Here is a 72089-nt window from a genome sequence, read left to right on the forward strand (position 1 = left end):
CTAGCCCGGGCAACAGAGCGAGACTCTGTCTCAAAAAAAAAAAAAAAAATCCCATACTTACAGAATTGTGCCTCAGTCATATTTCTTTCTAGTTTTTTAATCAATACTGAACACCTGTTTCACATACTTCCTGGCCGCTTCAGCGACTGCCTGTGTAAGAATCACTTTGCTCTCTGGCTTAATGGAGTTGACCATTTTCAACATCTGTCTGCTTCAAATCTCAAATCCAACATTTGTTTTATTTAATGTGTATTAAGAATCACAGAAACAAATACTTTTTAAAAGATTAAAAGATTTTCCTCTGCTTCTATTTTATTTTTGGAATTATTTATGCAATAGAAGAATTATGAACGAAATATCCTAAAAAATAAAAATAAGTAAACAAAATACGGTGGACTCATGGACACATTGGATTAGGTGATTGCTGATTGATTTATCTTTAGGAACAGCTCTGGTAAACTTGGAATCTACTGGGAATATCAATCGCTTTTTAAATGTTCACTTGTTGTTTTTGAAAGAGCGTACCGGAAGTGGATGACACTTCAGAGATTTGGGTCCTGGTGTCCTGAACACCTCTGGTTTCCTGACTCAAGCATGGGAAGTTAGGAATTGTAAACAGGCTTATGTAATAATCAGTCGTAGTTGAGCCCTGACCATCTGCAGTCTTGATAGTGATGGTTACTCAGGATTTGTGATTCCAACAGTGTTGATGGACGAGGAGAATTGAAGATCAGCAAGTGGTTTTCAGTAAAAGTTTTGTTGGTGTCGGCTGTTGTTATTATAATGGAGTTAAAAAAAATATTACAATGTACTGATGTTAGTTAGGTAGGGATTAAATCTACAGGTGACAGGTGTAGGTCAGGAGGGTGGTTCCTCGGGGCAGAGAAGCTGGGAACCAATCAGGGGAAGGCACAGCAGAGACACCTATTCATCATTTGGTAACATCCCAGCCCTGCTTCACCCAGAACACAGCTGGAAAGTCCAGTGGACCACAGAGGTGGATGGTGGGGCCCTGCCAAAGGGAGCCTTTACCTATGTGCTAAACTCACGAGCATGATAAATCTACTGAGAACCAGAACTCCGTGTCCACTGGTCACGGGCCTGCCTCTTCTGGGTTTCCTGAGTACAAATAATACCCATCTTTTTATTTAATTAACATCAGTAAACTTGTTTCGTTTTTTGTTTGCCATCTTGTTTTTGACTGGTGAAGACACTACTTTACTTTTTTTTTTTTTTTGAGACAGTCTGAGAATTAGTCAATTAGATCCTCCCAGAAGGAGCTGCTGGCTTTACATCTGGTGAAAGAGGGGCAGGCATTTTGCAAGTGTGCATGGGACACACGGGAGAGCCTCTGCTTCCCTCTCATGGCACACATGCCAGCTGCTTGTTCCCCATCCCTTCCTGCCTGAGGAGGTCCAACCGGGCAGCTGAGCTAGAGCAGGGGGAGGGGGAGGGAAGAATGGAGAGGTCCAGACTCCGTGTCATGCCTCCCACGGAGGCCTGGCCCCGAGTGGCTTGGGCTCTAGGGCATCTCCCCATTATCTTCTTAGGGAAGATTAGAGCAAGACAGAGGGACCTTGCCCTCTATGCAAGGTGACAAGAAGTAAGAACCCAGGAGGATCAGCCACTCACAGGAAGGAGGAGGAGGGTTGGAAGGGGCAGGACAATTGTTTGGTCTTGCTGGACTTCGGGGGGCCTTTGCTGTCCTCTGCTACCCCTCGCCCTGGACCTGCACTGTGCACCTCAGCCATACTAATCCTCCCCAGTCTGAACCTCACAGACCACCTTGGGGATGGGGACGGGGATGTGAGAAGTGGCAGCACTACCGGAGAGCCTGCATCAGAGCCGAGAGGCTCAGGCCAGCTGTACCGCTCAGAGCTGGGAGGCCGTAAGCCAGGCACTGTCCTCCACAGCCCAGTTCTCATCAGAACCACGAAGGGACTGGGCAATGGTCGTTAAGGTCCTCTACTACTAACCCACTGAGGTTCCAAGAAAGTCACTTCCCAGTGTAAAAGTCCTTCAACTGGAGCAGTTTAGTGAGTACATTCTCCATGAAACTGGGGGCCACAGACTGGCATCAGAGGAAACAGGATCCTAAGACCTTCCCACCTCTGAGATCCTGAATCCGTGAACCTCATCTGTGCTGGGTTTTCCAGGTGTGTGTCTTTTTGTGTATTAATTCTGACCTAATTAAAAATTAATAGACTTTAGAGCAGTTTAAGGTTCACAGCAAACTTGAGTGGATGATACAGAGATTGCCCATACGCCCCCTGCCCCCACATGTGCACAACCTCCCCCTTGTCAACATCCCGCATCAGAGTGGCCGGCACGTTTGTTAGAGTGGATGAAGCAACATGGATGCATCGTTATCTCCCAAAGTCCATAGTGTACACTGGGGTTCACTCTTGGTGTTGTGTGGTCGATGGGTTTGGACAAATGTACGATGACGTATCCACCATCCCAGTATCACACAGAGTAGTTTCATTGCCCTAAACAACTATCCATCCCTGCCTCCCCCAACCCCTGCCAACCGCTGATCTTTTTTCTGTCTCCCTAGAATATCATATCCTTGGGATCATACCTATGTAGCCTTTTCAGACTAGCCTCCCTCACTTAGCAACATGTATTTAAGGTCCCTTCATGTTATTTTGTGGCTAAATAGCTCATATCTTTTAATATTTCATTGTCTGGACGTGCTACAGTTTGTTTATTCATTCACCTGTTGAAGGACACCTTGATTGTTTCCAATTTTAGGCAATTATAAATAAAGCTGCCATAAACATTCATGTGCAAGTTTTTATGTGGGTGTAAGTTTTTGACTCCTTTGGGTAAACACCAAGGAGCAGGGCAGCTGCGGCATCATGCTGCTCTTTTATACACAGCCCACGCCCTCTCCCAACCCCCGCTGAGAACTATGGAAAGGCACAGAATGTGTCTTGCCCGCCTCTGTCTCCAAGACTTACACCTGAGGTCCTCAATAAATATCTATTGAAATGAAAAATTCAACTAGACAGTCACATCTCAAATTTTCCAGAACACTTTAAATTTCATTTTATTTTATTCTTTGCAACAAAGGTGATTTAATGTAAACACAACCAGATGAAGACTGCAAATGCTGTGTAAGGCTTTCCGTAGTTAAACATTTCACAAACTGGTTTGTTAAAGAAGCCCTTTGAGAGATGTTGATTCCTGCTTTGGGATTCCCAGGATGCAGTCGCTGGAGGGACGGTGAAAGGCACCTAGAGCTGGCAGCAGGCCTCGGTCAAGTCCTTTCCCACACGGGCCCTTGGTGTCCCCTGTGAAACAAACACAGGGGTTGGACTGGCTGACCTCCAAGTTCCTTTACGTGAGGCTGTTCCAGGAAGGCCCCTTAGATGAGCCCCCGTCTACTACGCTGGGAGAAGACAAGGGCTAAGAAGGCAGCTGTGTGGGGAGAAGGTCTCCACCAGCGACGGTGCCACTCGCAGGGTGGGGCCCCAGGCCCTGGCAACAGGACGGAAGAGGCTAGGAGCACCCTCGCCCCCTTCCACTGCAGATGACCCCTTGTACCTTTTATTTTTGCAATCTGTTCATTTGAACATATTGACCGTAAGAATATTCACGGAGCACTTACCAGGAGCCCTAGGCTCAGTGCTCTTAACAGACTGATTTAATTCTTATACAGCACAGTGATGGAGGGATTATCATCGTCCACACTTCTAGATCCAGTGCACCCCACACATATTTAGTGAGTGCATACCATACGTCAAGGCTCTGGCTTAGGGCTTCAGTAGTGAATAAAAGGGGCAGAGTCCCTGGCCTTGCACAGCAAGCCATCGAGATAAGTGAGCAGAAGGTGAAAGTGTTACTGAAGAAACAGAAGGGGAGCAGGGAGGGCGTGGAGAGTGGTGGGGCAGAGTGGGGCTGACTTCCATGTGAGACACGGTAGCCAGGGTGGGCCTTGCTGAGAAGGTGAGGGCTCAGCAAAGACTGGGAGGAGGAGGGAGAGAAAGTTAGCTGAGTGGGTTTCTGGGGAAAGAGTCTTCCAGGCAAAAGGATCAGCCACAGTGAAGGCCCAGAGGGGGCTGTGTCTGGCACAGAGGAGTGGGGGAGTGGCGGAATGGGGACCGATGATGGAGGGCCTGGTGGGCCGCTTAAGAACTTGGGCTTTTCTTAGCCACAAATGGGGGGCCAGGCAGGGTTTGAGCAGAGTGACACCATCGCCCTGACTTCTCTGTCCAGAGGGGACTATGCAGAGGGATGGAAGAGCAGACACGCAGAGGCCCTTTGCATGCAGGCTGCCAGAGTCAGCCAGCAGAGACGGGACCAGGACGGTGGCTGGGACCTGCCGGTAGCAGTGGAGGGGTGACAAGGGGTGGGATTCGGGGTCTGCTTGAATGGTAGAGCCACCATGATTCCCTGAGGAAACTGGCACTGACTGTAAAGGCCTAGGACAGAAGCCCTTCCCTAAGCCCTGTCCTTGGGCAGCTCTGTGGGTGGCCCTTGGGAAATGGGGGTTCCAGGTCGGCTGCGTTTCCAGGTAGGCTGGTGATGCTGGGCTGTCCAGAGGTGGAAAGCACCCCACTCAGCTCCCCGTCTCCGGACTGCATGGGCCTGAATCCCAGTTCCACTTAGCCTTACCATCAAAGGCACCAGGGTGGTAACTTCCTACTGCACTCCCGGGAAGGTGACTTCCCAGTCACCTGGCCCAGCATTCCAGTTAAAGAGGAAGCAGGCAGAACCGGAAGCGCATTCGTGCCCAAGCACCCCCATACCCAGCCAGGAACTGGGGCCTGTGTCGGGGTACAGGCACAGAGCAGAGAAGGGGGCTCCTCTTAGCGCCGCTGAAGTAACGTCAGCCTACCCACCGAGCTAGCCGGTGTCGGCCATGCAGTTGCAAGGCCAGCCTTTCCTGGACACAGCACTGGCGCTGCACTCCGAGATCTGGGTAACGGAGTCCTGCTCCGCAGTCCTGAGCTACCTGAGGATGAGCACATCAGGAACCCGGCCAGGCCTCTGCTGCATCATTTTTAAAATGGAGACAAAGGGGTCTATCCAAGAGAGCTGAAAGGGAGCGCACATGTGAAAACCACTTTATAAACTAGAAAATGCCGCACAGAGGTCAGGCGAGTGCTCACAGCCTACGCCCTGGGGTGAGGGCATCAGACACAGTAAGGATGCCATGCTGGCCAGGTGGGGAAGTGACTCATTCTATCCAAGGGGGACAGATAGAGGCCTCAAAGACAAAAAGGGGTCTTGAAGAATGGGAGGGATTAGCTCAAATAGAGAAGAAAGGTATTCCAGGTAGAGGGAGTGTCATGGGTAAAGGCACAGTCTACAGCTGCAGGGAGGCCACCAGGAGCTATGGAAGAGTTTTGAGCAGGGGAGTGGCAGAATCTGATTTGTTTAGAGGTCACCCTGGCTACTGAGGAGAGTCAGAGTGGAACTGCTAGGGCCCAGCTGAGCAACACTGAGGCTTGGGCCAGCTGCACTCTCAGGGGAGAGGGGAGCCTGCCCAGGTCCCTGCAGTCAGGCTCTGTGTGGGGAAAGGCAGGTGGAAGTGAGAAGCTGGGGAGGGGGCAGCCCAGGCCAGGCTGCTGCTTGTCATGCGGCCTGGATTTCCAGCTATTGACACAGACTCTGACAAGGAAAGCAAAGGCCAAGAGAGGCAGAGACAAAGGGGCTGATTAAATCCTTCTTCCAGGGGGGTTGTTCAGCCCTGCCCTGGGAAGGCTGGCTGGAAAACCTGGACCACAGCCCTTTCCTCCAGAGCTGTAGGCCCAGTTAGAGGTGGGGCTTTGAAAATGGCTGAGGAGTTTCTGCACCCGCACCCCACCCCAGCTGACCCAGCTCCCAAACCCATAATGTTTTACTCCTCCCTTTACAACCAGCGTCACTTATAGGACCACAATTTGAGACTCAGTTTTTCATTTTCTAGAAGGAGGGCAATGATAGTACCCACTTCATCAGGTTTGTTATAGGTCAGGTTCCCTAAAGAACCCACTCTGAGAAGGAGCTGAGTCGCCAGATAAAATATAGGACATCCAGTTAAATTTCGTGGGGGCTTGGTTCTTCCCGTGTGTCCTGCCTCATTCCCGAGTTAGAAGTTCCAAGCCTGCAGCTGATGAGGCTGGAGAGAGCCTTCTCATCACTGGCTGCAGGAGGACCCTCGCATGCCAGCTGTGCAGGGCAGCCTGGTCCGGGCTCCCAGCCTCTCTGCGTTTGGCCTCCACAGGGACAGAGGCTGCACGCAGGTGGCCAACAGCCGCCCCCATGTTTGGCCCTTGCTGGCTCTGGATGAGCAAGACCCTCACCCTCTCACTGCTCTACACACACATCTGTGTCCCACTGAAAACTCACCCACCCTGCATGCTCCTTTTTCAAGGACTCCAAGGGCCCTCTGATTAACACTGACTTTTCTGGTAGCTGGGCCACAGAGCACAAACCATTTTCTGTGTTCTCTGGAATGTCCTGGCTGGGCACCTTTGTTCCTATCTGAAATTCTCTCTTCCTCTGGACTTAGCTATACCCAGGGCCACCCTCTACAGGCAGGTTCCCTGTCACCTCCACCCTTCTAGCCACTACTACTGCCTACACGACTCTATTTAGCTCTTAAGGCCCATGTACAGCTTGAAATTGGAGGGAGGGAGTCTGGCCTTTGCATGTCCCAAATGCAAGGGCTTCTCTTAGATTTCCGCACCTCCACAGGCATCCTCCATAGAGTATGCTTTCTGTAAACGCTCTCCAGGTATGCAGTCAGGTGCCATTTTATCCTCATTGTACCGATGTGGAAAGTGAAACCCCAAGATCCTGCAGATCCTCAGGCCTCCTGATGCCAGGCTACGCTGCCATGTAGTACCGATGAGTGGTCTCCTCTCTCCTCACCGTAGTGGCATCCTTCGTAGGAGTCTGAAATGGGAGTGGGGTGAGGGCAGGGGTCTTAGAGAAGCAAGCTCCTAGCTTTCCTCCTCCGGGAGCAAAAGCACCTTGTCAGGTGGCAAAACAAAGAAATGACCCAAGGAAGACCTTGGTTCAGGCCGTGGAAGAAGGAATGGGTTTTGTTACAAGTATTTTGTCATCTTGGCCCACTGGAACTTCTGTCCACCCTTTGAACTGAGCTCAAGCTCTACCCTTTCAGGAAGTCCTTCAAGGACAGCCCTTCTGACAATTGTCTTCTCCTCTACTTCATGCTTATACACACTTACTTCTTGTGGCTTGTAGTCTCAGAAATGCTATGGACTCTGCTGTGGTTGCAGACAGGTCTCTCTCTGCCTCTACCCCCCCCCAGGGTTTAGCTTTTAATTGCCCCTTCCCAGTCCTTCCTTCCCCCAACACTTACCCCAGGGGTCCTTGGGCAGTAGGTATGTCCAAAGTTATCTGAGGATGAGATAAAGAATGGGAACTCCAGCGGGTGAAGGGACCACCCAATGACCTCAGGAGGACCTTCCTGAAAGCTCAGAGGACAGGAGTGGGGTGTCCCCACCTGGGCTTAGCCACAAATATATAGAATACAGTTTGGACTACTTCCTGATTTACTTCCCCTTAGGGCTGGGACATGAGACCTTTCTAGCCTTTACAGGTACTCAGAAAATGTTTGAGGAGTTGAATCACCCAGATGGTTCTACATTATCATCATGGCCACCATAGCTAACAGTTATTGGTCACTTACTATATACTCGGGATGAAGACAGCCAGGTTACTGTCAGGAAAGAGAGATACAAATACAGTTGACCCTTGAACAACACGGTTTGCACTGTATGGGTTCACTTTTATGCAGGTACTTCCTGATAAATATAATGCAATATTTTTGGAGGTTCACTACAACTGGAAAAATCTTGCAGATGAACCACATAGCATAGAGATAATCAACAAAATTAAGAAAAAGGTATGTCATGAATGCACAAAATATATGTATTATAGGTATTAGTCTATTTTATCATTTACTATCATAAAATATACACAATCTATTATAAAAAGTATACATTTCTCCAAATTGGGGCACACAGGCTACATGGTGCCATTTGCAGTGGACAGAAATGCAAAGAAATGTAAAGATGCAATATTAAATCATGACTGCATAAAACTAACTACCGCATATATTCTACTACTGTAATAATTTTGAAGCCGCCTCCTGTTGCTATTGCAGCAAGCTGAAATGTTTCAAATGTCCACTTAAAATGCCACGTGACACTAATCATCTCCAACTGAGCACTCTGTCTTTCCAGAAAAAGTCATCTCTCATGGTTCTCACGCATTTTTCACCATTGTTATTGCAATACCACAAACTTTGACTAACACCATGGGACCTATATGAAATTCCATTATGATGCTGTAAGTGCTCCCAAGAAGCAGAAAAAAAGTCATGACACTACAAGAAAGAGTTGAGTTGCTTGATAAGTATCACAGATTGTGGTGTGGAGCTGTGGCTGTCCCCCATTTCAGACAGACATTCACCTTGTAAACAGAAGATGTGCACTGATATCAACAAACACAGTACATTAGTATACGTATATTTCCTCTTCCTTATGATTTTTGTAATATTTTCTCTCTCACTTACTTTAGTATAAAAATATAGTCTATGGTATGCAGAACATACAAAACATATGTTAATTGACTGTTTATGTTATCGGTAAGACTTCTAGTCATTACATCTTTGGGGAGTCCAAAGTTATATGCAGAGTTTCAACTGCACAGGGGTTCAGTGTCCCTAGCCCCCACGTTGTTCAAGGCTGAACTGTACTGAAAGGGAAAAGTAGAATGAACGCTTCAGAACTGGAATTGGAAATGTCAGTAAGAACTCAGAGTTTTCAATACATTTTGATACAGAAATACAGACTAATGTAAGCATGCACGTGTATTTGTGCATACACATGTGCTCCCTGCTTTGCTCACGGAGGAAGCTTGTGAGCAAGGATGACCCCAATAGCCCAAAGCACACCGGCCACAACACGTGTCCAGATCATGGTTTCCAAATATCATTCTCCCTTAAAAGGAATCAGGGCTTCTAAAAACATGGCTGATTCCAGGGATAGGGCAGAGAAAATACAACATAAGCTTGGAACATTGTTTTCTGCCAGAAGGTATGGAAGTACTCGAAGAGTAATGGGGAGAGACCAAAAAGACATGAAGTCAGCTTGAAATGGCTACACTGACCAAATCTGGGGGCATTTGCCTACCAAAATTGTAAGATTTCCCTTCACCCCTCTTTGTCGATTTTATTTATTAATGCATAATATGAGGAATGAAAGAATGAGAAAATAATCATTTGGCAACAATCACCATAATAATTTACTCAGGCAGGAATCAGCAATGAATGAAATGTTCAATCTAGGGCATGAAATTCTGAGCAGCAGCCAGATATTTACAGAGCCTCCAAGTACCTTCACGCAAGAGCTTTCTGAAATGCAAAGGGCAAATAGCAACCTTGCCACAGACAACCCCAGCACATCCTTCTTCACTAAATAATCAGAGTCAACACTGGCCAGTCATGACACCAAGTGACAACATCTTCTTCCAGGTATGCTGCATTGAGAGGAACTCGGCATCACTTCTGTGACATTCCTGCCTGAATGCAGCATAACCTGAATCAAATCATGAGGAACCTTCACAGGAACCCAAACTGAGAGAAAACCTACACAATAACTGACCTGTGCTCTGCAAAAATGTAAATGCCATGAAAATCAAAGACAGACCCAGGTACTGTCCCAGATTAAAAAACTCAAAAGACCTGACAAATGGACGCAACACATCATGGATTGTGACAATCCCTAATCTTGAATTTTCTTTGGCTATAAAGGATATTGAGATAATTGGAAAAATCTGAAAAAGGTCTTATTAACTAAAAAAATATACAATGAGGTTTATATACTTAGAAAAAGGAGAGCTTTATATCTCATGAAGTATTTTCAACCTGCAGCGGTCATTCTGACAGGCTGGGAAACACGGCTGTCGCCTCAAGCCAAGAACACATGTTTCAAGGGATGGACAAAAGAAACACGATTTGTACTGAGCTGGATGGCTAAATATACATATTTAACAAGCTATTAGAAGAGTCATGAATAGTAATGAGAAGACCTGTGCATGTAATTGTGCTTTACACCTGCCATCCCATGATGGCTGGGGACTCAGTTTTAAGGTTTTTCTGGAGTCCCCTTGGCGAGAGGCATCTGATCAGTTAGCAGGAGCCTTAGGATTTTATTTTTAGTTCCCAGTCTGTAGATGAGATGTTAATATTGAACCAATTTTAATTTCTAGATTTCAACAATTATGATAAAGCTCTATAAGATCATATAAGAAGATAATTCCTTATTACAGGAGATACACAGTGACATAGTCACAAAAAAAGACAAATCAGGTCTGCAACTTACAAAGAGTTCAGAAAAAAGTGTATATTATATATTTCTATAGGTAGAAAGAAAAGAGAAGGCAGAGAAAGGATAAAGCCAATGTAGTCAAACGTTAACATTTGAGGGACGGTATCCAACCAAGAATTCTTTGTACTATTGCTATAATTTTTCTGTATGTCTGAATTTTACAAAACAGAATACTTATACAATGAAAAATACATTTTAAATATCAACAAATTGTAAGCCATGGAATAAAATCAACCATGAATCCATTTTGAAAAAAGTAAATGAATCAATTGAAGGTTTCATGAGGAACAGAGATATTTACATATCTCAAATTACCAAGCCCACAAAATCCTAATTAATTACAAGGTGAAAAAGTAACTTTACAGATGAGAGACTGGCAGATACCACTGTTACTGATCAATGCTAACACCGCCAGTAATAGGACAAGCCAGATTGTAGGTCACATGACAGGATGCAACGAGAACCTCACAGGATCACTTCTGTGATACTCTTGTCCAAAATGATATGGTCTAAACCTAATCATAATGAAAGCTCAGAAAACCCAATGGAGGGAGACTCTACATTACTGGACTTTACTCTTCAAAAGATTAGAGGTAGTGAAGGTCAAGAAAAGACTGAGGAGCTGCTCCAGACTGAAAGAATCTAAGAGACAGGACAACTAAATGCAATCCATGGATCTGAATGGGATTCTATGGTTACCAAGGACATTATAGACAATTAATAAAACTTGGAAAGAATCAGACCATTTAATAATTGCATGTATTCATGTTAACTTTCTGATCACCAAGACTGTATTGCAGCTACGTGGAAGGTCCTCACTTGTAGGAATACCCACTAAAGTAATCAGGGGTGATGGCACAATGCCACCAATTAATGCTCAAATAGTTCAAAAACAAAAAGCTCTCTGTACTAAAACTTGGTACTTTTCTATAATTTTAAGAATATTTGAAGAAGTTAATAAAAAATAAACAAATAAACAGATAAAGTAAGAAACCTTAGGCAAATTTTATTTTTCCATGAGGAATAAGTCATATAAATCAGTGCTTAAAATTAAAATTCTGCCAGTTCAGTGGTACTGTAACAACTGTTATAAATGCAAACATCGACAGTGACCACAGTCCCAGTATGTCGATATGATGTCTGTCTAAGCATACAGTGATGTCTGTCACTATATATAGTGATAAAAACTGGAAAACAGAAATTAGCCATCAATGTATGCCACTAATATATTCTTGAAAACTTGCTTGTTTGGCTGATTAAGCAGCAGACACTTGGGCAGCCTGCATATGCTCAATGATACTGGTTTTCATTTGTGAGGTCTCCTCGAAAGTCTCCCAGTACAATATAATTTCTCCTTAACATCAGTACACATCTTCAGGATGCTTTTCAAATTAGATCTTCATGCAGATCTGACTCATCAGAAGATCCTAGAGCAGCAGCTCTATAGGATCTAGATTCCAATTCAGCAGCATGTGGAAAGAAAAAGAAAGAATTACATTCTTTCCCTAAAGATTTCATACTAAGTGTAAGTCACTAAAAATAAGTTGAGAACTTTATCAGGGTTAATAAGAATGAAAAATATGTATGTATGACTACAAGACAAAATGACTATTAAATATTATTTGCCCACAGTAGCACACTGAATTAACTGTGATTGTGGTTAAGTGTCAGAGCTCTGGTTTTCCCATTCTTCATTCACTTATTCCACAACCATGCTGAGAAACAGGCAGTTTCCGCACAGAGTCACAGATACCACGACACGTATAAAACTGGACACTATTGGAAAACACACAAGGGCCATCTGTCCAAGTTTTGTGTCAATACTGTAGACTTTATGTGGAGATGAATGTAGGTTGAAACCTGAAGGACAAGGACAAAGTGTGCCAGACAGAAGGAAGTGGCAAACGCAACCAGCTGGAGCTGAGGAAGGACTTACTTCTAAGTCCTTCTTAGGACTTCTAAGTCCTTGTGCACTTACTTCTAAGTAGTCTAGTTTGGTGAGATGCTAGAGCAAAGGGGGAGAGGAGGGCAAGTGGCAAGAGAAAAGGCTGAATACCTTGACAGGGAGCAAACTGATTGGGGAGTTTTTATCCCGTGCCAAGGAATATGCAACTTTTTCTGAGGGCAAAAGTAAACCAATAACATAGGAAATGACTGATTTAAAATGTCACCTGTCAAGTGATTGCTTATGAACTGAAACGGCTGTCCCATTTTGGCCATAAACCTGAGAAGTTGAGGAGGGTTTGGTTATTCTGTGAACAGTTTCAGCCTGCCTCTGGACACTTCCACAGGGATGCAGGAATGAAGTGTGGAGTCTGAAAAAAAGCCATACAGAGATGTCATGAGATGTTCTTAAGGCTATGGAACATGATGAATTCATGAGGCATAAGTATGCTCTTCAGTACAAATGTTTATGTTTTCACATCTTTTACTAGATGTGTCTAAGAAAAAATACTAAATGTAGTATCTATTAACCAAACAATGGAAAGGGATATCATTTGCTATATAGAGTTATATTTTCTTCTAACTCCTGCTGCATCTGAAATAAGTCTAATATTATTTAGAATGTTTAAGTAAACAAGAGACATTATCATGGGAATCATATCTCACTTACAAACTTTGGCTTTTAATACATGTCCAGACTAGACTTAACTTGAGGCTTGCTTCAACACAAAAATAATCCCATAAATGAAATACAATTCCTACTTCTTTTACATTTACGTAATAGAAAATATATACGTATAATGCTATTTAATCTCATAAACATACAATTATTATGGCTCTATTCTTGGATATCCATCATTCCAAAAGGGTGATGTTTTCTCTTAATTGTACAAACGTTGGACGATTCAAGTCATATTCTAAAATGAATATCTAATTCTTAGCAAAACCCTGCCTTTTATAAAAGGTTAAACCATTTTTCAGTGTAATGGATTTTTCCTTAAAATTGACTTTCCATTTTCCACTATTATAAATTTAAAATTTTAAGAAATGTTCTACGCTATTAACTTTTCACCGCAGAATCTTAAATACATCCATGAAGAAGGTACTACTGTCACATTATGTGAAAATTCCATCGGCCAAGAGGAAGTAAAATTATTAAGCTATCTGTATTAGGACTAACATTTCTTTATTCATATGGCCACAAAGACTGCAGAAAATTTGCTTGAAAAATAGATAAGTATAGGTTAGAGCCAGTTTTCAAACTTAGTTTCTTTGATTCATGGCTCTCTAGAATTAGAAACAGGGAAAATAATATACAGCTCTTCCAACTGTAGCTGTGATTTCTTTCCAGAATTGGTACCAACTGATTGAAACATCTAATTATAGCTGTATTTATCTACTTAATTATGAAATGGGTGGGAATATCTCAAACTACATTGCAAGCATCCCCCTCTAGAGGGAGGGTTCTTACTGAAATCTTTTGTAGGAAAGGTATTTTCTCCCTGAATGCCCAGAACCGGGTCTGAAATAGTATAATGAATGTAATAAATACTTTCTGATGATAATGATAATATGATATCCAGTGCCTGTTCAAATTTTTGAAAACAGGTTTCCCAATATTTTGAGAGACCGTTTTCCATAACATTTCTGTGACAGTAACATTACAGACAGCACTTATAAACTGAATAATGTGACCAGACTATTACTAGCCAGGTCTTGTAAAATAACTCAAAACCAGATAAAAGGAGAGGGACTTAACGAAAGAATCTTACATAAGCATTAATAAACACAATGTCAACTGCAGGTTTTTACATGAATGACTTTAATTAAGGAAATACTACTGTAACTATCTCTTCTGGGGTTAGAGACAGAAGCTCAGAGAACAAACGGACAGATCCCAAATGCTGGCAGGAGCCACTCTGGAGGGGCCCCCAGAGGCTGAAAAAGAGGGTCTGGAGTGTTGATGGCTCCACTTTTCTCCTGGCTGGTGGCAGGCCGGGGGAGAGGGGAGTGTTATCTACATACACAAGTGAACATTGGCCAACATTAAAGGACATTTTAAAAGTTCTTTGCATTTTATCCTTCCTTTTACCTTAAATCACAGATTTTCTTCTTAGTTCCCTTAAAAGAAGTTCAGACTTATTGTCCTCAATGGAATGACAATACAGTGTCTGGCACAGATTATGGAAAACAAAAGGACAGAAAAATGTCTTGGGGACATTAATCCCTGTCCTATTCAGTTAGACAAGCGTTCCATCCATGGCTTTTGAGGTGTGTAAAGCAATAGCTTAGGAGAAACTGAACACTGCCAGGTGAAATAAAAAAAAAAAAAATTCAGTTAAGCTTATGCATAATGCTAATTCAAAAACCATGCTAGCTTCTTCTGGAGTAAAACACATATTTTTAATAAAAGTGCTTCTGCTTTCCCTGTGGCCTCTCTCTGTTTGTCCAGGTGGGGATTATGTCTCAGGTGGTAGAGGTGGGTTCAAGCCCAACATTAACAAGGCAGCACATCTACACCTTCATTTGTATCATTCCATTCTTAAAAGTATAAGGTGAGAAAATTACATGCACGTGAACAATATGCCGGCATTTTTTTGCTAATTGGAAGGATTCCCTCCTAACTGGTGATTTTCAAACTATGTCCCACAGAAATCTGAGGTCCTACAGAGGACACTGCAGGGTGAAGGGATACGGAAGTCACAACTTCAGAGCCCCCAGCCCTCCTTTAACTAGACAGCTCTACTTCTATCTGCCCTATGTGAAACGGTTTCATGCAATTTCTCTAAAAAAATGACAAGTTATATTTCTTACATAATCTTTTAAAAATGTCTGAAATGCTGTGATTTAGTCAAAGTCCTTAACATTACATAAAAGGCAACAGGGGCTCAGAGAGATTGCAGCCTGCCTGAGCTTTACTCTGCTCTGATTTCTTATGACATGAATTCAGGTAAAGAAAGAAGGTTGAGGCCTCATTTAACACAGGTCTATGTTACTTTTCTCCACATTAAGGAGATAATAAACACAGCATCAAAACTAAATGGCAGGGTACATGGACTGAAATGAATATTTTAATAACAATGATACACAATGAAAACTAGCTGTTATTTTTGATGGATTTTGGTTCAAACAACTGTTTGAACAAAATTTTTTTTGAAACAATTTTTTTTTGAGAGAGGTCCTCGCTGTGTTGCCCAGTGGAGTGCTGCGGCTATTCTTAGGCACAATCATGCTGCCCTATGGCTTTGAACTCCTGGGTTCAAGTGATCCTCCTGCCTAGGCCACATGAGTAGCTGGGAGTACAGGCATGCACCGCTCTGCCTGGCTTTTAAAATTTTCTTCCTAATCAAAAATGGTCAAACATTAGACGAATATCTTCAACTTGGTTAAGTATAGTTCAACTGTTTTTTTCCTTAGCGTTCTGCAATTGATACAGCTTTTCATTGTTGAATTCATCTTGAGATCCTCAGAAGTGGATTCTTAACATGAGTGAAATCACAGGGTTGGAGTGGAAGGTCCTTGTTACATCTTCATGAGAGCTGGGGACCATGTTGGCATTATACAGTATTCTGAGGAGGAAGAGTATAAGGAAATCTGTTTGGTTGTAGTCACTGTTTAAAGACTCTTGATGTCATTGCCAGCTTAGTCATCAATCATTCGAGTGAATGCCATTTTCAAAATTTAAATAGTTCCTTGATTTATCTATTTTAAAACTGCTGCATGATCGCCCTGTAGTAGGTACAGTTTATAATAATTGGGATAAAAATGCTGTAAGATAGCAATTAAGGATATATTCTTATGTAGCAAAATGACAAACTTTTAAAAACAGAAATTTATCTTTTTTAATATTTTGGAGAGTTTATTTCATAAAATTTATTTATCTGAGCTTCCTTTAAATAATAAACATGCATATGTGGTTAAGTATCTGGATGCCAATCATTCACTTATGATTAATGTTGGAAAACTTGAGATGGTGCGGGAAATCTTTCAAAGCGTTATCAACCACAGCCAAGCTAAAGTCAGTTAGAAAGGAAGCAAAAGCACCTGTAAACATACTTTAAGTTATTAGTCCATAATATTCAATTTCTAAAATCTAACTTAAACACAGCTTCTAAGGAAATTTAAAATGTGCCAGTTTAGTTTTGTTTATTGAATAACATTAACAAATGGGTATCTGTTGAAAATAAGAGCTGTAAGGACTTCCATAAAACTATAAAATTTATCTTTCCTCTCTTTATGAACACAGATAATTATGACCCTTTACTTAACAAGCATAAATCAATTAAACAACTCAGTATTTCACCAAATTCAAAAGAAGTATTCTATCAGAAATCTGAAACCCAAAGGAAAAAGGTGACATAACTAACTGTGATCAAGTTGTTCTTCATGTCATTATTTGAAGTTCATGGGCAGGAGGCAGGGACCATTAAGTTTTCATTTGGAATCAATTCTCTGTCAAGACCTAAACCGTTATTAAGAATGCCACCACGAGCTGGCGGTATGACTGGCCTCAAGGCCTGAGTGGTAAAAGCAGATCTGGCTGCTATTAGTCTACAAGGAGTTTGTTACTGAGCTCTGCTGGTCTCTCACTCATTCTGGGAGATTACAAAACACAAACGCTCACTATTTCATTTTTTCCTAAATGATTGTACTTTTTAAAAAGTTACCTTCAGAAAATGGAATTTCCCATTAAACAGTGTTGTAATTCTGAATATGTGTCAGAGAGCAAGTCTAGTGGATGTAGTTATAGTTTTAAAATTGCTCTGAACAAGTACACATATCCCTACGGGAATTTTGAAGACAACAAGTAACTCAAACAAAGTAAGGAGGGGAGGGAAATGGCTATCGATGATGTATGGCTTAACAGGTAATACTTGCTGCCTTCTGGAATAGCTCTACTTGCAAGATTCTTGAAGATGCCATTAGAAATACTTGTATTTAAAGGGGAAGTGAGATGATGCATACATTTGTTTGACTATAACAGCCATTTCAATATGTATAAAGATATCAACACATCATGTTGTATTCCTTAAGTATAGATAATAAAAGACTAAAAACTAAAAAAAAAAAAAACCTAGAAATATTTGTATTCAGTAAACCAATTTAGAGATTTAAGAAAAACATCCCTCAAAGACATTTTCAACATTTGCTTTCACCACCCTTGTGCATTTCACTCATCATGTGGGGAAAATCAAGCATTTGGCACTGAGGAATAATTCAGAGCACCAAGTCCAAGGGGAGCATGAGATAGTGGAGCTGGTGATCAAAAAGAACTAAGGCAGCTCCAAAGGCAGTGAGCTCCTCCCACCATTACCCAGGCCTCAGAGGGGGGGCTGCCCTTTGTCATCCATACACCGGACCCTCAGACTGACCAAAGGATTATTTTTAACCACCTTGTGAATTATACTTTCTTTCTTCCCTACGTTAGCCATTCCCCATTTCACACACATGACTTTATCTAGAGTGGAAAAACTATAAAATATTGCTGGTCTCAAGGCACCCTCTACTGATAATTCCAAAGATCACCATCAAGGAAGGTTAATGTACCGAGTGCCTGAAGGTGCCAAGAGCAGCAGGAGGAGGAGGAGGACTTAACCCTTTCAGTTTACGTGGTCATCTCCCAAAAACATAGTTAAACTTATTAACATTTCTAATGAAAGGAATGGTGAAAAGCAATTATAGAACAGTTATCACTGTCTCAATTATAAAGCTTCAAAAATACTTAGCTGAAAGGCTAACAGACTAGGTTAACTACATGAGAATAATAAGGGGTTTTAAAATCAGAAGAAAGTGAGAGCCAAAGAGTCCTGGATGAACATTTTAAAGGTAAGTTCATTTAACTGTATCATTTTCCAGAATTATAGTGTCTAGTTAGCTGTCACATCCCGCCAATCTCATGAACTTGTCCCACTAAAAATTATGCTTTCAAGTCAAATTAATGAGCTTACTTTCTATGATTTCATATTTTGACTTACGTTTCTGGTCCACATGCCAAGGATTTTTTAGCTTCTCCTTCTAACTTCATAGAGTAGCTTATCTTTTGCAATTCAACATTATCAAATTCTTGATACATTTTCATTTTGTGGAGTTTAGATTCGAGAAATTTAACTTTCAGTTCCATCTCACGCTTTACTGCAGCCACTTCTTTCTCTCTTAATTCTTGTCTCTTATCTCGTTGTGCTGCATAGGCCTGAAACAAATTTAAATGACGCAATATTGATCATTATAACCTGGACAATTATTATATATTTCTTTCCTTTGCTTCAGAGTCAGTGCTTCAGAGAGTATTTTATTCATTTTATTTTATTTTGTCTCCCTTTTAGAAACATGGTCTCCCTTTGTCACCTAGGCTGGAAGAGACAGCTCATGGCAGCCTCCAGCTCCTGGGCTCAGGTTGAGTACCTGGCACTACAGGCACATACCAGGTAGTTTTATTATTTTTTGTAGAGACAGGGATCTCACTATGTTGCCCAGGCTGGTCTCAAACTCCTGGCCTCCAGTGACCCTCCTGCCTCAGCCTCCCTAAGTGCTGGGATTACTGGCATGATTCACCACATCTGGCCTCAGAGAGCCAAAGAAGCTGAAGTTTAAAATATTTATCATCAATATCAACTAAATGGATTATTCTATATGGATTATTAAAAAATTCAGGGGGAGAGGGAAGTCGGCTGACTAGAGACTTCAGCTGCCAGAGCATCCCACAGGGAAAAAACTGTTTCAGATAAAGGAGAAGAAGGAAAAAACACAACTCAGATGTATTTCACAAGGAAAGGTGCCAGAGTCTGTCAGAGATTTCACAGGAAGTAGTTGCAGAAAAGAATAGAAAGGAAAACGATATCCACAGAGATCAACCCAGGGAAGCTCAGAGCCCAGTGGAGAGTGCAGGTAGGGGGTTTCATTTCTCCTTCCCTCACACCTATGGTGGTCAGCGGTCCTCCAAGCCCCTGGAGAGCTTTTCTACCCTCACGAGCCCAAGGGCTGTTGCCACCACTGGACTGGGAACATCCACAAAATAAAGCATCAGGCTTCTAACCTCTTCTGGATCACTCCCCATAGCCACAAGCTGGAGCTGAGATGGTGGGTGCCACCCTGCTTCTCCACACATAGTGTTCCTTTGTCCACCCCAGGGAGCTCCAGCCATCCAGTTTTCATGTCAGCTGTTCCTACACAGACAGCTCCCAACTCCTGCCCAGACTGCAGTGAGCCCTGGAGAATTTGTGTGATCCTAGAGCCTGGAAATTCCCTGTGGGCTTCCTTCCAGGGAGACAGACATGGTGGGCTGGAGTACTGGCTCTCATCCATTCAGACTCTTTTCCTCCCCCTTCTCTCACTGATTGCAGCCCAAAGGGGTGACTGAACTGAAACTCTCAAAAGCAGCTGTCTCCCCTCTGTTGGTGCACCCGTGACACTGAGGTGTCCACAGACAGTGGGGCCCACACCTTTCCCCTTGAGGACCTTCAGTGGACCCTTCAGGGGTGCCTACTCTGGGGGTTCCCTGCCCACTTGCACTTCCTGGAGCTGCTCACCAGCACTTGTTGGAGCCGCCCACTGGCACTCAGCAGTGAAGGGTGGACCCTGAGGCAGAGGGGTACCTAGCCTGCTTCAGCACTTCATGGATAACTCGGGACCAGCACGATTCTCTCTGGTACGGTCAGAGAATGAACTTGGAGCTCTAGGGGAAAGGCATGCAGGCCAGATCTCATGCCCTGAGGACTAGATCTCATGCCCCGAGGACTAGGACTGTCTGGGGGCACTGAGGGGAGATCTGACAACTAACTTCTGGATGCAAGTGAGCCCACGTGGGCAGAACTGACAACAGAGTGCAGTGTGGGTCAGAACTGCAGTGAACTGGCGGAGCACCCCTGACCCCACAGGAAAGCCACACTTTCAGACTGAGGCAGGACCTCAGGCAGTGAAGTTCCCAACCCACGGCACCACTGCTCGTGAGCTGAGCAAGTTCGGCCTCCCGTTTGCAACCATATGCTGTAAGGAGATGACCAGGACAGAGAAGGAGGGAGAAGAGTGAAACCCACTCCCACAGCCAGTCTGTGATTCCCAGATGGCCCCTCTCCTACGAGCAGCCTTTCTAGTTTGATAACTTGCTTCAGTCCCTTCCTAGTGGCTTTATCCAGCATCCTGGGAACTGACCTTTGACACCTGCCTCTGCTGAGCCTGAGGCAGGCTCTCTGACTCAGCCCTGTCCAGCCTGGCTCCTCCACCCACTGCTACTGTCATGGAGAAGAAGGAGTCCCCTCCCATGGCCTGGCGCATTTGAGAACTTCTCTGAGGGACTTGAGCCAGCCACAGGCCCCAGAGAACAACTCTGCAGCTGGCTCTTTCCTAGAAGCACCACCTACTGGCAGGGAGAATAATTTGCACAGCCCATGACAGCATCTACTGATTCAATCAAACGAGGCCTGGTAGACTCTTATTCACAAGCAGCACCTACTGTCTCAGAAATTAACCTGGGTATCCCAATATAATGTACACTGCTGGGAACAGGGAAAGAGGGAGAATAGAAGCAGCCTGTGTGGGTGTTGCTTTTAAGCAGCAGATAAAAGTTGCAGGTGGCTTGACCCGGGAGGGGACTCCCTCCACTACTGCAGACCTGTAGACTGATGGGGAGCTGCAGCAGAGTCTGTGCAGAGACACTGCCCTGGAGAACAGGCACAGCAAAGATGTGGTGGCTGCTGATCCTGGGTTTCTATAGCTTACACCACCCTGAATGCTCAGGTGCACGGAGCCAGGTCTGTTCAGGACTCAGCTTTCCAGCAGGAGTCTTCCCATCACTCCTGCTGGGCCAGGGAGGGAGCATACAGAACCGACGCTTCCCTGTGCCGTGCCTGTGTCAGCGAGCCGAGTGCCCCACTCTCCAGTGTGAGTTCTGAGCATAGGAGGAGCCTCAGATGCTACAGGAACAAACTGGGAAGACTTGGACAACTGCCTTGGTGGGATCTAGGTAGAGGGGGAGAACCTCTGTGGTCCTTCAGCTGGGACAAACCCCTACCTAAGTGGCTCAGCATCAGCAGTCTCCATGCCAATCGGACAGTCCCCCCATCTGTGCACCTCTGCTCCTGTGATTCCCAGACCCATCTCAAAGGCTCTTGCTGTACCTAGGCCTGAAGCTCTGCCCAAGTGGCTCTAGGGCCCTGGCCAGTCCTGCAACACAACCTCTGAGATTACAGAGTTGTGCCTGGGCCCCAAGAACAAACCCCTGAGTCTTCACCACTGCCAGTGAGCTGGCAGAACCTCCCCAAGGTCCAACACTTCATGAGGGATCCCACAGCCTTGAGCACCCATCACTCCTGGCCTGGGATCAAGCAAATGTCCAGAGCCCGTTCACCCAGGACACTGCCTAGAGAGCCTCTCCAAGCTGCCACTGTCACCTCTGCTGGGTGAACCTCAGTAGAGCAATCCCCTACAGCATCAGTCTCTGTGGAGAGGGTTGCATACAGCCCCCAACTCAAACTTCCATCAATAAGCTGGGGAATAACTCACCACCCCATAGGAAGATCATACAGTACCACCCTGAGCTGAGGCCATTGCAGGGGAATGGGTCAAAACAGAACAGCTGTTCTACAGGCTCTCGGTGCACCCACCCCTCTCTGATGGGTCAACATTCAAGACTAGGACACAAAAGCATCACCTAGGGTCCACCCCTTCTCCTAAGTAAACAGCAGAGTTCTCAGCAAAGGAGAACAGGTACCCTGTGAACCTATTATCCCAGAGCCGAGTGAAGAGGAGTCAAATGAGAAGAAATCACCAACAGAACCCTGGCAACAGAAAAAAATGAAATCGTTCGACACTGCCAGGCAATCACAATGGAGCTACAATACTGGACTCCAACCAGAATGTAATTTGCCAAAATGACAGAAATGGATTTACGAATGTGGATGGCAAATAAGATGGATGGAATTGAAGAGAAAGTTGACAACCAACAAAAATCAGCCAAGAAATATTTCAGGAAATCAATGAAAAAGTCGCTTAGGAGACAACACAAGAAAGAATGTAACAGAACATAAAGAAGTGAAAGAGTTATTTAGGGAATTTTAAAAAATAGTAGAAAGCTTCAAAAACAGAAAGAAAGAAGGAGAAGAAAGAATCTCAGAGCTTGAGACAAGGCTCTGGAGCTAATCCAGTCATTCAAAAAGGCAGAGAAAAGAATAAAAAAGACTGAGCAATCACTGAGATAGATATGAGACGATGTGAAGCAAACTGACATATGAATTATAGGTATTCCTGAGGGAGAAGAAGAAAGAACAAAAAGCATGAAAGTCTATTTAAGGACCTTATGGAGGAACTTATTGGTATTGCCAGAGATTCAGACATCCAGATATAAGACAGTCATCAAAAACCATGAAAATTCACAGCAAACAGGGCATCTCCAAGACGTGTAGTAATCAACCCACCCAAAATCAAAATGAAGGAGAAAATTCTGCAAGCAAGAAGACAAAAGCCAACAACTAACCTACAAAGGGGAACTCATCAGGCTAACTGCAGACTTCTCAGTCGAGATTTTACAAGTCAGAAGGGAATAGGGCCCCATCTTCAATCTTCTTAAACAGAACAACTGCCAGACTAGGATTTTGAATCTTACAAACCTAAGTTTCACAATGGATGGAGAAATTAAGTCTTTTCCAGACAAGCAAACACTGAAGGAATTTGCCCTGGCCAGACCTGTCCTGCAGGAAATACTCAGAATTGCATTGTATATGAATCAGCATAATAGATACCCACCAGTGTAAGATCACCCAAGAAAACCTAAAACTCACAGTTCTTATAAAATAACAGCACAAGAGGGAAAACTAAACCATAAGGTACTACCCAAAATGGCAAAAACCCATCAGCAACCCAGATATCAATTCTATCACTCAACATTAAGAGTCTGCATGCTGTACTCAAAAGACATAGTCTGGTGAAATGACTGACAAAACACCACCCAAATGTCTGCTGTCTCCAGGAAACATATCTAAACCACAGGGACACATACAGACTCAACGTGAAAGGATGGAAAAAAAATATTCCACATGAACAGAAACAAGAAGAGAGCAGGTGTAGACATTTCATATTAGATAAAGTGGACTTTAAATCAACAAAGCTATAGAATGACACAGAGGATCTTTATATAATGGTAGAGGGAGCAATTTAACAAAAAGACATAACAATCCTAAATATAAGTGCCCCAATACAGGAGCTCCCAGATACACAAAGCCGATTCCACTAGAGCTAAGCAAAGAAATAAACAGCAGCATTGTACTTGCCATGGTCTTCAACACCCCACAGTCAGAGCTGGACAAATCATCAAAGCAGAAAATAAATAAATCAACACTGGACTTAAACAGGACTCTAAAATACACGGGCCTAAGAGACCTCTACATAATACTCTACCCCAAAACTACTGAATATACATCCTTCTCATCAGCACATAGGACATTCTCCAAGACTGATCATATCTTAGGCCACAACACATGTCTTAAGAAATTCATAAAAATTAAAATCATACCATGTACTTTCTTAGACCATAGTGGAATAAAACAAGAAATCAATCACAAGCGAAACACTCAAATCTACACAAAGACAAGATAATTAAACAACCTGCTGTGCAATGATTATAGGATCAAGAATGAAATTAAGATGGAAATAAAAGGTCCCTTGCACTGAATGACAAAGGGGACAGAAGCTATCGCAAGATATAGGATTTTCCAAAAGCATCCCTCAGGGGTAAACTCATAGCTTTCAATGCCTACATCAAAAAGACAGAAATATCACAAACTAATAAGCTAACAGCACATGTCAAGGAACTAGAAGAAAAAGAGGAAACCAAACTCAAAGCCAGTGGAAGAAAAGAAAGAACAAATGTCAGAACAGAAGTAAAAGAAATAGAAAATAAAAAAATATATATATATAAAGAGCTAGAAAAAATAATTCTGCACTTCATTTGGAACCATAAAGGAGCCCAAAGAGCCAAAGGAATCTTAAGCAAAAAGAATTAATCTGGAGGCATCACATTACCAGCCTTCAAACTATACTACCAGGCTATAGTAACTAAAAGAGCATGAGATTGGTACAAAAAAACAGAGACACAGATCAATGGAATGGAACAGAGAACCCAGATATAAAACCATCTACCTACAGCCAATTCATTTTTGAAAAAGCAGACAATATACACTGGGGAAAAGCAGCTCTATTCAATAAACAGTGCTGAACAAACTGGATAGCCACATGCAGAAGAATGAAACAGGACCCTTTGCTCTCACCACTCACAATAATTAACTCAAGATGGATAAAAGGATTAAATGTAAGGCATAAAACCATACAAAATCTAAAAGAAAATGTAGAAAAAACACTTCTAGGTATCGGCCTGGGCAAACAATTTATGACTAAGACCCCAAAGGCAATTACAGCAACAACACAATAAATAAATGGGATTTGATTAAATTAAAAAGCTTCTACATGCCAAAGCAAATAAGAGAGAAAACCAACAACCTACAGATTGGGAGAAAATATTGGCACATCCTACATATGATAAAAGGCTAACATACAGAATCTACAAAGAACTAAAACAAATCAGCAAGAGGCAAAGAAATAACCCCAAACAAATAACTCTAAAGGGGTTTCACACCCGAATTTTACCACACCTACAAAGAAGAACTGATGCCTATCCTGCAGAAATTATTCCGCAACATCAAGAAGGATGGAATCCTCCTCAACACATTTTATGAAGCCAACATAACCCTGATACCAAAACCAGGAAAGGATACAACAAAAAAAGAAAACTGCAGACCAACACCCCTTATGAATATAGATGCAAAAATTCTCATCAAAACCCTAGCCAACCGAATTCAGGTGCTTCTCACAAAAATAATCCATCACAACCAAGTGGGCTTCATCCCAGAGATGCAGGGATGGTTCAACATACACAAATCTATAAATATAACTCACCACATAAATAGTAGCAAAAACAAAGACCATATGTTCCTCTCAATAGACGCAGAGAAAGCATCTGACAAAATTCAACACTCTTTTATGAAAAGAATGCTTAACAAAATAAGCATAGGCGGGGCTTACCTAAAAATGATAGAAACCATATATGACAAACCCACAACCAACATCATCCTGAATGGGGAAAAATGGAAAGCATTAACACTTAGAACTGGAATCAGAAAAGGATGCCCACTGTTCAACATAGTGCTGGACATCCTTGCTAGAGCAATTAGACAAGAGAGGAGAAATTAAGGGCATCCAAATGGGGGCAGAAGAGATCAAACTCTCACTCTTTGCTGATGATATGATATTATATATAGAACACCCAAAGGATTCAACCAACAGACTCTTGGAATTGATAAATGAATTCAGTAAAGTCTCAGGATACAAAATCAATACACACAAATCAGAGGCATTCATATATGACAATAACAGTCAACCTCAGAAGCAAATCAAAGACTCAATACTCTTCAGAGTAGCAACAATGAAAATAAAGTACCTAGAAATATATTTAACTAAGAAGGTACAGGACCTCTACAAGGAGAACTATGAAACACTGAGGAAGGAAATAGCAGAGGATGTAAAATGGTGGAAAACCATACCATGCTCGTGCATTCGCAGAATCAATGTTGTTAGAATGTCTACACTACCCAAAGTGATCTACAGATACAATGCAATCCCTATTAAAATATCAACATCATTTCTCACAGATCTAGAAAAAATAATTTAACACTTCGTATGGAACCAGAGAAGACCCCATATAACAAAAGCAATCCTATGCAAAAAGAACAAAACAGGAGGCATCAATGTACCAGACTTCAAACTATATTACAAGGCTATAGTAACTAAAACAGCATGGTACTGGCACAAGAACAGGTACAGAGACCAGTGGAACAGAATTAAGAACACAGATATAAAACCATCCTCATTTAGCCATTTAATCTTTGACAAAGCAGACAAAAACATACACTGGGGAAAAGAATCCTTATTCAATAAACTGTGCTCAGAAAACTGGATAGCCACATATAGAAGACTGAAATAGGATCCACACCTTTCACCTCTCACAAAAATCAACTCACGGTGGATAACAGACTTAAACCTAATGCATGAAACTATAAGAATTCTAGAGGAAAATGTTGGAAAAACTCTTATAAGACATTGCCCTAGGCAAAGAATTTATGAAGAAGATCCCAAAGGCAATCACAGCAACAACAAAAATAAATAAATGGGACCTGATCAAATTAAAAAGCTTCTGCACAGCCAAAGAAACTATCGCAAGAGCAAACAGACAACCTACAGAATGGAAAAAAATATTTGCATGTTACACATCTGATAAAGGGCTGATAACTAGAATCTATTTAGAACTCAGGAAAATCAGCAAAAAAAGATCAAACAACCCTATCAAAAAGTGGGCAAAGGACATGAACAGAAACTTTTCAAAAGAAGACAGAAGGATGGCCAATAAACACATGAAAAAATGCTCAACATCTCTAATCATCAGGGAAATGCAAATCAAAACCACAATGAAATATCACTTATCTCCAGTGAGAATGGCCTTTATCAAAAAGTCCCCAAACAATAAATGTTGGCGTGGATGCAGAGAGATAAGAACACTCATACAATGCTGGTGGGACTGTAAACTAGTGCAACCTTTGTGGAAAGCAATATGGAGATACCTTAAACAGATACAAGTAGATCTACCATTTGATCCAGCAATCCCATTACTGGGAATCTACCCCAAAGACCAAAAGACATTCTGTAAAAAAGACATCTGCACTCGAATGTTTATAGCAGCACACTTCACAATTGCAAAGATGCGGAAACAACTCAAGTGCCCATTAATACATGAGTGGATTAATAAAATGTGGTATATGTATACCAGGGAGTACTATTCAGCTATAAGAAACAATGGTGATACAGCACCTCTTGTATTTTCCTAGATAGAGCTAGAACCCATTCTACTAAGTGAAGTATCCCAAGAATGGAAAAATAAGCACCACAGGTACTCACCATCAAATTGGTTTTAACTCATCCACACCTAAGTGCACATGTAGAAATAACATTCATCAGGCATCGAGCCTGATGGGAGAGGGGAGGGGAGGGGTATATACATACATGATGAGTGTGATGTGCACTGTCTGGGGGATGGACGTGCTTGCAGCTCTGACTGGGGGGGGAGGGGGAAGCAAGGGCAATACATGTAACCTAAACATTTGTACCTCCTTAATATGCTGAAATAAAAAAAAGTGGGCAGAAGACATGAACAGAAGTTTTTCAAAAGAAGAGAGACCAATGGTCAACAAATAAAAAAAAAATGTTCAACATCACTAATCACCAGGAAAATGCAAATTAAAAACACAATGAGACATCACCTTACCCCTTTCAGAATGGCACTCATTAAAAAGTCAAAAAAAGCAATAGATGCTGGCTTGGAAGAACAGAGAGAGGAACACTTACACATTGTTAGCAGGACTGAAAATTAGTACAACCTGTATGGAAAATAGTATGGAGATTTCTCAAAGAACTAAATGTAGACCTACCATTCAATCCAGCAATCTCAGTACTAGGAATCTACCCAAAGGAAAGGAAGTCGTTTTTTTCAACAAGACACCTGCATTAAAATGTTTATTTCAGCACAATTCACAATTGCAAAGATCTGGAATCAACCTAAGTGCCCGTCAATTCCTGAGGGGATTAACAAATGTGGTATATATATATGTGTGTGTGTGTGTGTGTGTATATATATATATATATATATATATATATATATATATATATATATACACACATACATACCATGAAGTACTACTCGGCCATAAAAAAGGATGAATTAATGTCTTTTGCAGCAATGTGGATGGAGCTGGAGACCGTTATTCTAAGTGCAGTATCTCAAGAATGGAAAAACAAACATCACATGCATTCTCTAATAAATTGGAACTAAATGATGGGCACACATGTGCACAGAGGGAAGTAAAAGTCATTGGAAATCAAGCAGGGGAAACCGGGGATGAGGAGAGGAGTGAAAACCTACCTAACGGATGCAATGAACACTCTTTGGGTGATAGGCACACTAGTAGCCCTGACTCAAGCATTACAAAAGCTATCCATGTAAGAAAAATATTTATATACCCCTAATATTTTGAAATAGAAAAAACTGGCAACTTTTTGGAATCAAATTAGATTACAATATCATGTAGAAAATAGATAAGTACATCTACCACCCACATTGTACTCAGTAAATCTGTGGATACTTGTAGACAAAAAACTACAATTATGATAAGTATAAAGACAATGTTTTTCAAAGAAAAAAATTGGATCAATCTTAAAAATAGTACGCATGTAATCTGATAATCCAAAGAATTATAGAATCAATTTAAAATTGTAAAACCTGAGCAATATAACTTAAAAACAGTTCAAGAGTATGGGATAATTTCTAAATCATAAGTTTTTTTTCTTTTCCTAATAATCTTGTTTTATGACAACTGGACTTAATAATCAAATGACTCTAAGGAGGAGAATCATTACTCTGAAAGACCGTATTAGTTCTAATGATGATGGAAACAAAAATTTAAAGGGAGAAACAGATGGCAATTTCCTTCTAGAAATCTACAAAGTAAATTACCGTAGGGGAAGTAGAGGAAACACATACAATGTATATATCTACGATATAATCTGCAATGAAATAAATGAAAGTGCATCACAGGTAAATGAACCAACCTGCAAAAACAGATTGATTTTTTTGAATTGTTCTGCAACAGTCTGTTCGGCTTTTGCTTTAATCTCCTGTTTATACTGGTCAGCTTGATGACGGTCTACCATATTCCTTTCCATGTAATTTTTGAGGTCTACTATTGCTTGCTTCAACCTCATATTCTTTGTCTGTAATTTCTCATATCTTTCTTGGATTATTTCCTTAGGTAACGATTCCGGCTGAACAACTTGATTCTTTGCATATTGACGTCCACATTTTGAACATGGAAATTCCAGTGCTTGTTTTTGTTGATCAATCTGCAAGAACAAAATAATATAGTTTGGTAACGACGTAGGCTGACAATAGCCTCACAGAAAACTAATAACACATTTTGAAATAAAGTTAATTGCAAGAAAATTTTATCTATACTGTACTAGATTCCTGAAATACAGACACTTGAATTGCTCAGGAAATCAAGACCAAAGTTAAAACCACCACCAATCACAAAAACAGAGTCTTTAGTCTCATCCTCTTTGCCACACAACATTTGCACTTGATCTTAGATTTTTCTATGCTTGATTCAATTCTTTCATCCTTGAAATGGCTCGTAATAGAAAGTCTCATGCCCCTTCTTGCATGACTATTCCCCAGAATATCTAGAGAAGTCTCAGGGATATCTTATTGAGTTATTTAGGCCTGAGTCAATAAATGGCTCCCAGAAAAAGACTTTCAAAGTAAGACTCAGATTAATGAATCCTGGACATATGCATTCTAATGTCATAAGCCTTTTTCTGAATGGCAAATGTCTTAGGATCATTTGAATTACATTCCCAGGAGTGATGATCCTTGGGGTTAGGAAGCAATCATCTCCCACTATAAATGTGACAAAATCCATTCATTTGAACAAAAATGTCTTTATTCAATAGCACTATATTATAATCTTTTGATTCTTTAGACAAAATAAGGGAGCACATTAAACAACCACCACCACCAAAAATACTTTGTAGAATTTCAGCAGTACCGAGTTGGAATAAATGATTTTCCTTTAGCTGTAATGATTATCTGATTTTAAAAAAGTGAGTGAAGTGATAGTTTTAAAACATGTCTACAAACTGCTTGACATTTCTGCCATGAAATTCCCTCTCCTGAAAATGAACTGACTTTAGCAACTGGTTTCTAGTGACTATAACATGGTGGAACTGCTGTGTGACTTGTAAGCTTAGGTTAGAACACATAATTTAGCTTCCACCTGACAGCTCTCTCTAGGGAAGCCTATCCATGGAACACGGTCGCCATATTGTGAGGAAGCCCAAGCCGCATGGTGAATCCTCCTGTAGCTCCAGCTGAGCACCCCAGCTAGAGTACCAGCCACAAGGCAGCTTTGACTGCCAGATGTGTGAACAAACATGCCTTTAGGTAATTCTAGTCCCCAGTTTCACGTCACCCCAGCTGTTGCCAAGTAAGAGAAGGAATGAGCTGGCCTCTCTGAGCCCTGCTTAAAACTGCAGATTGTGAACAAAATCATGTTGTTTGGAGACACTGAATTTTGAGGTGGGTTGTTACACAGCAATAGAGAATTGGTACAGACATGGATACTAAATAGGGCGTGCTGACATTAGACAACAAGAACCACTAAAACATGTAGGATCCCTTGGGACCAGGAGGAAGGAGGATGTTCCAAGGACCTAGACAAGAATAAGAATGAAAACCAAAAGGTCTTCCAGGAGACTGTTAGTGGAAGTCTGAAGGCCCTGGTACAGGATGACAGGGAGGGTGTCAAGGCCAGTGAAGAAATGATACTGAAACCTGGAAGAAAGCGCACTGCTGCTACACAGCAGCTAAAGTAAAATCAACATGAGAGATAAGCTAAAGAAAATTAAATAGCAAGGATCCAGGACTTCTTGGGTTCAAATATTAGTTTCCCATTTTCAGCCTGTCCACGTTTCAATTTACGATATGTAGATGGTCCCTGAGTTAGGATGGTTAAAATTATAATTTTGTAACTTTACAATAGTGCAAAAATGATATACATTGAGTACATCCATCTGGAATGGCAGGTCTTGAGCTTCCAGCCTGTGTGTAAAGCCACAATCAATGACACTTCTGGGTGTAGTGAGTAGGAAGTGGTGTGTTTTTGAAGTGGGAGAAATGTAAAAAGCATGCAGCCAGGGGGTAGATTGTCCTGGCTTAAAAACGTTTCCATACCTTCTTTCATACTCATCCCGTAGATAGAGATGTCATCAAGATGGCTGATGGAGGCACCTAGCACTTGACTACTCCACAGAGAGGGACCACAGAACAAGTAGCTTAGATGCCTTGAAGAACTCCTCTAAGAGACAACACTGGAATTCAGCAGGGACCCTCCTAAACAAGGAATGAAAAGGAAGCAAAGCAGCCAGGCTGGCAGGATCAGCTCAGAGCCAGGACAGACTCCCCTATCCCCAGCGATGCACAATCCCCCAAGGCCACCTGCAATCCTAGCCACGGAGAGCCCTCAGCCCTTGCAGGTCCTGAATCTAACAAAGGGAGCTGCCTGGAGCCCACACAACCGGGCTGTGCCCAAGAGGCAATTCACGCTGAGTCGCACTCAACCCTGAGACCCAGCTGCTGCAGGATATTGCACTGTAAGCACCCAGGCCCCACCAGGCTAAGCTCCACCTACCCTGTGGTCCTGCAGCCCCTGCATGTGCACATGCCTGGAGCCCCGCTGACAGCTCCTTACATTCTCCTAGAGGGTTATAGCATTGTGCCCCACCTGGACCAAGAGGCGTGGCTGGGTCCCCAAAACTCTAGCTCACATAGCACCCTCTATCTCTAGGAATAGGTGGTCTGGCCCACGAGAGAATCTGCCCAAGGACAAAGGGAACCTAGGTGCATGCTCCCCAGAGCCTGGGGGCCACCTGACTGTGGTCACTGCCTATGACGGTAACCCCACCCCCTCCACGGCAGGGCCACCATGCACCTGTGCACACCTTCAGGTGACGTGAGGACTGGCCTGCTCATATGTACCACACCAAATCCTGTGGACAAGCCTACCTGACATGCTGCGGCTGGTACCTGCATGCACCACACGAGAACCTGAAGACAAGGCCAGCCTGCCTGTTTTAGCTGCTGCCATCACCAGTGCCCACATGCACAACCCAGGTTCCTGAGGATCAGCCCGCCCTTCCCAGGCCGGTGCACCTTCAGGGGCCTGAGGACAGTGCTACTGCCCACCCCCACCCCGACAATCTGGGGTCTGGAAGATAGGCCTTCCCAACTGGGCAATGCTGACAGCTCTTTCGCCTGACCTTCCCCTGACCTGCCCACCACCATCAGTGCACACACAAATGTGCCACCCAGGGACTCAGGACTGGCCCACCATTGCTACTGTCACAAACGGTGCCACATGTGCCACCTGGGAGCGTGAGGACCAACCTGCCACTGTCATCACAGCTGCTGGGCCACACTACCTGGAGGCCCAGGCACCAACGCACCCAGCCACCCCACTGACACCACTGGCACCCATCTACACCTCTGGGGTACATGTGCTAAGAATAGGATCAGTGCCAGTGTTATACTAAAGAACCAGGTACCAGGTGGAAAGAGGGGCTACTGTGAACTGAAAGATGATGGATGAACTTAATTTCCAGTGAGAAAAGCTGACAGCTCAGACCTAATCTTCTTTCTTAGATATAAAAATCTACAGATGATTCTCTGAATTATAATGAGTTGATAAAACACAATACAATAAATAGCAGACTCAGTCAGCACAGCCCATGACCAAGAACTTATGGAAATGGGAGTGAAGAGGGAGGCTCTGGGTGACAGATTAAAGGTTTGAGTGGAGAAAATTGAACGAACGGACTCTGTCTTTGTAAGCCTGATTTCCACTCAAGTTGTGGAGTCAGCAAGGCATAAGCTGGCCATAAGCTCCTTCGAAAAGCAAAAAATGAAGACATTCAATACATTGACTTTTTACTATTACATAAGACAACTGGTAATATGCAACAGATTGCAAAAAATTTCTCATGAAATTTGACTGGGTACTGACATAAGAACAGACACAGAGCAACAATCTGAATGGTTAGTTCAAAATTAAACCCTTGCCTTTATGACCAATTGATTTTCAAGAAGGTTAACAAACCACCCAAATGGGAAAAGAATCATCTTTGCAACAACTGGTGCAGGGAAAGCTCTACATCCACATGCAAAAGACTAAAGGCAGACTCCCTCCAATTTCCATGTCTAAAAATTAACTCCAAATGGGAGAGCTAAATGGAAGAGCTAAAACCATAAAACTCTTAAAACACAGAGGCATCAATCTTTGTGACTGTATTTGGTGGTGATTTCTAAGACAGAACACCAAAAGAAGAAATAGATTCACTCAACTGTATAAAAATTTAAAACTTCTGTGAAAGTGAAAAACCAAGCCACAGAGTGAGAGAAAATATGTGAAAATCATGTATTGATAAAGGCCTTGTATCCAGGATATACAAAGAACACTTATAATTCAGAAATAAAAAGACAAACCAATTTAAAAGTGGGAAAAGAGTAGACATTTCTCCTAAGAAGATATACACATGCCTAATAAGCACATCCAAAGATGCTTAAAGTCAGTACTCATTAGGGAAATGCTAATCAAAATCACAATGAGGTATCACTTCACACACTAGGATGGAAAGTTTTCGGGCAAAGAGATAGAAAATATGTGTTGGCAAGGAGGTGGAGAAAGTAGAGCCCTCATACAATGCTGATGGGAATGGAAAATGGTGCAGCCACTTTGGAAAACAGATTGGTAGCTCCTCAAAAGATTAAGCGGAGATCATTAATCTCTATGCTGGATCTAATTTCCTATGATCCAGCAATTCAACTCAGGAGTATACAACCAAGAGAATTGCAAAGATACGTAAACACAAACATTGAACATGAAAGTTCCTAGCAGCATTACTAATATCATAATAGCCAAAACATGGAAACAACCCAAAGGGCCATCAAGTGATGAATGGATACATAAAATGCCTGTGTGTCTAAACAACGGAATATGAATCAGCAGTTAAGACATTAAGAACTGATCCAATTGTTTTCAAGATGGCTGACCAGAAGCATTACCAGCACACGTTATCCACCTAGATGAACCAAAAGAGCGTGTAGGCAACCACATCCTGAGTATATTATCCAAGAGGCAACATGAGAGTTCAATAGAAAAGCAAAAAAAATACTCCAAATTCTGGGAAGGACAAGAAAGATAAGCAGCTCACAGGGCCAGGAGTGGCTGAACACGGGGAGTGGATCCACGATGCAGGTGAGGATGAGTTTCTTTCTGAGCTCCACATTCCCGCTGGGGAATCATACCGTCCACACCAGGAGAAAGCACCTTGACTCTCCCAAGCCCTGAATCTAAGCTAGGGAGTGGCCAGGGGACTCTGAGAAAAAGTAAAAGCAATGTAAAATTAAGAGCTAGATTGTTCTGCACAGACTAGACCACAAGTGCTGAAGTGTAAAGTCAGCAAGGGAAAGCTTCACAGAGAAGGGGAAATTGTGTGCCGGGTCTGAATAAATGAGGCTAGATGAACAGAAACTGAAAAGGCAGAACGGATGGCATGAGTGAGGCAGAGAGATGGTGACTCCAGCCCAAAGAACTCTGAGGATAAAATCCTGTGGCAGGGAAATGACAACATATGTCCACATAGTAACTAGGAAATGAATCTTCATAGCTGCATTATTCAAAACAGCCCCAAAGCAGAAGCGACATAAATGTCCAGCAACCGATGAGTGGGTAACTGGTATACCATACAAGCAAATAGTACTCAACTAAAATAGAAAGGAAGTATTGATATGTGCTACAACACACACGACCCCTGAAACATGAGGCTATGGGAAAGAAGCCAGTCATGAAGTATGACACATTCTATGACTCTATGTTTATTAAATGTCCACAACAAACAAGTTGGCAGAGACAAAAATTAGAAGATGGTTGCCTAGGAAGCAGAAGGTGGAGGGACATGGGTGAGTGGCTAAGGGCTATGGAGTCTCTTTTTAGGGTGATGAAAATATTCTAAAATGGACTGTGGTCATGGTTACACAGCTCTGTGGGGATACTGAGAGACAGTGACTTTTATTCTTTAAATGAGTGAACTGTATGGTATGTGTATTATATCCCAATATTTCCTTAATTCTCTATTTTACATGTGCATACTATATATGATCTTAATATTTCTATGCTTTTTAACAATGTTTTTCTTTTTATATATTTAGGGCATACATGTGTAGTTCTGTGATATTGATATACTGTGTAGATATGAATGAAGTTTGGGCTTTTAATGTAATCATCACCTGAATGGTGTTTATTGTACCCATTAAATAACATTTCACCCCTGACTCCCCTCAATCCCTTCTGAATCTACAAATGTCTGTTATTCCACTTTCTATGTTTACGTGTACACATGATATAGTTCCCACTTACAGGTGAGAACATGTGGTATTTTTCTCTTATTTCATTGAAGAGAATAGCCTCCAGTTCTATCCATGTTGCTGGGAAAGACCTAATTTCATTCTTTTTTTCTTCTGTGCTTTTACAAACCATGTAAATGAAAGGAAGGTGAAGGAAATGTCTACGTTTTGAAACAGTTTGTAAATCAGCCTAAATATTTGCATTTTGGAGAACACTAAAGATAGCCTTTCCATACAAGTTATCCTGAAATAGGCCGGGTGCGGTGGCTCATGCCTTTAATCCTAGTAATCTGGGAGGCTGAGGTGGGAGGATTACTTGGGGTCAGGAGTTCTAGACCGGCCTGAGCAAGAGCAAGACCCCGTCTCTACTGAAAATAGAAAAACTGAGCTGGGCAATTAAAAATAGAAACAAAAAATTAGCCGCGGCCGGGCGCGGTGGCTCACGCCTGTAATCCTAGCACTCTGGGAGGCCGAGGCGGGCGGATTGTTTGAGCTCAGGAGTTCGAGACCAGCCTGAGCAAGAGCGAGACCCCGTCTCTACTGAAAATAGAAAGAAATTATATGGACAGCTAAAAATACATATAGAAAAAATTAGCCGGGCATAGTGGTGCATGCCTGTAGTCCCAGCTACTCAGGAGGCTGAGACAGGAGGATTGCTTGAGTCCAGGAGTTTGAGGTTGCTGTGAGCTAGGATGATGCCACGGCACTCACTCTAGCCTGGGCAACAGAGTGAGACTCTGTCTCAAAAAAAAAAAAAAAAAAGGAAAGAAAAAAAAAAAAGCCGGGCATTGTGGCAAGTGCCTGTAGTCCCAGCTACATAGGAGGCTGAGGCAGGAGGATCGCTGGAGCCCAGGAGTTTGAGGTTGCTGTGAGCTATGCTGATGCACAGCACTCTACCCAGGGTGACTGAGTGAGACTCTGTCTCAGAAAACAAGCAATACAAAAAAACCCAAGTTACCCCGAAATCCATGAAAGACATATACACAGATCCTGTGTCCATTCTCAAAACTGAAAATGGGAAATCAGAAAATATTATGGAACATTCCATGAAACATTATCCTCTTGGTTAATCAGGCTTCCCTCACCATAGCAATAGTGAAATCACTAAAGATCACAGTTGAACAACAACAACAAAAAAGACTCTCAACTTCTGTGAGGAATGATGTTTAATTCTGAATTTTCCTAAAGATGTTATAAGAAAAACCATATGCAATTCGAAGAAAAAATGGCTGAATGACAGAGTTTAGAAAATAAATGCATGTAAAGATATATAACTGTAATAAAATCAATTATAATAAAAATACAAATGAAAGCTACACACTGAAGTCACTATCATAAACACTTTATGTTACTTAACCAGCTATAGATGAACTGTTGACATGTTACATTTCATACATACTTGACTTTTGATTTGATCTATTTTCTTCTTTGAACCTGTCCCATCTTCTAAATTAACGTGACACGGTGAAACCTCTACAAAAGCCTCTGGCCTTGGTTGTTTTTTCAAGGTAGTAGCCAGTTCTTGTAGATGTCTCACAAGTACCTGATAAGATATTTTTCTTACCTCATTTTATAAATCACCTTATTATTAAATCACGTTAAGAATATCTAACTCTAACATACATACTTTGAAAAATATCACCACATATACTGATTCACCTTCTTTTCCTCATGTGTACACATTCCTGTTTATGACTGAATTCAGTTGAGATCACAGAAAGTGTCAGCTTCCTGCCAAATTGCTATCCTGTTACTTAATCAACAGATTCAGCCCACTAGTCACTTGTCCCCTGAGGAATTTGCAATGTTCCACGATCTAATGAAGTCTCAAAAAGAAATGGGTATGTGGGAGGGACCGATGGGGGTAGGAGATTCTACATTGTAAAAAGCTTTCCTTCTTTTTTATCAGAAGCTTAAATCAACCTCAGAGTTCCTCACATATTCAATTGCCTGCTCAAATCCTTCCCATAGATTCCTTTGTCAGAGTAAAAGCAAAATTCCAACAGCCTTCAAGGTCCTAGCATAACTGGCCTCCACCCTACTCCCTGACTTCAGCTCCTATCTCTCTCCCCTACTCACTCCATCCCCACTAGATGTGAATCCTGCCACACCTCATTAGTCTGAAAATGGGGATCCAATGCCAAACTCACAAATCACAGATAGCTATAGTTATCTTTATACTAGACAAAGTTATTTCCAAATCATAGTGATTGAGCTTTGAAATGACAATTATGAGCAAATTATGTGTAAAAATATACAAAGCAAATAAAAAATAACACTGAGAAGAGTAAATCAACTATGGTTTTGCTAAAATTCAGTAGTACCTTATGATTTTTTTTTAAATTTCAGAGTATTACGGGGGTACAAATGCTGTGGTTACAGGAATTACTTTTGTGCAATTTGAGTCGAAGTTATAAGTGTGCCCGTCACCGAGACAGCGTGTACTGTACCCTTTAGTTGCGAATTTACGTGTCCCCTCCTCTCCCCACCCGCCTGATTGGTTTCTGCTGAGTGTTACTACCATCTTATGATTTAATAAAAGTAAACTGCTGTTGAAGAATTGATAGGTCATAAACAGTACATCATTTCAAATTGAAATATTTTCAGATATAAGTCAAACAGACATGAATTAAAATAAAATTATGCCAACTAAAACATATAAAAAGCTACTGAAGTCAAAGTATTACAAGATACAGCAGTACATTTCAGTTCATCTCTGGAATCTAAATTTAATGGTCAGAGTAACCCACTTCACTGAATCTTAATTTCATAATACTCATTTCAGGTATAAACATTTCCATGTATCTGCTTCATCATGGTGTTAAAATGGGGCAACATAAAGACATTGAAATTGCATTTTACACAGTGTAAGTCTGCACTATTAATGTGAGTCTATACTGACAATTTGTAGCTTAACCTCTTAGAATTTCGAAGGTGACTTGATGTCTTTCCTCAAAGAACAGCATCTCTCCCATCTATTTGCTGGAAACAAGGTATGTTTCTACGCTGACAGAGCAAATACTTTTATCATTCTAGATATTTTTGAATCCAGCTGGATTCAACATTTACCCATAATGAAATATTATTTGCAATTTTCTTTCAGGAGATTTGAAAAACATTTACCATTCTGTGTACTTACTGTTCTTTCTGCAGACTCTTTTTCCAAATGACACATTGTTTCTTTTAAACGATCACATTCATTGGTGAGCTCCTGAAGTTTTCCTTCTAGAAGCAGACTTTGCTTGTCACTGCCAGCTTGACTTTGTTTCACAATATCCTGAAGCTGGTCCTGGATATTGGTTACTGTCTCGTCTTTCTGGGCAGCTTTGTTGTGAGCAGCATGTAGTTGCTGTCGAAGCAACATATTTTCTCTTTGTAGTTCACAGAATCTCTGCTCTAGAGATTCCTGCTTGCCCATGTGTGGATTCACTTTGCTTTGGTCACTGCCATACGTTTGTTCTATTTCCTTCGTTTGGCGCTGTGTTTGCCTTAGGTCTCTTTGTACAACTTCTAAAAACAACGTTTTTTCTCGGAGGAGCTCTCTTGTGTGATGGAGCTCCGTTTCCAGGCTATCGATCTTACTTTCTGCTTTAGAAAGTTTTTCAGAAAGAATCTCATTGTTTTCTTTTAGATTCGACATGTAAAAATTCATTTTGTCTTGTAAGTGATCCCACTTGTGTCTTGCTGTGTAGAAAGCAAGCTCTAGGTGTTTTCTTGATGTCTCACTTTCATCAAGATCACGTGTAGCGGCAGTCAGTCTGGAATGGCATGAGGCAAGTTCTTCTTCCAGTCTTTCCTTGTTTTGTGTTTCACTCTCCAGTTTACACTTTAGCATTGCATTCTCAGCTGTGAGAACACAAAGCTTCTCACCATACTGAGACACAGTTTTAGTTAATGTTTCCAAATTCAGCAGTAGAGTCATGTAAACGTCATCATACTTTTCTTTCATAATTTCCATGTCCTTTAGATATTTCTTTTCATTTTCTTCATTCTGACTTTTAATTTTGTCTCTCTCCATTCTCACCATGGCAAGTTCTTCCTGCAACATGCGATTCTTATGGGGTAGATCTTTTTCTCTTTCTTGGCTATGAGAAATCTATGGAAAACCAAGGAAGCTTTTAGCTATCTCTCAATACAAGGACCTATCTATCATGATTTCCTCTGAAATTAAAAGATAACCTGTCCATTTATACAATGAAAGGGTTGCAATAAGTGGATATACAACTGGAAAAGAAGTTGGAGCAAACCCTCCAACCTTATAGAGCATAAATTCCCACAGGATCAAAAATTTATTTGAAAACAATTAATCCATGAAAGTAAAAAAGAAATCACTACCGGATTTTTAAGGATCTCAGAACTGGAAAAACCTTTCCCTGAATTACAACAAACCCAAAGGCATAGAATGAAAGATTCATAAATTTGACTACATTTAAAAATTGGGTTTGCACTCTAATATCTAACCTTATACTACCCCCATGGTGAGAGCCTTAGGTCTGCCTATCTTTGGACAGATAAAATTTCCCAAAGTTCTTTACGTTCCTTTTTCCTGGGAATATTCTATAGATACTCTACTTTTCTAACATTTGTATAGTCTTCTTTTGCTATCACCTAGATTTTCCACTAAATAGCCAGATTTAGAGAATGTGACCTTGTGGGGCTTCATGATGACAAAGGAAGCTTTCCCCCTTCTGCACTCAGCTTATTCTTTTCCCCACTGCCTTTTATCATTCTACGCTTATCTGGATCCTGGGATCTCAAAACAAATGATGGTGTTCACTGAAATATATCAACCAAGTTTGCCACAACACAAGGGGCAGAGTGTAACTGCTGAGTTGCCAGTGTGGAATTCTGAAAAATGAGATGCTCCCCAAATTCCATATTCAATAGACATAAAAATTTATGGATGGAGAATGTACCGCATGAGTAATTACCTGCTTCACCTCCCTTATCTACTGATAATGGCAGTAAAACCAAGAAAGATGAAATGATTCCTCCAAAAGTGGTATTCCTAAAGTGGTATTACCTAGCATTTTATGGCACCAAAAGAGACGAAGCGATGCCATCATGCTGAGTCACATAAATTATCAGAGAAATTCACCAAATTTGTCAGATAAATTAAAGGTGTGACTTTGTCAAAGTAATATAATGCCTTGGACGTAGAGGGGCGGGGTGGGAGTCCTCTTCTTTTACTTTTAAAGAAGAAATGTCTCCAGATTTTTGTCTACCACTGAAACTCAATGTCGAGAACTCAGCTTTCTACTCTGGAGTCAAATACTAAATTTTTGGCTGAGCATTTATGCTACTTATAAAATCATATATGAAAAATCTAACCATACTTCATTAAACAACATAATATAAAGTTCCTATTCAACAGGAACATTTGAGAGTGGTGATTTTGAAATAAATATGTGGAAGTTATGTGTATTTATTGTCCAAAATATTTAAAGTGGTCATGATGGAATTATAAGCTCCAAAAGTTTGACTTAACTGATCAACTTGCACACATAAAAGCACATTCAGAGATTCATTGGGCTGGCCACATTTGTTGCAACTCTCAAGGTTAGACACAGTTGTATCTCCTCTCAGTCACTGCGTCCTTCCCAATGTATTCCCATTGTGTTCTTTCCATGAATGCAATTCATCTTTCAGTAAATGGGGTGAGGGGGACCCTAGAGCTCATTATTAATAGATAGTTTTATCAATTTTCTTTATGCTTATCCTGGTGCAGGTGGTCACATGGTATACCGCCAAATTATTAGTAGTTTCCCAGTCCTTATGCCACCTGGGAGACTGATAGAGGGAGTTAGGTTGATGAAGAAATAATGATTATGAGAAACTTTTCCTGAAATCCAATCATGTACATAGCAGAAATAATCTATTTCTACACACAATTACATATATGGAAAACCCTATTTTACATATGAGCTTTTCATATCATAAGTAGAAAATCAAAATGGATCAAGAACTGATCAAGAGAAAAAACAAAGAGTAGCAGTAAGTGAACCCCTACCTCTTTTTCAGGCAGACCTTTTTCTTTCTCCACAGACAGTAATTCTACTTGTAACATGTCTACCTCATTCTTAAACTTTTGCGTATCTTGCCGTAATTCTTCTTTTAGATATACTTTTGATGCTCTGTCACTGTGTGGTGAAGAACTCAAATTTTCATGATATGAACCTATGAAGTCACAACATTTTGCATGACATTAAATTACACCCATGGATAGCCGACCGTATCTGCTTGTATTGCTCTATGGTAGGGAAAAAGGAGCTCTGCAGGATCATGGGCCTCAACCATCAACGCCTTCACAACAGGAGGAGGACAGGTAGAACGGGAAAATTTTGCTCTACTTCTCTGTCAGGTTTTGGCACTGGACGCTCACTTTATATTCGTCCCACCTTTCTAATCCCCTGTTCTTCCATTTTCTGAAGAATTATTTTATTTGACCACTTTCTTTTACATCCTCCTTTTTCTCCTTCCTTCGCATACTCCCTGTACTCTTTGCCTTCCTCAGTCTTCATTTCCTCTTTGACTCCTTGCCTCCTCCTTATTTCCTGACTTCCCCCAGGTCTTAGACCATCTTGAAATGGAACTAACGATTCAGCTCCTTTCACTGACATTCTCAATTTCATCTGTTGCTAGCACCTGAGAAGATCTACAATGTGTCACCATTTCACTTCTCCTTTTCCTTACTAGGTATCTTAATAGGTGATTTTTTTTTTTTTTTTTTTGGCCTGGTAGACTAGATCAGGGCTCATGTTTTTAAACAAATGTTCTCCAAATGACTTTTTTTTTTTTTTTACAAATATGGTTCTTACCTTCTATTTGTCCATTTGCTGTATTTCTTCCTTTTTGATCTACAGCCCTAGATGAAGGACCAACATCCTTCTGTAGAGGACTCTTTGAGATACTCTGTCAAAATTTATATCAATAATGAGTTTCAATAAAAAAAAAGAAGTTTCATCAAGACTTCCATCATGTTCTAAAAAAAAAAATCTGAATCTCCTATTTTAAACCCAGTCAGATCTAAAAGGAGAAATATCTATTGAAAATTAAAACGTTTCAATAGAATACTTCATCTATGCTCTCTAGATAAAGTTTACCTCTCATCTTCATATGGGATATTGACTCTGTAATCCAAGCACAGAATGCCAAAGCAAACAGATTTCTGGACAAAATATTAACTCATGTGAATATTTTAACAAAGAACTAACTTCAAAATGCCTAACTCGACTTTGCATTCCCCACCAAAAAAGTCAACTAAAAAAAAAACCATATATATATACATATATATAAAACACATTTGCTATAATACACTCTGCATTAAGCATTTAAAATATTTCTAATTCTAGAAACATTTTAGTGTTAAAACAGAACACTTGGCATGATATGAACTTTGGAATATGTCAATAAAAATGATGATGATGATGGTTACCCTCTTCCTGCTTCCTGGTCATTCCAGGATCCTACAGGTAAAATGATGAAATGTGATCCACTGATTTCTGTGCACAATGTTGTCCTCCTAGACTTTCACATGGCTGGTTCCTTCTTCAACCATGTGAAAGTTGGCCATTTAAATGTCACCTTCAGAGAAATCTTCTCTGACTACAGAATTACACTCTCACTCCCAGCTCCACCCTAACTACGAACCTCTTTAATATTGTCTAACCTAACCTTCTCTGTTTTCTTTATATGGAGCACTTAATAAGGACTATCAAATGTTTTTTGCTTACTACCTTTTCTATTCCTACCACTGCAGTAACAGAGTTCATCTTGTACATTCAGCATCTAACCACTAAGCACATAATCTGTACTCAGTAACAGGAATTTATTCAAGGTCAACACATGTAAAATCCTATCTGGAGGGTTATCAAGTGCCAAATCACTATATTCCTATAGCACATCTCCAGTAATAGTCTGCTGAAACTTAACATACCCCAGACTAACAAGCCACATGCCCGTTCTAACTTCTCAATTCTTTTCTGGATGCTACTGCTTTCAGATTTACAAAAAACACCCTTGATATTTATTAACTCACTGAACACCAGTGTGATCATTTGACCTTACTTTTGTATACACACTTTCAGTTAAAAACTGTTTTCACATTTCTTATCACAGTTATTCATCACCCATACATACAAGGTAGATATTAGTATGACTTTTAAGAATGAGGTCACTAAAGGTCCAAGAGGATGAATCATTTTTTCCACTATTCCAGGGACAGTATGTGATACAACCAAGACACTAACCTATCTTCTGACTCCCACTCAGTGCTGGTACCACTGTGCAACAACTGCTTCTAAGAGGTCAGGCCATTTCCACCTCTTTCCACACTTGTGCCCTTACTATACATTGTCATTATTTGAAGCATGGGTGCCACAAATATATTCAATGCATTCTATTCTTGAAAATGAATTCTACTTACCTGAACATCACCAAACCAAAATGTTACTATGACACTCCTATATTTACTATTACCCACACATTTCCTTCTCCTGAAATGGTCCTTGCAGACCGAAACTAGAATATCCAAATGCATTAAAACCTTCATGTATCAAGTATTATCATTTGAACTTTCATGTTGCAAAAAATTCTCATCCAAACTGTTTCTCTCTGAGGGTAATTAGGCCACTAACACATCCAGAAGAACCAAACAATCTTACATCGGGCCATGGGGTGACCTGCAATTTTTCTATAGGTTACAGATAAACATACTTCAGAGACCAAATTGATTCCCTGTCACTTCTAAGCCTTACTTGTTACACTATACTGCCTGCACAAAGGAATGCTATAAACTGGCAGAATTGCATCATGCAGCCCTAACATACTTAGAACACAATTACTTTCTTAATAATGAGGTGAAAATGTAAGAAAATAATTCCTTCTGTATATATATACAGAGGTGAGAGTGAAAAGTCAGATCATCGCTTTTTAAGATTTAACAACGCTCGAAGCTGCCCTCAGGGAACTGGGAGCTTCCTGAGCACAGAGCACAAGGCCGCTGGCACCCTGGAGGTCCTTCTCGCTCCCCACAGACCACAGCCCACGTGGTGGGCACCATACTGCTTTCCCACCCATTGTGTGCCTCTGTGCTGCCTAGGGAGCTTCAGCCCTTCAGTTTCTCATTTCACTGGAACCCACACAAACGTGCTACACAACCCACTCAGACTGCAGCAGCCAGAGGGCACCAGTGAATCTCGGGGACCTGAGCGATCTCACAGCTGGCACATTCTGGGCAGGCTGCCTACATGTGAGAGGACAGCACCGAATCCCAGAAGGGCTCCTTGAGACACAGGTGTCAAGAATGACAGGTCTCATTCTTTTAGACCCTTCTCATCTTGCTCCTCCCTCCCTCTTCTGTCCACCGCTGCTGGCACAGCCCTGGCAGTTCCTGCAGATTTCATGCCTAGTGTAATCAGTGACATAACCAGGATGCTAACATGTCACCTGACTTCTCCTCCGTCCAGGTACCACTGTGCAGCAGCTGCTTCTATCTAAGAGGTCAAGCTCTTTCCACAGCTGTCCCCTTACTATATACGGCGTCACTAGTTCCTACCTACCCTTGTAAAAGCACAGCAGCCACAAATATATTTAGCGCATTTTGTTTTTGAAAACAAATTCTACTCATCAAAATATCACTAAATAGAATTGCTGTTATTAAACTCTCACCTATTTACTATTCCCCACACTTTTCCATCTCCTGTTTCCTCAACATCTTGACTTGACTATCCAACATTTTAAAATCTTCAGGTTTCAGGCACTATCTTTGTTAATTCCAGCTTCCAAAACATGCTACTCCAAACTCTTTCTCTTTGAATGTCATTGGACCTTTCACACGTTCACATGTACCATGCAATTTAACATTTGGCCACGGCTTGACCCGGAAGAATTCTTTAGCTTGTAGGTCAACATACTTCAAAGCCCAAATTGATTCTTTCCCACTTCTAAGCCTTATTTTTTATCCTACAGTATGATGGCCTCTTAAAAAAATACAGCAAACGAGCAGAATTATACTGTACAGCTGTCATGTCCTTAGCACACCATTATTTTCTGACCTATAAGCTGAAAATGGTAAGACGATCAGCCCTTTTATGCAAATGCAGAGGTCAGACTGTGACATCACACTACCCCTTCTTGGATTTTAACTTCACTCAATGCTTAGATTTTAACAGCATAACAACAACAACAACAAAACACAGTACCTCCGAATCCCAATCCCAAGGTGACGACGCTTCCTCTTCCTTCGGTCCAGACGTTAACAAGGACATCTTAGCTGTAAAATGTCATTCACAGAGTCATTGATGAGAACATGTGTGACAGTATGTTTCAAATACCTACATAGGTCTACTGCCATTCACTTTTATTTAGATGCAATAAAATTAACAGCAAAAAATTATTACAGAATTGATGCAGATTAGAAGAACAAAAGCTAGGCCGTTTGAAGGAATACAAGAAAAGAAAACTAATTACAGGAAATGGTGGTTACATTTGAAACCACATACGTTAACTGGTGCCTTTATAACAGTATTTACGCATGGAAAAATCTCAGAGATATTCACTGATTTACCGCTTCTGCTATTTTCACGCGTTACAGTAAAACTGACATTACATTTTTGCTCTGGTGGAGCATTTTCAATAATACTCATACCATTTTCCTCTCTTAAACCTGCTGGCCTGGTTGTCTCCTCCTGTAAAAAAAAAAAAAAGAAACGCACTTCAGAACACATTGTATTTATTCTCTCTCTCACCCACTCACTCAGTCAGATAACACACAGTCACTGTGTCTGCCAAATCATGGGCAATATTCTCGGACAAAGTGGAACATATAAACAGAAGGCAGATTCTGCCTGATATTCAAGCGGGACTTGAGATGTATGGAAGTAAATGAGAAGACAAATGGGTAAGTCACTAAGTCACCACTTCGACAAATGGACTGAACAAAGTCTAGTGAGGGCACAAAGGAGAGAACAGTCCGTTCTAACTGGGAAACTCCAGAAACGCTACAAAGAGAGGAATGGATTTTGAAAGGCACACAAAATACAGACCGAAGGTGTGAAGAATTTCTTGATATGTGGGATCAGCCCAAGGATAAGGAAGCAACCAGGCAAATAGGGGAAGCAAAATAATGTGGTAAAACTGCAAAACAGCTATAGGAAGCGGGATGGAGAGGGAAAACGGGAGAATCAGTCATGGAATGAGCATCCCCTCAATGAGGAGATGACTTACATCTTCACAAATATATTCTGAAAGGTCACGCAGGCAGCGATGGAAAGCTAAATGAACTTACCAAGGGGGGGTGGGGGGGCGGGAATCCAGAAAACAGTCTTCCAACATCATAAGTCAGAGAGTGAGTAAGCGTAATAAGATAGGAAAAATGGTGAGCAGGTAGGAGATACAGAACATGGTGAATGACAGAATTGGCGACTGGGGGGAGGACTGGAGAGCTGGACTGTTCCTCCTTGAGTCTTTCACTGCTATTTATTCGGGGTTGTTTACTGGGGTGAAGAAGCCAGATGTCGGAGTATATTACGGACAGTCAGGAAGACTCAGACAAGGGTCAAGGACAGCTTCACCTGGCAATGCGTCAAAGCTGAGGCACCCAGTGGACGTGATGCACAACACAGAGCTGGGTAAACACACTGGGCGTAGGAATCGGTAAGCTTACTCGGGAAAATAATCTGGAGTTATGAAGGTAAATATTTGAAAACCATACAAAAGTGGTAGAATTCAATAAGGCAAACATAGAAAGAACTCGCTAATTCTAGAAGGATAAGGAGAGGAGGGAAATAAGAGACGGGATGCAATTTTTCAATTACGTAACTCAGTGTTTGATTCAAGGATATGAAATATACTTTTATTTATATACGCAAATATTTACTTCCAGAAAATTGCCGGGATATGCATGTTTCAATGAAATGAAATGAAATGGCTGAATTCTACAACACTGATTCAAAATGCCAGTTCAAGAGGATTCCTTTGTAAAAATTTATCTGATGAGTGTTAAACTGTAGAAGACCTCCTTCTCCATTTGTGTGATTACAGAATTAGGAGGCATCTTTATGTGCTATTATAATGTAAAAAGGAAACATAATAGTCTATGTTCAATTTCACGTGCTTTTCCTTCTGCCCCGGTAAAGGACATACTAATAGCTTAATTTCCGCTTTATGCCAGATAGGGTAGTAGTTAAGAGTGGGAGAGAGCATCTAGTATGAAGAAAAGTAAAGGCATGATTATCCACGTTGAAGATTAAAAACCTTCAGGTACATCTACGATTGTCAAGGGGGACCCAATGTTCCTAGGAAGACAGAAGAATTTGACTGAAATGTCAAATGTACAGGGTTCCTCAGTTTTAGAGATGAATGACTGTACAGGCCAGGTGGAACAACTGCAAATACGAAAGTTCACAAAGCTTCCCGGGAGCAATGTAAAGCGTGCCCTTAGCAGGAGATATTTTTAAAATTAAAAAATCATCGCTCAGAGATGATTTTGTATACTCCTTTGGAAACCATGCCTTCAGCATGTTTCTGTGATAAAAGGTAGTTTATGTGAGCAAGCAATCGACAATTCTGTTTACGTTCACGTGGCATGTGTACATACAGGTGGCCGTTAGGTACCGATATTATTGCCACAAGATAGATCAGAGTAACTCCAGAAAGAAATATTCGCTGCATTTGTTTGTCTAAGAGGGTTGTGGCTCAAAATTGCTTCTCTGATTTCATCGAAACAGACTGAGAACCTCCTGTATATAACCTCACATTTCAATTTTCGTTAACAAAGATATCCAATCAAAGGCTTATTTATTTCTCTCTCCTTATTCTCCAAAAGATCTAAAACAGCCACCAAGATTATATCAAACAGTAAGATAAATTACTTAGGTAACTGATGGAATGACTGAACACTAAGTTGGACACGTTTACCAAGAAAGAAAAGAGTCAAAACTACTTTGCATCACGTAGGACACAGATTTTACTAGATTCAATACAAGACATCACTTTACTAAATTGAAAGGAAGTGAGGATTACATTTTCCTTACTTCCCACATGGATTCTAATTGATGCTCACTAGGTGTACACATATGAGGACTAACGTGATAATTTGAAACATTCATTTTAGTAGAACCTTAAATGATTCTCTTTTCTATATGCTAGCAACATTCAAATTACCCTCTTCTAGCAATTTTAAAATGCCCAGCTGATTAATGTTCATGACAATCATCTCAAATTCTCTTTCAGTCCTTCATTAACGTCAGGGATATGTCATTCTGAAGAATCTTTTGCACTGACTGCCTCTCGTTTCTTAATTTACATTTATTTTTGTTTTTATTTATCTATTTTTTTATTTCGGCTCATCATGGGGGTACATAAGTTCAGGTTATATACTTTGTCCATGTCCCGCCCATCCCCCTGAGTCAGAGCCTCAAGCATGTCCATTCTCCAGACAGAGTGCCTGGCACTCACCATGCAGTCATACCTCCATCCCCTCCCACCCCACCTCCCCAGTCTTAATTTGCATTTAAAAGCATTTCCATCTAGCACTCTGGGAGGCCAGGGCTGGTGGATCCTCTGAGCTCAGGAGTTCCAGACCAGCCTGAGCAAGAGCAAGACCCCCTCTCTACTAAAAATAGAGAGAAATTAGCAGGACAACTAAAAATATATAGGAAAAAATTAGCCAGGCATATTGGCGCATGCCTGTAGTCCCAGCCACTTGACAGGCTGAGGCAGGAGGATTGCTTCAGTCCAGGACTTTGAGGTTGCTGTGAGCAAGGCCGATGCCACGCCACTCTAGCCCGCTGTCTCAAAAAAAATAATAAAAATAAAAATAAAAAATAAAAGCATTTTCATCATATTTTTTAATGTGGAGAGATCCTGCTCTCATTTAACTCCACTATTTCTGAGGTGTTTTTCTACTAATCTGTCATATTGACGCTCTTTTTCAATCATTATGTTTATCTTGCCCTTCGCACATGAATTCTTCCCCTTCATTCATTCCTCCATCCACATATTTGTGGAGCAGCACTTTTGGGTTGCTTTCTAATTCTTTGCTCACACACTGGCAGCCCTGAGAATTGTTTTCTCCCACCAAAGTTTATAAATCTCAATCCTGTACATCTCTCTCTCTTGCGATTACACTGGTTTCTATGATGACCTTGAGGCCATCCACTTCTTTCTAAGATCCTTGCCAGCATGATGAGGGTCAGGGGGTGGTATGTGAACAAAGCGTGGGGAAAAGAAGGGGATTTTGTTGTTGTGGTTCCTTAAACTAACTTACCACTGTGTGACCTTTCTCAGTTGAAGACATCAAGACAGGTTGCAGACCAGGGCCATGTGTGTCAACGAAACGAGCATGAAAGCCCTGGACTTTGACTGACGTTGGAAGGCTTTCAACCACATCTCGGTGATGAGAAATACCGTCCTGTAACATGGTTTCCTTTTCTGTTCCCACACCATTATATTTGCCTTTTGGTACTGCAAAAATAAAGAGTACATGAAAATACGTGTAATTACTTAACAAGAAATAACACAATATAGGCAGTCTTGAAATAGCTTACCACTTTTCGTGATGTGCTGAGAAGTGGCCATTGGCTTCGTCAATCCTGGTTGTGCAACATTCTAGAACGAAGAACAGAAGCCTTAATAAAAATGAGTATCAACACGGGTAACTCAAGTGTAATGTTCACCATTACCAGACGAATCAACACAACGTGCACAGATTGTGGAATCACTTGAATGTAGACCCAACACTCAATTCTGTCATTATATAACACATATCTTCATATGGGGAGAGCGTTATGGGAGCTGATACAGATGTCCTCAAAATATTATCCCCCTCATCCCTACTTCATTACTATACAAACACTACGATTCATTTAGAGTATTTTCTTAACCAGAATAACCTAGGACAAAAATTTTCCGACATAGTTGAGAGCATTTCTGAAACAGCTAACATTAAGGAACTTACAGTCACCATGTGTTATATTTTTACATCCATCCACGTGATTTATATTTGTATGAATTATCTCTTGCCCATGAATATGTGGGAGTTTAGTTTTTACTAGTACCTTACCTAAAAGGATGGAGATTAAAAGTAGTGTAAGACACTTCTATCTTGTTTGACAAAAGGCTACAGAGAAATGATTGTGCCCACTCAGGTCTTTGCAAGAAAGAGAGAAATAAACAGGAATACAGCTCACATGGCACTGATGGATGAAAGAAAGGCACACATAGCTACTACAAAAGAAACCTGTACCTAAATACGGAGGCAGAGAGGGAATGAAGAGACAGACACTGAAGAAACGTCTCCTGCAAGGAAAATTTAGGTGGGTGTAAAACCATTTCAAAAGCTGCGGGCACATGGATGAACACACAAACAAAAACAAGAAACATTTCCACTCAATTATGAACGTAAATCAAGAAAGAAAAGAAAAGACATTCAGCCCAATAAGATCTATAACAGAGACTTCTGTTCATAGCACATCCACAATAATACTGACTAATATTTACGTGACAGTTACTTTTTGTCTCCACTTTTGTAGACTTTAATTTATTGCTACAAAATGAGGCATTCAAGTAGTGAAACACGGTCACATACCACTATCTGAAAGCTGTAAACTTTTAAATACAATAAGAGAAAAATAGAAACAGAAACATCCCATCAGTTTCTCCTAGGAGAAAAAAAAAAAATGGGAAAATGAGAATTCCAAACAGTAATGTGCGGCTTGTAATGATATCATGTCTTAAAGATATCTTCAGAAGCCCTCACTAGAAAGAGCACAGAGGGGAATACGGGCAGAGTGGCTGACTACAGATATCGGGCACCGGATCCTACGAGGAAGAACAGAAAGTCTCAGATGGTAAGGCACACCCCAGGTGTAATTCTAAGGACACAGTGCCAGAACCCACCACAGATCCCACGGGAAGAAGTCGCAGGGCAGGACAGGAAGGAGCAACGTTCTGGCAGAGAGAGACCCCGGAGGACCTGGGAGCCCCCCAGAAAGGGTAGTTGGGGAGGTTTGTGTTTCCTCCCCTCACACCTCTGGCAGTCTGCAGGCCCCCAAACTGTCAGGCAGCCCCTCTGTCCTCAGGAGCCCAAGTGCTGCTGCCCTCAGGGAACTGGGAGCTTCCTGAGCACAGACCACAAGGCCGCTGGCACCCTGGAGGTCCTTCTCCCTCCCCACAGACCACAGCCCACCTGGTGGGCACCATACTGCTTTCGCACCCATTGTGTGCCTCTGTGCTGCCCAGGGAGCTTCAGCCCTTCAGTTTCTCATTTCACTGGAACCCACACAAATGTGCTACACAACCCACTCAGACTGCAGCAGCCAGAGGGCACCAGTGAATCTCGGGGACCTGAGCGATCTCACAGCTGGCACATTCTGGGCAGGCTGCCTACATGTGAGAGGACAGCACCGAATCCCAGAAGGGCTCCTTGAGACACAGGTGTCAAGAATGACAGGTCTCATTCTTTTAGACCCTTCTCATCTTGCTCCTCCCTCCCTCTTCTGTCCACCGCTGCTGGCACAGCCCTGGCAGTTCCTGCAGATTTCATGCCTAGTGTAATCAGTGACATAACCAGGATGCTAACATGTCACCTGACTTCTCCTCCGTCCAGGTACCACTGTGCAGCAGCTGCTTCTATCTAAGAGGTCAAGCTCTTTCCACAGCTGTCCCCTTACTATATACGGCGTCACTAGTTCCTACCTACCCTTGTAAAAGCACAGCAGCCACAAATATATTTAGCGCATTTTGTTTTTGAAAACAAATTCTACTCATCAAAATATCACTAAATAGAATTGCTGTTATTAAACTCTCACCTATTTACTATTCCCCACACTTTTCCATCTCCTGTTTCCTCAACATCTTGACTTGACTACCCAACATTTTAAAATCTTCAGGTTTCAGGCACTATCTTTGTTAATTCCAGCTTCCAAAACATGCTACTCCAAACTCTTTCTCTTTGAATGTCATTGGACTTTTCACACGTTCACATGTACCATGCAATTTAACATTTGGCCATGGCTTGACCCGGAAGAATTCTTTAGCTTGTAGGTCAACATACTTCAAAGCCCAAATGGATTCTTTCCCACTTCTAAGCCTTATTTTTTATCCTACAGTATGATGGCCTCTTAAAAAAATACAGCAAACGAGCAGAATTATACTGTACAGCTGTCATGTCCTTAGCACACCATTATTTTCTGACCTATAAGCTGAAAATGGTAAGACGATCAGCCCTTTTATGCAAATGCAGAGGTCAGACTGTGACATCACACTACCCCTTCTTGGATTTTAACTTCACTCAATGCTTAGATTTTAACAGCATAACAACAACAACAACAAAACACAGTACCTGTGAATCCCAATCCCAAGGTGACGACGCTTCCTCTTCCTTCGGTCCAGACGTTAACAAGGACATCTTAGCTGTAAAATGTCATTCACAGAGTCATTGATGAGAACATGTGTGACTGTATGTTTCAAATACCAACATAGGTCTACTGCCATTCACTTTTATTTAGATGCAATAAAATTAATAGCAAAAAATTATTACAGAATTGATGCAGATTAAAAGAACAAAAGCTAGGCAGTTTGAAGGAATACAAGAAAAGAAAACTAACTACAGGAAATGGTGGTTACATTTGAAACCACATACGTTAACTGGTGCCTTTATAACAGTATTTACGCATGGAAAAACCTCAGAGATATTCACTGATTTACTGCTTCTGCTATTTTCACGCGTTACAGTAAAACTGACATTACTTTTTTGCTCTCTTGGAGCATTTTCAATAATACTCATACCATTTTCCTCTCTTAAACCTGCTGGCTTTGTTGTCTCCTCCTGTAAAAAAAAAAAAAAGAAACGCACTTCAGAACACATTGTATTTATTCTCTCTCTCACCCACTCATTCAGTCAGATAACACACAGTAACTGTGTCTGCCAAATCATGGGCAATATTCTGGGACAAAGCGGAACATATAAACAGAAGGCAGATTCTGCCTGATATTCAAGCGGGACTTGAGATGTATGGAAGCAAATGAGAAGACAAATGGGTAAGTCACTAAGTCACCAGTTCGACAAATGGAGTGAACAAAGTCTAGTGAGGGCACAAAGGAGAGAACAGTCCATTCTAACTGGGAAACTCCAGAAACGCTACAAAGAGAGGAATGGATTTTGAAAGGCACACAAAATACAGACCGAAGGTGTGAAGAATTTCTTGACATGTGGGATCAGCCCAAGGACAAGGAAGCAACCAGGCAAATAGGGGAAGATAAATAATGTGGTAAAACTGCAAAACAGCTATAGGAAGCGGGATGGAGAGGGAAAACGGGAGAATCAGTCATGGAATGAGCATCCCCTCAATGAGGAGGTGACTTACATCTTCACAAATATATTTTCAAAGGTCACCCAGGCAGCGATGGAAAGCTAAATGAACTTACCAAGCGGGGGTGGGGGGGGGCGGGAATCCAGAAAACAGTCTTCCAACATCGTAAGTCAGAGAGTGAGTAAGCGTAATAAGATAGGAAAAATGGTGAGCAGGTAGAAGATACAGAAGTTGGTGAATGACAGATTTGGCGACTGGGGGGAGGACTGGAGAGCTGGACTGTTCCTGCTTGAGTCTTTCACTGCTATTTATTCGGGGTTGTTTACTGGGGTGAAGAAGCCAGATGTCGGAGTATATTACGGACAGTCAGGAAGACTCAGACGAGGGTCAAGGACAGCTTCACCTGGCAATGCGTCAAAGCTGAGGCACCCAGTGGACGTGATGCACAACACAGAGCTGGGTAAACACACTGGGCGTAGGAATTGGTAAACTTACTCGGCAAAATAATCTGGAGTTATGAAGGTAAATATTTGAAAACCATACAAAAGTGGTAGAATTCAATAAGGCAAACATAGAAAGAACTCGCTAATTCTAGAAGGATAAGGAGAGGAGGGAAATAAGAGATGGGATGCAATTTTTCAATTACAGAACTCAGTGTTTGATTCAAGGATATGAAATATACTTTTATTTATATACGCAAATATTTACTTCCAGAAAATTGCTGGGATATGCATGTTTCAATGAAATGAAATGAAATGGCTGAATTCTACAACACTGTTTCAAAATGCCAGTTCAAGAGGATTCCTTTGTAAAAATTTATCTGATGAGAGTTAAACTGTAGAAGACCTCCTTCTCCATTTGTGTGATTACAGAATTAGGAGGCATCTTTAAGTGCTACTATAATGTAAGAAGAAAACATAATACTCTATGTTGAATTTCACGTGCTTTTCCGTCTGCCCCGGTAAAGGACATACTAATAGCTCTAATTTCCGCTTTATGCCAGATAGGGTAGTAGTTAAGAGTGGGAGAGAGCATCTAGTATGAAGAAAAGTAAAGCCATGATTATCCACGTTGAAGATTAAAAACCTTCAGGTACATCTACGATTGTCAAGGGGGACCCAATGTTCCTAGGAAGACAGAAGAATTTGACTGAAATGTCAAATGTACAGGGTTCCTCAGTTTTAGAGATGAATGACTGTACAGGCCAGGTGGAACAACTGCAAATACGAAAGTTCACAAAGCTTCCCGGGAACAATGTAAAGCGTGCCCTTAGTGGGAGATATTTTTAAAATTAAAAAATCATCGCCCAGAGATGATTTTGTATACTCCTTTGGAAACCATGCCTTCAGCATGTTTCTGTGATAAAAGGTAGTTTATGTGAGCAAGCAATCGACAATTCTGTTTACGTTCACGTGGCATGTGTACATACAGGTGGCCGTTAGGTACCGACATTATTGCCACAAGATAGATCAGAGTAACTCCAGAAAGAAATATTCGCTGCATTTATTTCTCTAAGAGGGTTGTGGCTCAAAATTGCTTCTCTGATTTCATCGAAACAGACTGAGAACCTCCTGTATATAACCTCACATTTCAATTTTCGTTAACAAAGATATCCAATCAAAGGCTTATTTATTTCTCTCTCCTTATTCTCCAAAAGATCTAAAACAGCCACCAAGATTATATCAAACAGTAAGATAAATTACTTAGGTAACTGATGGAATGACTGAACACTAAGTTGGACACGTTTACCAAGAAACAAAAGAGTCAAAACTACTTTGCATCACGTAGGACACAGATTTTACTAGATTCAATACAAGACATCACTTTACTAAATTGAAAGGAAGTGAGGATTACATTTTCCTTACTTCCCACATGGATTCTAATTGATGCTCACTAGGTGTACACATATGAGGACTAACATGTGATAATTTGAAACATTCATTTTAGTAGAACCTTAAATGATTCTCTTTTCTATATGCTAGCAACATTCAAATTATCCTCTTCTAGCAATTTTAAAATGCCCAGCTGATTAATGTTCATGACAATCATCTCAAACTCTCTTTCAGTCCTTCATTAACATCATGGATATGTCATTCTGAAGAATCTTTTGCACTGACTGCCTCTCATTTCTTAATTTGCATTTATTTTTATTTTTGTTTATTTTTTTTTTATTTCGGCTCGTCATGGGGGTACATAAGTTCAGGTTATATACATTGTCCATGTCCCGCCCATCCCCCTGAGTCAGAGCCTCAAGCGTGTCCATTCTCCAGACAGAGTGCCTGGCACTCACCATGCAGTCATACCTCCATCCCCTCCCACCCCACTTCCCCAGTCTTAATTTGCATTTAAAAGCATTTCCATCTAGCACTCTGGGAGGCCCAGGCTGGTGGATCCTCTGAGCTCAGGAGTTCCAGACCAGCCTGAGCAAGAGCAAGACCCCCTCTCTACTAAAAATAGAGAGAAATTAGCAGGACAACTAAAAATATATAGGAAACAATTAGCCAGGCATATTGGCGCATGCCTGTAGTCCCAGCCACTTGACAGGCTGATGCAGGAGGATTGCTTGAGTCCAGGACTTTGAGGTTGCTGTGAGCTAGGCCGATGCCACGCCACTCTAGCCCGCTGTCTCCAAAAAAAAAAATAAAAATAAAAATAAAAAATAAAAGCATTTTCATCATATTTTTTAATGTGGAGAGATCCTGCTCTCATTTAACTCCACTATTTCTGAGGTGTTTTTCTACTAATCTGTCATATTGACGCTCTTTTTCAATCATTACGTTTATCTTGTCCTTCGCACATGAATTCTTCCCCTTCATTCATTCCTCCATCCACATCTTAGTGGAGCAGCACTTTTGGGTTGCTTTCTAATTCTTTGCTCACACACTGGCAGCCCTGAGAATTGTTTTCTCCCACCAAAGTTTATAAATCTCAATCCTTTACATCACTCTCTCTGGTGATTACACTGGTTTCTATGATCATTTGAGGCCATCAACTTCTTTCTAGGATCCTTGCCAGCATGATGAGGGTCAGGGGGTGGTATGTGAACAAAGCGTGGGGAAAAGAAGGGGTTTTTGTTGTTGTGGTTCCTTACACTAACTTACCTCTGTGTGACCTTCCTCAGTTGAAGACATCAAGACAGGTTGCAGACCAGGGCCATGTGTGTCAACGAAACGAGCATGAAAGCCCTGGACTTTGACTGACGTCGGAAGGCTTTCAACCACATCTCGGTGATGAGAAATACCGTCCTGTAACATGGTTTCCTTTTCTGTTCCCACACCATTATATTTGCCTTTTGGTACTGCAAAAATAAAGAGTACATGAAAATACGTGTAATTACTTAACAAGAAATAACACAATATAGGCAGTCTTGAAATAGCTTACCACTTTTCGTGATGTGCTGAGAAGTGGCCATTGGCTTCGTCAATCCTGGTTGTGCAACATTCTAGAACGAAGAACAGAAGCCTTAATAAAAATGAGTATCAACACGGGTAACTCAAGTGTAATGTGCACCATTACCAGAAAAATCAACACAACGTGCACAGATTGTGGAATCACTTGAATGTAGACCCAACACTCAATTCTGTCATTATTTAACACATATCTTCATGTGGGGAGAGCGTTATGGGAGCTGATACAGATGTCCTCAAAATATTATCCCCCTCATCCCTACTTCATTACTATACAAACACTACGATTCATTTAGAGTATTTTCTTAACCAGAATAACCTAGGACAGAAATTTTCCGACATAGTTGAGAGCATTTCTGAAACAGCTAACATTAAGGAACTTACAGTCACCATGTGTTATATTTTTACATCCATCCACGTGATTTATATTTGTATGAATTATCTCTTGCCCATGAATATGTGGGAGTTTAGTTTTTACTAGTACCTTACCTAAAAGGATGGAGATTAAAAGTAGTATAAGACACTTCTATCTTGTTTGACAAAAGGCTACAGAGAAATGATTGTGCCCACTCAGGTCTTTGCAAGAAAGAGAGAAATAAACAGGAATACAGCTCACATGGCACTGATGGATGAAAGAAAGGCACACATAGCTACTACAAAAGAAACCTGTACCTAAATACGGAGGCAGAGAGGGAATGAAGAGACAGACACTGAAGAAACGTCTCCTGCAAGGAAAATTTAGGTGGGTGTAAAACCATTTCAAAAGCTGCGGGCACATGGATGAACACACAAACAAAAACAAGAAACATTTCCACTCAATTATGAACGTAAATCAAGAAAGAAAAGAAAAGACATTCAGCCCAATAAGATCTATAACAGAGACTTCTGTTCATAGCACATCCACAATAATACTGACTAATATTTACGTGACAGTTACTTTTTGTCTCCACTTTTGTAGACTTTAATTTATTGCTACAAAATGAGGCATTCAAGTAGTGAAACACGGTCACATACCACTATCTGAAAGCTGTAAACTTTTAAATACAATAAGAGAAAAATAGAAACAGAAACATCCCATCAGTTTCTCCTAGGAGAAAAAAAAAAAAATGGGAAATGAGAATTCCAAACAGTAATGTGCGGCTTGTAATGATATCATGTCTTAAAGATATCTTCAGAAGCCCTCACTAGAAAGAGCACAGAGGGGAATACGGGCAGAGTGGCTGACTACAGATATCGGGCACCGGATCCTACGAGGAAGAACAGAAAGTCTCAGATGGTAAGGCACACCCCAGGTGTAATTCTAAGGACACAGTGCCAGAAGCCACCACAGATCCCACGGGAAGAAGTCGCAGGGCAGGACAGGAAGGAGCAACGTTCTGGCAGAGAGAGACCCCGGAGGACCTGGGAGCCCCCCAGAAAGGGTAGTTGGGGAGGTTTGTGTTTCCTCCCCTCACACCTCTGGCAGTCTGCAGGCCCCCAAACTGTCAGGCAGCCCCTCTGTCCTCAGGAGCCCAAGTGCTGCTGCCCTCAGGGAACTGGGAGCTTCCTGAGCACAGACCACAAGGCCGCTGGCACCCTGGAGGTCCTTCTCCCTCCCCACAGACCACAGCCCACCTGGTGGGCACCATACTGCTTTCGCACCCATTGTGTGCCTCTGTGCTGCCCAGGGAGCTTCAGCCCTTCAGTTTCTCATTTCACTGGAACCGACACAAATGTGCTACACAACCCACTCAGACTGCAGCAGCCAGAGGGCACCAGTGAATCTCGGGGACCTGAGCGATCTCACAGCTGGCACATTCTGGGCAGGCTGCCTACATGTGAGAGGACAGCACCGAATCCCAGAAGGGCTCCTTGAGACACAGGTGTCAAGAATGACAGGTCTCATTCTTTTAGACCCTTCTCATCTTGCTCCTCCCTCCCTCTTCTGTCCACCGCTGCTGGCACAGCCCTGGCAGTTCCTGCAGATTTCATGCCTAGTGTAATCAGTGACATAACCAGGATGCTAACATGTCACCTGACTTCTCCTCCGTCCAGGTACCACTGTGCAGCAGCTGCTTCTATCTAAGAGGTCAAGCTCTTTCCACAGCTGTCCCCTTACTATATACGGCGTCACTAGTTCCTACCTACCCTTGTAAAAGCACAGCAGCCACAAATATATTTAGCGCATTTTGTTTTTCAAAACAAATTCTACTCATCAAAATATCACTAAATAGAATTGCTGTTATTAAACTCTCACCTATTTACTATTCCCCACACTTTTCCATCTCCTGTTTCCTCAACATCTTGACTTGACTATCCAACATTTTAAAATCTTCAGGTTTCAGGCACTATCTTTGTTAATTCCAGCTTCCAAAACATGCTACTCCAAACTCTTTCTCTTTGAATGTCATTGGACCTTTCACACGTTCACATGTACCATGCAATTTAACATTTGGCCACGGCTTGACCCGGAAGAATTCTTTAGCTTGTAGGTCAACATACTTCAAAGCCCAAATGGATTCTTTCCCACTTCTAAGCCTTATTTTTCACCCTACAGTATGATGGCCTCTTAAAAAAATGCAGCAAACGAGCAGAATTGTACTGTACAGCTGTCATGTCCTTAGCACACCATTATTTTCTGACCTATAAGCTGAAAATGGTAAGACGATCAGCCCTTTTATGCAAATGCAGAGGTCAGACTGTGACATCACACTACCCCTTCTTGGATTTTAACTTCACTCAATGCTTAGATTTTAACAGCATAACAACAACAACAACAAAACACAGTACCTGTGAATCCCAATCCCAAGGTGACGACGCTTCCTCTTCCTTCGGTCCAGACGTTAACAAGGACATCTTAGCTGTAAAATGTCATTCACAGAGTAATTGATGAGAACATGTTTGACTGTATGTTTCAAATACCTACATAGGTCTACTGCCATTCACTTTTATTTAGATGCAATAAAATTAATAGCAAAAAATTATTACAGAATTGATACAGATTAAAAGAACAAAAGCTAGGCAGTTTGAAGGAATACAAGAAAAGAAAACTAACTACAGGAAATGGTGGTTACATTTGAAACCACATACGTTAACTGGTGCCTTTATAACAGTATTTACGCATGGAAAAATCTCAGAGATATTCACTGACTTACCGCTTCTGCTATTTTCACACGTTACAGTAAAACTGACATTACTTTTTTGCTCTCGTGGAGCATTTTCAATAATACTCATACCATTTTCCTCTCTTAAACCTGCTGGCTTTGTTGTCTCCTCCTGTAAAAAAAAAAAAAAGAAACGCACTTCAGAACACATTGTATTTATTCTCTCTCTCACCCACTCACTCAGTCAGATAACACACAGTCACTGTGTCTGCCAAACCATGGGCAATATTCTGGGACAAAGCGGAACATATAAACAGAAGGCAGATTCTGCCTGATATTCAAGCGGGACTTGAGATGTATGGAAGCAAAGGAGAAGACAAATGGGTAAGTCACTAAGTCACCAGTTCGACAAATGGAGTGAACAAAGTCTAGTGAGGGCACAAAGGAGAGAACAGTCCATTCTAACTGGGAAACTTCAGAAACGCTACAAAGAGAGGAAGGGATTTTGAAAGGCACACAAAATACAGACCGAAGGTGTGAAGAATTTCTTGACATGTGGGATCAGCCCAAGGATAAGGAAGCAACCAGGCAAATAGGGGAAGCAAAATAATGTGGTAAAACTGCAAAACAGCTATAGGAAGCGGGATGGAGAGGGAAAACGGGAGAATCAGTCATGGAATGAGCATCCCCTCAATGAGGAGATGACTTACATCTTCACAAATATATTCTGAAAGGTCACCCAGGCAGCGATGGAAAGCTAAATGAACTTACCAAGCGGGGCTGGGGGGGCGGGAATCCAGAAAACAGTCTTCCAACATCATAAGTCAGAGAGTGAGTAAGCGTAATAAGATAGGAAAAATGGTGAGCAGGTAGAAGATACAGAACTTGGTGAATGACCCATTTGGCGACTGGGGGGAGGACTGGAGAGCTGGACTGTTCCTGCTTGAGTCTTTCACTGCTATTTATTCGGGGTTGTTTACTGGGGTGAAGAAGCCAGATGTCGGAGTATATTACGGACAGTCAGGAAGACTCAGACGAGGGTCAAGGACAGCTTCACCTGGCAATGCGTCAAAGCTGAGGCACCCAGTGGACGTGATGCACAACACAGAGCTGGGTAAACACACTGGGCGTAGGAATCGGTAAACTTACTCGGCAAAATAATCTGGAGTTATGAAGGTAAATATTTGAAAACCATACAAAAGTGGTAGAATTCAATAAGGCAAACATAGAAAGAACTCGCTAATTCTAGAAGGATAAGGAGAGGAGGGAAATAAGAGACGGGATGCAATTTTTCAATTACAGAACTCAGTGTTTGATTCAAGGACATGAAATATACTTTTATTTATATACGCAAATATTTACTTCCAGAAAATTGCCGGGATATGCATGTTTCAATGAAATGAAATGAAATGGCTGAATTCTACAACACTGATTCAAAATGCCTGTTCAAGAGGATTCCTTTGTAAAAATTTATCTGATGAGTGTTAAACTGTAGAAGACCTCCTTCTCCATTTGTGTGATTCCAGAATTAGGAGGCATCTTTAAGTGCTACTATAATGTAAAAAGGAAACATAATACTCTATGTTGAATTTCACGTGCTTTTCCTTCTGCCCCGGTAAAGGACATACTAATAGCTCTAATTTCCGCTTTATGCCAGATAGGGTAGTAGTTAAGAGTGGGAGAGAGCATCTAGTATGAAGAAAAGTAAAGCCATGATTATCCACGTTGAAGATTAAAAACCTTCAGGTACATCTACGATTGTCAAGGGGGACCCAATGTTCCTAGGAAGACAGAAGAATTTGACTGAAATGTCAAATGTACAGGGTTCCTCAGTTTTAGAGATGAATGACTGTACAGGCCAGGTGGAACAACTGCAAATACGAAAGTTCACAAAGTTTCCCGGGAGCAATGTAAAGCGTGCCCTTAGCAGGAGATATTTTTAAAATTAAAAAATCATCGCTCAGAGATGATTTTGTATACTCCTTTGGAAACCATGCCTTCAGCATGTTTCTGTGATAAAAGGTAGTTTATGTGAGCAAGCAATCGACAATTCTGTTTACGTTCACGTGGCATGTGTACATACAGGTGGCCGTTAGGTACCGATATTATTGCCACAAGATAGATCAGAGTAACTCCAGAAAGAAATATTCGCTGCATTTGTTTGTCTAAGAGGGTTGTGGCTCAAAATTGCTTCTCTGATTTCATCGAAACAGACTGAGAACCTCCTGTATATAACCTCACATTTCAATTTTCGTTAACAAAGATATCCAATCAAAGGCTTATTTATTTCTCTCTCCTTATTCTCCAAAAGATCTAAAACAGCCACCAAGATTATATCAAACAGTAAGATAAATTACTTAGGTAACTGATGGAATGACTGAACACTAAGTTGGACACGTTTACCAAGAAACAAAAGAGTCAAAACTACTTTGCATCACATAGGACACAGATTTTACTAGATTCAATACAAGACATCACTTTACTAAACTGAAAGGAAGTGAGGATTACATTTTCCTTACTTCCCACATGGATTCTAATTGATGCTCACTAGGTGTACACATATGAGGACTAACATGTGATAATTTGAAACATTCATTTTAGTAGAACCTTAAATGATTCTCTTTTCTATATGCTAGCAACATTCAAATTACCCTCTTCTAGCAATTTTAAAATGCCCAGCTGATTAATGTTCATGACAATCATCTCAAATTCTCTTTCAGTCCTTCATTAACGTCAGGGATATGTCATTCTGAAGAATCTTTTGCACTGACTGCCTCTCGTTTCTTAATTTACATTTATTTTTGTTTTTATTTATCTATTTTTTTATTTCGGCTCATCATGGGGGTACATAAGTTCAGGTTATATACTTTGTCCATGTCCCGCCCATCCCCCTGAGTCAGAGCCTCAAGCATGTCCATTCTCCAGACAGAGTGCCTGGCACTCACCATGCAGTCATACCTCCATCCTCTCCCACCCCACCTCCCCAGTCTTAATTTGCATTTAAAAGCATTTCCATCTAGCACTCTGGGAGGCCAGGGCTGGTGGATCCTCTGAGCTCAGGAGTTCCAGACCAGCCTGAGCAAGAGCAAGACCCCCTCTCTACTAAAAATAGAGAGAAATTAGCAGGACAACTAAAAATATATAGGAAAAAATTAGCCAGGCATATTGGCGCATGCCTGTAGTCCCAGCCACTTGACAGGCTGAGGCAGGAGGATTGCTTGAGTCCAGGACTTTGAGGTTGCTGTGAGCAAGGCCGATGCCACGCCACTCTAGCCCGCTGTCTCAAAAAAAATAATAAAAATAAAAATAAAAAATAAAAGCATTTTCATCATATTTTTTAATGTGGAGAGATCCTGCTCTCATTTAACTCCACTATTTCTGAGGTGTTTTTCTACTAATCTGTCATATTGACGCTCTTTTTCAATCATTACCTTTATCTTGCCCTTCCCAAATGAATTCTTCCCCTTCATTCATACCTCCATCCACATATTTGTGGAGCAGCACTTTTGGGTTGCTTTCTAATTCTTTGCTCACACACTGGCAGCCCTGAGAATTGTTTTCTCCCACCAAAGTTTATAAATCTCAATCCTGTACATCTCTCTCTCTTGTGATTACACTGGTTTCTATGATGACCTTGAGGCCATCCACTTCTTTCTAGGATCCTTGCCAGCATGATGAGGGTCAGGGGGTGGTATGTGAACAAAGCGTGGGGAAAAGAAGGGGTTTTTGTTGTTGTGGTTCCTTACTCTAACTTACCTCTGTGTGACCTTCCTCAGTTGAAGACATCAAGACAGGTTGCAGACCAGGGCCATGTGTGTCAACGAAACGAGCATGAAAGCCCTGGACTTTGACTGACGTCGGAAGGCTTTCAACCACATCTCGGTGATGAGAAATACCGTCCTGTAACATGGTTTCCTTTTCTGTTCCCACACCATTATATTTGCCTTTTAGTACTGCAAAAATAAAGAGTACATGAAAATACGTGTAATTACTTAACAAGAAATAACACAATATAGGCAGTCTTGAAATAGCTTACCACTTTTCGTGATGTGCTGAGAAGTGGCCATTGGCTTCGTCAATCCTGGTTGTGCAACATTCTAGAACGAAGAACAGAAGCCTTAATAAAAATGAGTATCAACACGGGTAACTCAAGTGTAATGTTCACCATTACCAGACGAATCAACACAACGTGCACAGATTGTGGAATCACTTGAATGTAGACCCAACACTCAATTCTGTCATTATTTAACACATATCTTCATGTGGGGAGAGCGTTATGGAAGCTGATACAGATGTCCTCAAAATATTATCCCCCTCATCCCTACTTCATTACTATACAAACACTATGATTCATTCAGAGTATTTTCTTAACCAGAATAACCTAGGACAAACATTTTCCGACATAGTTGAGAGCATTTCTGAAACAACTAACATTAAGGAACTTACACTCATCATGTGTTATATTTTTACATCCATCCACGTGATTTATATTTGTATGAATTATCTCTTGCCCATGAATATGTGGGAGTTTAGTTTTTACTAGTACCTTACCTAAAAGGATGGAGATTAAAAGTAGTATAAGACACTTCTATCTTGTTTGACAAAAGGCTGCAGAGAAATGATTGTGCCCACTCAGGTCTTTGCAAGAAAGAGAGAAATAAACAGGAATAAAGCTCATATGGCACTGATGGATGAAAGAAAGGCACACATAGCTACTACAAAGAAACCTGTACCTAAATACGGAGGCAGAGAGGGAATGAAGAGACAGACACTGAAGAAACGTCTCCTGCAAGGAAAATTTAGGTGGGTGTAAAACCATTTCAAAAGCTGCGGGCACATGGATCAACACACAAACAAAAACAGGAAACATTTCCACTCAATTATGAACATAAATCAAGAAAGAAAAGAAAAGACATTCAGCACAATAAGATCTATAACAGAGACTTCTGTTCATAGAACATCCATAATAATACTGACTAACATTTACGTGACAGTTACTTTTTGTCTCCACTTTTGTAGACTTTAATTTATTGCTACAAAATGAGGCATTCAAGTAGTGAAACACGGTCACATACCACTATCTGAAAGCTGTAAACTTGTAAATACAAAAAGAGAAAAATAGAAACAGAAACATTCCATCAGTTTCTCCTAGGAGAAAAAAAAAAAAATGGGTAATGAGAATTCCAAACAGTAATGTGCGGCTTGTAATGATATCATGTCTTAAAGATATCTTCAGAAACCCTCACTAGAAAGAGCACAGAGGGGAATACGGGCAGAGTGGCTGACTACAGATATCGGGCACCGGATACTACGAGGAAGAACAGAAAGTCTCAGATGGTAAGGCACACCCCAGGTGTAATCCTAAGGACACAGTGCCAGAAGCCACCACAGATCCCACGGGAAGAAGTCGCAGGGCAGGACAGGAAGGATCAACGTTCTGGCAGAGAGAGACCCCGGAGGACCTGGGAGCCCCCCAGAAAGGGTAGTTGGGGAGGTTTGTGTTTCCTCCCCTCACACCTCTGGCAGTCTGCAGGCCCCCAAACTGTCAGACAGCCCCTCTGTCCTCAGGAGCCCAAGCGCTGCTGCCCTCAGGGAACTGGGAGCTTCCTGAGCACAGAGCACAAGGCCACTGGCACCCTGGAGGTCCTTCTCCCTCCCCACAGACCACAGCCCACCTGGTGGGCACCATACTGCTTTCGCACCCATTGTGTGCCTCTGTGCTGCCCAGGGAGTTTCAGCCCTTCAGTTTCTCATTTCACTGGAACCGACACAAATGTGCTACACAACCCACTCAGACTGCAGCAGCCAGAGGGCACCAGTGAATCTCGGGGACCTGAGGGATCTCACAGCTGGCACATTCTGGGCAGGCTGCCTACATGTGAGAGGACAGCACCGAATCCCAGAAGGGCTCCTTGAGACACAGGTGTCAAGAATGACAGGTCTCATTCTTTTAGACCCTTCTCATCTTGCTCCTCCCTCCCTCTTCTGTCCACCGCTGCTGGCACAGCCCTGGCAGTTCCTGCAGATTTCATGCCTAGTGTAATCAGTGACATAACCAGGATGCTAACATGTCACCTGACTTCTCCTCCGTCCAGGTACCACTGTGCAGCAGCTGCTTCTATCTAAGAGGTCAAGCTCTTTCCACAGCTGTCCCCTTAGTATATACGGCGTCACTAGTTCCTACCTACCCTTGTAAAAGCACAGCAGCCACAAATATATTTAGCGCATTTTGTTTTTGAAAACAAATTCTACTCATCAAAATATCACTAAATAGAATTGCTGTTATTAAACTCTCACCTATTTACTATTCCCCACACTTTTCCATCTCCTGTTTCCTCAACATCTTGACTTGACTATCCAACATTTTAAAATCTTCAGGTTTCAGGCACTATCTTTGTTAATTCCAGCTTCCAAAACATGCTACTCCAAACTCTTTCTCTTTGAATGTCATTGGACCTTTCACACGTTCACATGTACCATGCAATTTAACATTTGGCCACGGCTTGACCCGGAAGAATTCTTTAGCTTGTAGGTCAACATACTTCAAAGCCCAAATGGATTCTTTCCCACTTCTAAGCCTTATTTTTCACCCTACAGTATGATGGCCTCTTAAAAAAATGCAGCAAACGAGCAGAATTGTACTGTACAGCTGTCATGTCCTTAGCACACCATTATTTTCTGACCTATAAGCTGAAAATGGTAAGACGATCAGCCCTTTTATGCAAATGCAAAGGTCAGACTGTGACATCACACTACCCCTTCTTGGATTTTAACTTCACTCAATGCTTAGATTTTAACAGCATACCAACAACAACAACAAAACACAGTACCTCCGAATCCCAATCCCAAGGTGACGACGCTTCCTCTTCCTTGGGTCCAGATGTTAACAAGGACATCTTAGCTGTAAAATGTCATTCACAGAGTCATTGATGAGAACATGTGTGACAGTATGTTTCAAATACCTACATAGGTCTACTGCCATTCACTTTTATTTAGATGCAATAAAATTAACAGCAAAAAATTATTACAGAATTAATGCAGATTAGAAGAACAAAAGCTAGGCCGTTTGAAGGAATACAAGAAAAGAAAACTAATTACAGGAAATGGTTGTTACACTTGAAACCACATATCTTAACTGGTGCCTTTATAACAGTATTTACGCATGGAAAAATCTCAGAGAAATTCACTGATTTACCGCTTCTGCTATTTTCACGCGTTACAGTAAAACTGACATTACTTTTTTGCTCTCGTGGAGCATTTTCAATAATACTCATACCATTTTCCTCTCTTAAACCTGCTGGCTTTGTTGTCTCCTCCTGTAAAAAAAAAAAAAAGAAACGCACTTCAGAACACATTGTATTTATTCTCTCTCTCACCCACTCACTCAGTCAGATAACACACAGTCACTGTGTCTGCCAAACCATGGGCAATATTCTGGGACAAAGCGGAACATATAAACAGAAGGCAGATTCTGCCTGATATTCAAGCGGGACTTGAGATGTATGGAAGCAAAGGAGAAGACAAATGGGTAAGTCACTAAGTCACCAGTTCGACAAATGGAGTGAACAAAGTCTAGTGAGGGCACAAAGGAGAGAACAGTCCATTCTAACTGGGAAACTTCAGAAACGCTACAAAGAGAGGAAGGGATTTTGAAAGGCACACAAAATACAGACCGAAGGTGTGAAGAATTTCTTGACATGTGGGATCAGCCCAAGGATAAGGAAGCAACCAGGCAAATAGGGGAAGCAAAATAATGTGGTAAAACTGCAAAACAGCTATAGGAAGCGGGATGGAGAGGGAAAACGGGAGAATCAGTCATGGAATGAGCATCCCCTCAATGAGGAGATGACTTACATCTTCACAAATATATTCTGAAAGGTCACCCAGGCAGCGATGGAAAGCTAAATGAACTTACCAAGCGGGGCTGGGGGGGCGGGAATCCAGAAAACAGTCTTCCAACATCATAAGTCAGAGAGTGAGTAAGCGTAATAAGATAGGAAAAATGGTGAGCAGGTAGAAGATACAGAACTTGGTGAATGACCCATTTGGCGACTGGGGGGAGGACTGGAGAGCTGGACTGTTCCTGCTTGAGTCTTTCACTGCTATTTATTCGGGGTTGTTTACTGGGGTGAAGAAGCCAGATGTCGGAGTATATTACGGACAGTCAGGAAGACTCAGACGAGGGTCAAGGACAGCTTCACCTGGCAATGCGTCAAAGCTGAGGCACCCAGTGGACGTGATGCACAACACAGAGCTGGGTAAACACACTGGGCGTAGGAATCGGTAAACTTACTCGGCAAAATAATCTGGAGTTATGAAGGTAAATATTTGAAAACCATACAAAAGTGGTAGAATTCAATAAGGCAAACATAGAAAGAACTCGCTAATTCTAGAAGGATAAGGAGAGGAGGGAAATAAGAGACGGGATGCAATTTTTCAATTACAGAACTCAGTGTTTGATTCAAGGACATGAAATATACTTTTATTTATATACGCAAATATTTACTTCCAGAAAATTGCCGGGATATGCATGTTTCAATGAAATGAAATGAAATGGCTGAATTCTACAACACTGATTCAAAATGCCTGTTCAAGAGGATTCCTTTGTAAAAATTTATCTGATGAGTGTTAAACTGTAGAAGACCTCCTTCTCCATTTGTGTGATTCCAGAATTAGGAGGCATCTTTAAGTGCTACTATAATGTAAAAAGGAAACATAATACTCTATGTTGAATTTCACGTGCTTTTCCTTCTGCCCCGGTAAAGGACATACTAATAGCTCTAATTTCCGCTTTATGCCAGATAGGGTAGTAGTTAAGAGTGGGAGAGAGCATCTAGTATGAAGAAAAGTAAAGCCATGATTATCCACGTTGAAGATTAAAAACCTTCAGGTACATCTACGATTGTCAAGGGGGACCCAATGTTCCTAGGAAGACAGAAGAATTTGACTGAAATGTCAAATGTACAGGGTTCCTCAGTTTTAGAGATGAATGACTGTACAGGCCAGGTGGAACAACTGCAAATACGAAAGTTCACAAAGTTTCCCGGGAACAATGTAAAGCGTGCCCTTAGCAGGAGATATTTTTAAAATTAAAAAATCATCGCTCAGAGATGATTTTGTATACTCCTTTGGAAACCATGCCTTCAGCATGTTTCTGTGATAAAAGGTAGTTTATGTGAGCAAGCAATCGACAATTCTGTTTACGTTCACGTGGCATGTGTACATACAGGTGGCCGTTAGGTACCGATATTATTGCCACAAGATAGATCAGAGTAACTCCAGAAAGAAATATTCGCTGCATTTGTTTGTCTAAGAGGGTTGTGGCTCAAAATTGCTTCTCTGATTTCATCGAAACAGACTGAGAACCTCCTGTATATAACCTCACATTTCAATTTTCGTTAACAAAGATATCCAATCAAAGGCTTATTTATTTCTCTCTCCTTATTCTCCAAAAGATCTAAAACAGCCACCAAGATTATATCAAACAGTAAGATAAATTACTTAGGTAACTGATGGAATGACTGAACACTAAGTTGGACACGTTTACCAAGAAACAAAAGAGTCAAAACTACTTTGCATCACGTAGGACACAGATTTTACTAGATTCAATACAAGACATCACTTTACTAAACTGAAAGGAAGTGAGGATTACATTTTCCTTACTTCCCACATGGATTCTAATTGATGCTCACTAGGTGTACACATATGAGGACTAACATGTGATAATTTGAAACATTCATTTTAGTAGAACCTTAAATGATTCTCTTTTCTATATGCTAGCAACATTCAAATTACCCTCTTCTAGCAATTTTAAAATGCCCAGCTGATTAATGTTCATGACAATCATCTCAAATTCTCTTTCAGTCCTTCATTAACGTCAGGGATATGTCATTCTGAAGAATCTTTTGCACTGACTGCCTCTCGTTTCTTAATTTACATTTATTTTTGTTTTTATTTATCTATTTTTTTATTTCGGCTCATCATGGGGGTACATAAGTTCAGGTTATATACTTTGTCCATGTCCCGCCCATCCCCCTGAGTCAGAGCCTCAAGCATGTCCATTCTCCAGACAGAGTGCCTGGCACTCACCATGCAGTCATACCTCCATCCTCTCCCACCCCACCTCCCCAGTCTTAATTTGCATTTAAAAGCATTTCCATCTAGCACTCTGGGAGGCCAGGGCTGGTGGATCCTCTGAGCTCAGGAGTTCCAGACCAGCCTGAGCAAGAGCAAGACCCCCTCTCTACTAAAAATAGAGAGAAATTAGCAGGACAACTAAAAATATATAGGAAAAAATTAGCCAGGCATATTGGCGCATGCCTGTAGTCCCAGCCACTTGACAGGCTGAGGCAGGAGGATTGCTTGAGTCCAGGACTTTGAGGTTGCTGTGAGCAAGGCCGATGCCACGCCACTCTAGCCCGCTGTCTCAAAAAAAATAATAAAAATAAAAATAAAAAATAAAAGCATTTTCATCATATTTTTTAATGTGGAGAGATCCTGCTCTCATTTAACTCCACTATTTCTGAGGTGTTTTTCTACTAATCTGTCATATTGACGCTCTTTTTCAATCATTACCTTTATCTTGCCCTTCCCAAATGAATTCTTCCCCTTCATTCATACCTCCATCCACATATTTGTGGAGCAGCACTTTTGGGTTGCTTTCTAATTCTTTGCTCACACACTGGCAGCCCTGAGAATTGTTTTCTCCCACCAAAGTTTATAAATCTCAATCCTGTACATCTCTCTCTCTTGTGATTACACTGGTTTCTATGATGACCTTGAGGCCATCCACTTCTTTCTAGGATCCTTGCCAGCATGATGAGGGTCAGGGGGTGGTATGTGAAGAAAGCGTGGGGAAAAGAAGGGGTTTTTGTTGTTGTGGTTCCTTTAAACTAACTTACCACTGTGTGACCTTTCTCAGTTGAAGACATCAAGACAGGTTGCAGACCAGGGCCATGTTTGTCAACGAAACGAGCATGAAAGCCCTGGACTTTGACTGACGTCGGAAGGCTTTCAACCACATCTCGGTGATGAGAAATACCGTCCTGTAACATGGTTTCCTTTTCTGTTCCCACACCATTATATTTGCCTTTTAGTACTGCAAAAATAAAGAGTACATGAAAATACATGTAATTACTTAACAAGAAATAACACAATATAGGCAGTCTTGAAATAGCTTACCACTTTTCGTGATGTGCTGAGAAGTGGCCATTGGCTTCGTCAATCCTGGTTGTGCAACATTCTAGAACGAAGAACAGAAGCCTTAATAAAAATGAGTATCAACACGGGTAACTCAAGTGTAATGTTCACCATTACCAGACGAATCAACACAACGTGCACAGATTGTGGAATCACTTGAATGTAGACCCAACACTCAATTCTGTCATTATTTAACACATATCTTCATGTGGGGAGAGCGTTATGGAAGCTGATACAGATGTCCTCAAAATATTATCCCCCTCATCCCTACTTCATTACTATACAAACACTATGATTCATTCAGAGTATTTTCTTAACCAGAATAACCTAGGACAAACATTTTCCGACATAGTTGAGAGCATTTCTGAAACAACTAACATTAAGGAACTTACACTCATCATGTGTTATATTTTTACATCCATCCACGTGATTTATATTTGTATGAATTATCTCTTGCCCATGAATATGTGGGAGTTTAGTTTTTACTAGTACCTTACCTAAAAGGATGGAGATTAAAAGTAGTATAAGACACTTCTATCTTGTTTGACAAAAGGCTGCAGAGAAATGATTGTGCCCACTCAGGTCTTTGCAAGAAAGAGAGAAATAAACAGGAATAAAGCTCATATGGCACTGATGGATGAAAGAAAGGCACACATAGCTACTACAAAGAAACCTGTACCTAA

The 72089-nt window shown here is 41.3% G+C and overlaps 1 protein-coding gene across 7 annotated transcripts; it reads right to left on the reverse strand.

The window, feature by feature from the left end:
* Nucleotides 1-3021: 3021 nt before the first annotated feature.
* On the reverse strand, nt 3022-45640 carry LOC123627657 (coiled-coil domain-containing protein 144A-like). 7 transcript variants are annotated; one of them, XM_045537331.1, is made up of 10 exons: nt 45606-45640; nt 42222-42315; nt 41414-41580; nt 38543-39499; nt 28998-29288; nt 18272-18486; nt 12577-12667; nt 7319-7356; nt 6680-6888; nt 3022-3296 (listed from the first exon to the last, which is right to left on the reverse strand). In XM_045537331.1, the coding sequence occupies exons 3-9, from the start codon at nt 41468-41470 to the stop codon at nt 6861-6863; spliced, it is 1677 nt and encodes a 558-aa protein (XP_045393287.1). In that variant the 5' UTR covers nt 41471-41580; nt 42222-42315; nt 45606-45640; the 3' UTR covers nt 3022-3296; nt 6680-6860. The 7 variants fall into 7 exon arrangements, with proteins under 7 accessions (XP_045393287.1, XP_045393288.1, XP_045393286.1 ...); XM_045537332.1 differs by having other exon boundaries at nt 12524-12667; XM_045537330.1 differs by lacking the exon at nt 7319-7356.
* Between the last annotated feature and the right edge of the window lie 26449 nt (nt 45641-72089).

The sequence above is a fragment of the Lemur catta genome, chromosome 26 (genome assembly GCF_020740605.2).
Source record: "Lemur catta isolate mLemCat1 chromosome 26, mLemCat1.pri, whole genome shotgun sequence".
NCBI classification, from domain to species: Eukaryota; Metazoa; Chordata; class Mammalia; order Primates; family Lemuridae; genus Lemur; species Lemur catta.

Bases quoted from the DNA above. Each gene is read 5' to 3' on its own strand.
- LOC123627657 (XM_045537328.1), bottom strand. From the start codon at position 41,470: ATGTTACAAGTAGAATTACTGTCTGTGGAGAAAGAAAAAGGTCTGCCT. The intron at 12,668-18,271 runs GTAAGTCAAAAT...GCTTTTTTTCAG, and splicing joins TTGGCATGTGGACCAGAAAC to ACTCCACACTTCATTCCTGC. The intron at 11,803-12,523 runs GTGACATTTTAA...ATTGGAATCTAG, and splicing joins CATAAGCAATCACTTGACAG to ATCCTATAGAGCTGCTGCTC.